Raw genomic sequence first — 63,744 nt, forward strand, 5'->3', positions numbered from 1 at the left:
ATATTTGTCAGGCTCACAATGAGAAGTTCTAAGCAAGTCAGGCTCTGGGTTCCCTTTCTGAGACTCTGACAACAACTCAACTAGGACATTGGGAAGTCCACAGGGTAGCTTACACTCAACAGCCCTAGAGATATTAGATATGTGAGCCTCCCCTAGTTTTCTACTTTGATGATCGATGACCTTGAAACTTTTCTTGCTATGGAGTTATAGGCTTGCTTGGTTGTTTGGAATGGACAAGAGATTTCTAGATCTAGGGTCCAAAGGCTTTTTGCGAGAAGTTAGAGAGATATTAGAGTTTCTAGATTTCATTTTTGCTTTTGTACTTTTTGTTTTCTCGTTTTAACTAGTTTACTTTAGTGTAACTAGTTTGACCGACACAAGATGTACAGTGTAAACAACATGTCAGCTTGAACACTAGTTGTCGGGTATTTCGTAGCCTTGTCATTAGGTTATAATGGGCCTTGGCCCAAGGTGGATGTTTTCATATCACCTTTATGAACAAACGAATTTCTTCTGACAACAAATAAAAAGCAAGTACATGTAATTAAAGTGTTATAATCTAGGGTTAAGAAAGCCTCTCTAACTTCTTCACTCTTCGAGAGGGACATCAAGAAACCCTACATTGTTATTTTAATTATGTTGTAGTTTCGGAGCAGATCTTATTTTTTTCCTCTCCAAATGGAGTCTTATCATGCTTTGTGTTGGTTAGCTAGTCCCCCATACAACTGCATTTGCCTTGTATTTTTCTTTTGCAATTTTGGATTTGTTTTTTCAACAGATTTTTCTTTATTGAATACTCAAGTTAATTCTGATATGCTTTGACACATTGTGAGCTATGGCTAGGGCTAGTCAAACGACATGGTGAGAGTTAGTGAACATCTAGAACAAATGGTGCTATGAAAACCAGTGAGTTAGTGAAATCCTACAACAAATCGTGCTATTAAAAGCAGTCCTAACAAATTGGTATGCCTGGAAACTAGACCTACAAGTGTTTGAACTGATTAGCGCTAGTGTGATAGTCAAAATTTGATCGAATTGGTCTTAATTAAAAAATGGTTGAACAAGACGGATCATGACTAGTTTATTTTAATATTGTATTATAATTACTATAGTGTAATTAAATAGATAAGTAAATATAAAGAAGTTTTTCATTATAAATATAGTAATGAAAATATTTGTGCTGAAAAATATGAAGAAATAGTATTAGAGTTTTTTTTATGTATTCAATTTCTCGTGTTAGAGTTTTCTTTGTGTAAATAATTATTATTAATTAAATTTAATAATTGATATTTAATAATTAATATTAAATTAATTTTAATAGCTTGAGTTGGAACCTGTTCTGTTGATTTCGAATCTCTATTTGTGGTTTATTGTTATGGGTTCAGTTGTAGAGGGGCGTGATTTGTCATATATCTAATTGTTAACATTGATACTCACTTAGGGGAGTATCGTCCCCAAGATCTATTGACAACTAATAGTTAATAAAGTTAATGACATAAAATATTTATCAAAAATTTATTACTATTATTATTATTAAAACAAAGCTCAAGTAAATTTTAAAATTATTTTTTAAAATAACATGAAATGACATTGTAGTTAATATTAAACAACATACACAATTTTATAAGATTTTAAAAATAATTTCCAAAATATATATTTACAAAAAAACATTTAACCATTGACTAATTTCAATATTTAACATGTTTATTTTATGTAAAAGATATTAGTTTTGTCTTTAATTTTTTTTCTCAACTTTAGGTCAATAGTTAATATCTTAACTACTCTTATACTTTAATTTTTAGTTATATTCGTGTTGAATTTATTAATCCAATGTCACCCTTAGGATTAGATGGGCTTAACATGCCACCCCATGGAGCTTAACATCGCAGCCCCTTTAGGACTATGTGATATAAGGAAATAAAGTTGCGTCATCATTAACATCAATTGCTTTTAGTGTAGTGGTAAACGCTTGATCCAATAAGTGATATCCCACCCCATGACGCTTAATATCGCAGCCCCTTGAGGACTCTATGCTATTAGGAAATAAAGTTGCGCCTTCACTAACAACAATTGCTTTTGGCGTAGTGCTAAGCGCTTGATCTAATACAAAAGTTTAAAATTAATATATATATAATAGTGAAAATGAAAATAAATATCTAATTAATCTTGTCACTGATGTTAAACTCAAGTCAATTTTACTTTTATATATGTATGTGTGTGTGTGTGTGGAAGACGATGAGGCTAAAGAAGGCGAGTGGGAGGAGGTCTAGGACAACCTAATCTTTGCCCTGAACGGCGATGGTGAGGAGTCGACATCTGGGAGAACACGGGTGAAAAGAGGCTTTACGACTCTGAGCTTCAAAGGGTCGCGGTGCAACGCCGCTACCCTCTTGCATTTGGTATTGGATCATTGTCTTCCTTCAAGCAATCGTCCTCCTACACGTGATTCTTGGATTTGCTCACTTCAAGCCTAGTTCAATCCCGCACACCGTTTCTTTCTGCTTCCTAAGTGTGAAAAAGAAACACGAGATGAGAGGAATGGAGAAAGAAGGTTAAAAAAAAAAGGGTCGGTACGAGAGGGAAATTCTGTGGTGTCTCCTCCTGTTGTTGTGATGTCAAGAACTTTGAGATCTGATGCTACATCCTCTTTTTTTTTTTTGCCTAGTTCTAGTTCCATCTTGGCGGCTTGCTTTCTCCATTATGCAACAGGAGGTGGAGGTTTCTGCGGATGAGGGTCCTGGCCATCTTGCTAACACTGACGACGGTGAAGTTAACTTTATAGCGGTGGAACCTTTCGATTCTTCTTGTACACTTGTCGCTCAACTATTTCTTTTTCAGTGGCGTGACCTTTGATCAATCTTCATCTTTTTTATTTCTTCCCTACTTCTTCGTTGTAGTAAGGGAAAGCTTGTTTCTTTTCTGAGAGGAATTGATCTATTTTTATTTTATTTTATTATTAATTTTCTTTTCTTTTTTTTTTTGGTCAAAAAATGATTAATTTTCTTAAAACCGGCTGTGTTTTTTTCAACAGTGCCAATTATAATGGCCCATTCCATGTTCACCAAAAATATAAACCACCCAACCCATGTTCACCATAATTTAACGCTTCTCTTGTTGACCATAAAAAGAAAACGCTTTCCCTTTTCTCTGTGTACTTTCGTTTCCTCTCTCTCGAATGTACCAGACGTTTCGAGAACCATTTTGCAACAGCATATATATATAACAACAATCTATCAAACCCCCTTCACGTTTCAAACTCCAAAGAATCGTTTTCGAAGCTCTGTTTCTGATTCACCAAAACAAAACCCAATTTGCTGTGAGATGGCGAACGAAACACCGAACTGGGATGGGTTACTCAAATGGAGTATCGCTCACTCTGATGGAACTCGCCCCACTCGCGATTTAAGGTACCATCCACTTTCCAATTTCGGTTTCATTTGAGATAGGGATTTCAATCACTAGTCTGTCGATTAGGGTCTGATTCTGTATTCTTTTTCTTTGTATTTAGTAGTTGACTAGTTGTACTTGCAAAAACCCAATACCCATTTGTCAAAATTTAATTTTTTATGTTGTGGGGTTGGTTTGTGGTGTTGAATTGAATTATATTAGTTTTTTTTTCTTTCGTGGTTTTAGTTTCTAAATGCTTGCTTATTAGTGAAAATTTAATGTTTTCTTAGAAATTTTGTTTTTTTAGGCAAATGTTAGCGGTTAGTAATGTTAGGAAATTAGTCTCTCCGTTCGAACCCTCGATTCTTCACCTTTCATCCCCAAACCTTATGTGCCCTAGCTCTTACCACTTGAGCTAACCCTGTGGACTCTTTATATTTGCTAGCTTGTAATGTGAGGACTGCCCTTTATAATAAGTTAGGCCTAACCTAATTTTAAGATTGTATTAGAATCTTTCCTAAATTTGTTTATTGGGGTACTTGTAGATGTCCAAACTTTTCATGCTTCGGATGTGTAGACTTTGTTTGTTGTGAGGGGGTGTGTTGAGAGATCTTTCATTCACTAGAGATATGGCCATATAATTCTAGAGCAATCTTCACCTCTGAGCTAACTTTTGGATAGAGTTAGGTCTAACCTGAATTGTAAGATGGTATTTCTGCGTAGATCTGTTTATTTGAGCCACTCATACATGAGTAACTAGTAGATGTCCAATTCAATGGTCTAGATGTCTAGTCCTGGGCATGAGGAGTGTGGTAAAGTCTCACATCGGCTAGAGGTATAGCTAGATCCTTACACCCCTAAACTAGCTTTTGGTATAGTTGGACCGAACCTGAATTCTAAGTTTTTGAAAAAATATAAAGTGGTTCTTGTAGTTGAATTTGAGTTTGGAGGATTGCCCCTGATTTTGCTAATTCTTTAGTTAGAAGTACAGATACAACTGTTTTCTTTTTCGTAGTTCTAGTCTATAAAATGCAATACCCTTCACAACTTAATTAGTTTTTATTATTATTTGAAAAAAAGCTACTTTAGTTGTATGAATAATAATTACTTTTATATTATTTGAAAAAAGTTACTGTAGTTGTATGAATAACGAGCCTGAAATTATTATTCTATGGACTAGGTGCCTGATTTCACTTTTTTGTTGTGTAGCGAGGAGGATCGGAAATGGTTTATGGAAGCAATGCAAGCACAGACCATTGATGTTGTGAAACGTATGAAAGAGATCACACTTGTAATGCAAACTCCACAGCAAGTCTTGGAAGATCAAGGAGTTACCCCTGCAGATATTGAAGGTATCCAACAATTCCAAAGAGCCAGACTAACTAGAAAATAAACTGCATTATTGCATTTTATTTTCAGTTAATAAGTAACTTCTTTGTTCTTTCAATCTTATACCAACCAAGGTTGTGTTTCTAACTTGAATTTTTGACAGATCTGTTGGATGAATTGCAAGAGCATGTTGAGTCGATTGATATGGCCAATGGTAAGCTTTTCCAATGGATATGAACTTGATTTTGTTGGAAGAGTATATGGTCAATATTTATAGTGAAGTATCTACATTATCTTGCTTGTGCTTGTTTGTGGTAATTTAATTGATTATTTAGTTTTTAGTAGCTGTCTCTATGCATTATTCACTGCATGATGAAGTCTCTTTCCTAAAAGTTGGGCAATGGTTGGTCAGTTTTAAATGTTAATTACTTATTCTGAGTTGTTTGATTTTGCATGTATCAATGCTTATTTGTTCTGGCTTCAATAGTCAGGACTCAATATGTTTTCAATTGGTTGTGTTTTTGCTCAAAATTGTTGATTCCTTTGCTCCGGAGTCTAATTGTTTTTGTTTTCTTACTTTTCCATGTGATCATGACAATAATTGGCTCTACTGAAATACAGCTCCGCTGCCGTTAATTTTTATATTTTTCCTTTTTTATCAGATTCAGGTCCTCTGATTTTTGTTAGTTGTCTACTTAATGGAGTTGTGTTGTCTCTTATTCAACAACTGATTATGGTATCTGCCTGTTTCCCAGATCTCCACACAATTGGTGGGTTGGTTCCTCTCCTTGGTCACCTCAAGAATTCTCATGCAAATATTCGAGCAAAGGCCGCAGATGTTGTGACCACAATAGTCCAGAATAATCCTCGAAGTCAGCAACTTGTTATGGAAGCGAATGGATTTGAACCTCTTTTTTCTAATTTCAGTTCAGATCCTGATGTTAATGCTCGAACTAAGGCCCTGGGTGCAATATCTTGTATGTATGTTATTTATTATGTTTTTCATTACTATATTGGGATACTAATGGTTTTTATTTTGTAATGGTATTGACTTATTTCTGCTTTGGGGAATGTCTTGACAGCACTAATCCGGCACAACAAACCAGGCATCACTGCATTCCGTCTAGCAAATGGTTATGCAGCCCTCAAAGATGCACTAAGCTCTGGAAATGTGAGATTTCAAAGGTAAGGTTTTTTTCTGACAAGTTTCTTGTTATGTTATTCCTCTTTATTTTATCTTTAATTACAAAGTTTTACCGTATGATATCCTTATTAATAGTTCCACAGTACTTATATGGTGTGTTCTTTTCATGTGTGCCACTTTTGCTTATTGATTAAGGCCCAGTTTGGAAGAGCTTATTTGAGCTTATCTGACAGAATAAGCTCTTATGCCTGTGTTTGGGAGAGCTTATGCAAACAGCTTATGGCCTGCCATAAGCTATTTTCAGCTTATTTTCATAAGCTAATCAGGATAGCTTATGAAAAACAGCTTATGCTTATATATAGCTTATTTTTAATTTATTTCAATAAATTTTTAAAAATAGCTTATGAATAAGCGCTTATGACATAAGCGCTTATGACCATAAGTGCTTAATTAAGCTGTTTTTCCAAACGGGGTCTAATTAGACTTTCAACCCTCATTACTAATTTGGCAAAAACTAATTCCTGCTTTTTGTTAATTTACAATTTTTCAGGAAAGCTCTCACCTTGATCCATTATCTATTGCATGAGAATAGTTCAGATTGCCACATTGCGAATGAGCTCGGGTTTCCTCGTATACTGATGCACCTTGCCTCTAGTGAAGATGCAGATGTCCGAGAAGCTGCCCTACAAGGCCTTCTTGAACTGAATCACAATACGAAAGATGTTTCTGCAGAGGATACTGAGAAAATGAAGCAACTTCTTCAAGAACGAATTAACAGTATCAGTTTACTGTCAGAGGAGGACCTTGGGGCTTCTAGGGAGGAGAGGCAGCTTGTGGACTCTCTTTGGGTCACTTGCTTCAATGAACCGTCTTCTCTTAGAGAGAAAGGTCTTCTTGTGCTTCCTGGGGAAGATGCACCACCTCCTGATGTTGCTAGCAAACATTTTGAGCCTCCTCTTAGGTCTTGGGCTAGTAGTAACCAATCTTCCAAGAAGGAGTCCGACAATGAAAAGAAAGATGCCCCTTTACTTTTAGGGCTAGGTCCTTCATCTGCAGACACTAACAATCAAGTTAATTCGAGTAGAGAGGGGGATGCTAGTCCGCAGACAGATGCTACTAGATGAAAGCTTTAATGTTGTCTAATCTGTTTTCTTTTCTGTGTATGAGATTGTTAGCTTACTTTTTATATTACTATACAATTGTTCCCTTTTTCCCTATCATAATATTGCAGCTCATAGATTGGTCTTTATTTGGCATTTTTATTTATCATTAATCAACGGGGACTTTTAGCATCTGTTAAGGTTTCTCAAATTTTTTCCTATCAAATTTGGTCATTACCCCCTTAATTCAAAGGTGTTCTTCATATTCTTGATAATCTTCATCCTCATCCAACCCTCATCACCCACATCAAACATAGAAATCTTAGACTCACCAAATCCAAAGACCAAAATCATACATATATCTAAACCCAGATATGAAACTCCACTTCGATGCCCACCCCTACCTGTTTCCTTGATCCCCCTCTCCTTTTTCCTCCCCTTTCAATGCTTCAAAGTTCAAACATTTCCAAATTGCAACCATATCACACTACTATAACTTCATCAGCTGCCACCAAACCCTCTGAACAAAACAACCCTTCTCTGCACCATTCCCTCCATACTCACTCACATAACCTGAAGTCCCAATGAAAGCGGCCAACCCATGAACTCTAGACCCTCCTTCTCTGCCCAAACATAAGTGTGCTTTTTTACCCTGTTCCTTTGAACACGCTCTCGATCACTTCACCAAGCCTAGCTTTGACTTCACTACTGCTCTATGACCATGCTTTCTCTTTCTCAGTGAAGCTTTGTATTCTCCCAGTGAATCTTTGATCCACCCCTTTTATTTCCGGCTTCACTTTTTCTTTGGAACATTTGTTTTTTTTTTTGTTTGATGAAAGAAGTATTTGAGGGACTACAATATATGTTAAAAGTTCACGAAGAACAAAATTTATGCTTGAGCTGGTAAACTGTAGTGAGATTATTGATAATTGAGTTAGATAAATAGTTCATCTGCTCAATGTTTTCTCTCTTTGAAAAATAATATTATTGAGATTATTGATAATTGAGTTAGATAAATAGTTCATCTGCTCAATGTTTTCTCACTTTGAAAAATAATATTATGTTTTAAAAAAATATTTTTTGTTTATAAAGATGCCAAACTAAATTTCAAAAAAAAAAAATGATGCCAAACTAGTATTGAGACTTTTTAATCAGTTTTTTTTTAAATTTTAAATATTAACATCAATCAATATCAATCATCAATCATCTTTATCAATATCAATCAATATATATATTAGAAAAGAACAACTACTAACAGACTAATTTGATGGCGTGGCAACTCCTGGTGCAATCTGCTCCCAGATTAATTCTCATAAAAAAAAATATTCAATGTGTAAATATTTTATATCTTCTTTTATTTTAACCTTTAAATTTTCTTAAAAACTAGCCATTTTATACCAAAATAAAATATGTGATAAGTGATTTAAATTAATGTCATATCATTAATAATTTCCAATAACTTATTTATATTTAACTTGAATGACATGTCAAAACCAACAAATTTTTCCAATAAATAAAAAAATAACAGAAAATATGGAAATTGTCATAATGGCTTTTACTAGGCTAAGGGTATAACCGCACAATGACTTTTTTCCTTTTATCTTTTGTTCCCTTCCTTTCTTTTTAATTCTACTATGTTTCTTATAGTTTTTGCTTTTGCTGGTGTAAAATTGTATTTGACTCTAAAATTATTGTTAGACCTTAGTGTGTTTGCATTTATATAATTCTCTATTGGTGCTTGAGTGAAATAAAACCATTGTGACATTTGCATCTGTCACGTGAAGAAGCTTTATGCTCTTATATTTCTTGCAATGCAATTCAAAGGTAACTATGATTTGGCGCTCTCTTTTTTGTTTTTCCTTATTGGCTTGGTTAAGGGCAGTTTAGTTAATTGTTGTATTCCCATCTACATTCATATAATCTTGAAAAAAAATAGATGTGACCATCTAGTTAACTGTTTCACATTTTTTTTTTTTACAAATTTATGGTTAATCTTACTACGTGGTCATTATGCAGGTTCATCTAAATTGAATTCCTCTCAAGCATCATTGTCTAATTCAGCTGAAGTATCTCCATTCATTAAAAGCCCGCCAATTTTTGTGCCTACCAATATTTCTTATCCAATGTCTTTCATGGAAACGAGGGCAAATAGGAAATCACTTCTGACAAGGAAAAAGGCTTATAACAAAACTGACGAGTTGCATTCAAAAGCCCCAATGTCTATTATTCAAGATGTTCAAGCCAGCATGACTGATGAAAACAACAATTTTATAAATGGAGCAGATCTAAATGATAACATTGCAATATATGAATTTTTTCTAATTTTATTTTATACTATATACGAATTAATTTAATTTAGTTTGATTCATGGCCATGTGGTGCTATTGATCCGAATTATGTTTGCATGGTGGATGGAAAGTGTTCTAAGAATTTTCCCAAAAAGTTCCATAATTGCACCACTATTGATGACGATGGATTCCCTATATATAAGCGAAGGAAAACTGAAATTACTGTTTTGAAAAAATGTGTTCCTCTTGGCAATGGGTTTGTTGTTTCGTACAATCCTCAAATTTTAATGAAATACCAATTAAGGTCACATCAATGTTGAGTACTGCAATAAGTCTAATGCTATCAAATATCTATTTAAGTATATCAATAATGGACCTGATAAAGTCAATGTTCACATATCTAAAGATGGTGGAGGTTCTCACAAGTCACAAGTGCAAGAAGAGATTAAACAGTATTACGATTGCAGGTAATTGAAATTCTTTAATTCTATTATAGATCTACTAAATTTATCATACATTAAATTCTTATTTAAAATTTTTGTTGCGAAATGTAGGTACTTAACTCCATGTGAGGCGGCGTGGATAACTTTCAAATTTGATGTACATGACAGGTGGACAACAGTTGTGAGGTTAGGATTCCATCTCTCCAACCAACAAATAGTACTATTCAAAGATTCTGACGACCTGGAAGAGGTTGTTGAAAAATGCTTGCGGAACGAAACAAATTTTTTGTCAAGGATGAAAGTCAATAAGCGATATCAAGAGGGGATGAATCTGACTTATGTAGAATTCCCATCTAAATTTGTATACAAGGAAGGCGCACATGAATGAGTTCCTAGAAAAAGGGGTCTCTCGCTTGGACGAGTGCAATATATTGCTCCTGGCATGAGGGAGGTCTATTCTATAAGAGTTTTGTTGACGCTTCAAAAAGGTTGTGATAGCTTTGAAAGCATAAGGACCGTTAAAGGAATTGTTTATCCCACATTCCATGATGCATGTGAAGCTCTAGGGTTAATGGAGGATGATCGGGAGTATATCGATGGAATTGTTGACGTAAGAATGCTGGGATCTGGAGTTGTTTTAAGGAATTTGTTTACTAGAATGTTGATCACAAACACAATGAGCAGACCAAAAGAAGTTTGACAAAAACATGGAGACTTCTAAGTGATGGAATTCTGTAGAAAGAAGGAAAGCACTTATTATTCCAGGTACTTCATCTCTTAAATTTTTTTATTGTATGTTATTTTGTTTCTATTAATATTTTAATTTTGGTATATGTCAACAACACGTGCACATTACATTGACGAAAGCTTATGTGTTCTACCTTAATCTTATTTTTATTTATTAAATTTTTCATGCTATTAATTGTTCACTTGATGCATGATGTAGATCTCCAAATCGACGACGACAAGCTGATGAATCTGTGCCTAATTGAAATTGAAAAGGATTAAAAATTTCCCATCAAGGACTAAAAACATAGCGCTTAATATATTGAGGATGAAAAATGGAAACAATATTTAAAATGACTAAATATAGAAAAAAAAGTGTATAATATAAGACCAAAAACAAATTTAAGCCAAACATAAAACAAAAACATATCTAAACTGTTTTCGGTAAAAACTACTAAAAAAATTAAGAGCCTCCTTTAAATAATTTGATACATAACATGAACTCAAGAAGGATCTGCATAAAATAATAATTTGTAGACACACGCATAGTATAGATACATCCAACAAACACTCAAAATAAAAATGAGAAAGGAAAGAAAAAAAAGATGGGGAAAAACATAGTTTTTTGTTTTTTTATAGGCAAATGTTAGTGATTAGTTGTTAGTAAGTTAGAAAATCCTTTCAAAGTTCCCTTCCAGGATTCGAACCCTGAACCTTCCCCTCCCCACCCTTATGTCTCCTAACTCTTACCACTTGAGCTAACCCTCAGGGACTCTATATTGATATTTATATCTATATATCTATATATAGTTTAGCATTAAATACATAAGCAACACACAAATGTTGCAATGTATTAAAAGCATCCAAACAAAAACACATTCTTTGTAATCGAATAGCACTTCTATGGGAAAAAACATAGTGTTTGTTGGGTGTCTGCACCCTATCATTACTTCTATTGCCTCATTTATTTGCTTCAGACACCTTTGAAGTGAAGTTAAGGGATGGCTATTGATTTAGAAGCACACCTTGCTAGGTTACAAAGGCATATTAGATAACCACCTAGTGAACATGGCAAAACCTTCACCAGGCTTGTCCGCAGAGGTGGTATGCCCTGCACCCTGCAATTAATTAAACAAATTCAAATTTGTCTCCGGAAAAAGAAACTTCGAACATTTTACCAAATTATGATTTTTTCTTAGAAAAACCAAAGAGCACTTGTATTCCTACCTTCACAGTTGCAAATGTCATTCGATTCGAGTAAGTCCTTGTGTATCTGCACGAATGGCAAATTATTCATAGTTACTTGTCCTAGGGTGGTACTGGTATTGTTAGGGAAAGCACAATATAATAAAAAAAACAGACGTAAGAGAAGGGTTTGAAGATTTGGATTTCTTTATGGTGAGTGCAAAGCAAGAATAAGATGTATCTCCTTTTCTAGCAATTTTCTCCCAGACAATCTTATTCTAGCAAGAATAAGATTTGGATTTCTAAAGCATACTATGCTATCTGGTTCCACAGGTAACAGGCAAATATCATCAAGCAAGATTAAAGTTTCATGCACACCCAGCAACTTGGTCATTAACAGGCCATGGCCTCCAATCATCCACAATGGAGTAGTTTAGAGCCCTTATCCACGCTTGAGTAGACATGAAAGGAACGCTTGCATCATGATCTCCACTGTCAAGGACACAACAATTGCCATATAATGAAATCAGCTAGTTGACTTACCAGTGGCCTCAAGAAAGCTAATTAAAAGAAAAACATAAAATAGAGAATGCGAAAATCTTCACCTGTATATCAAGGAACGATAACCTTTCGCACTGAGATTTACATGAAACTCAAAGCCACTGGGGGTACTCTGGTCAAAATCAGTTTTGTCACAACGTATCCATTTCTCTATAGTTCCCTGCAGTACAATGAGTTATATACACTAATATGATATCCAGCAGGCTTCTATGGACTATGTTTGACATAAATTTAAAATAGAACTACTTTTAATTGAACATAGACTATGTATTTGTTGCCAAATTGTAAGGCAGCACTAGCCATCCCCTAGGTATAATATCATAGGTTTATCATATCAAACCTCTCGAATATGCGGTGCCTTGCGAACACTCTTATCATTAGCCCATTTAGAGGTGAGGAAAAATTTATACTCCTACAAAAATGAGAGAGTGAGGAAATCAAATTTGGAACATTATGGACAAAAATTTGCATGAACCTATTCTACACAAGTTATGCAAAAATTACTCGGCATCCTAATTCTGGCACTGTAAGGCGAGAACCAAGAGAGGCCTCCAAATTCTGCGTCAGAGATCTCCTCCACAGACGTTCATCATCTTCACATTTGCTATCCAGAATACCCAACATATTAATTCCTGAAAGACACTGAAGATAAGAGGTATAATGAGCTCAACTGAGCTGAATAAAATGAGTAGAGGTGATCATCAGAATAGAGATGGAATGGTATTTACTTGCCTCATCAAAGTATTTGACATCTCTTAAACACAATTCATTCCTGGAATCTCTGTCTATATATTCTCCTTTACAGTTTTTCTGCAGTGCCTGTCCGTAGATGGTAGAAGATTAAACATCATCAGCACTCCTTTTAACGTGATTTTTAAAAATGAACTATAAATAAATTGCTGATGTGACTCTTTGAAATTCAAGTACAGTTGTACAAAGTACAAACACATCAGTAAGTTCATTATATGGAAATACATTAAGTAGATTTAGTGATTTACTAAACTTGAAAAGGAAAATCATACTATTACCTCATAGAGTTCATCAGAAATAAGCCCCATTCCATGGGCAAATGGGATTTGATAATTAATTTCTCATCGTGTTGTAAGAGGGTTCCCTAGCAGATATCCCTGAGAATATTAAGCCAGTTTAGGCTTTGTTGTCCACATCTAAGAGCTATTGTTAAAGTTACCTAGCAGATATCCCTAGCAGATTTCAAAATGGTGAAAAAATAGCTTATATTTGAAAGTTTTGACTATAGTACTTGGGGTATTAAAACACACCTAATATTCTTTGTTAGTAGTAAAGCATAGACAGATAAAATGATTGCAAACCTGGAGATTTATCCATGGTTGGAGACCTTTTTCGTTTCCTGTTAATCAATGAAATTGAAAAATCACAGTCAATTTTATCATGTGTTTTATTTATTTTCGAAGGCACAATCAATTTTATCATAATTAAGTGTGTGTATGTTACACTTTTTACTTGTTATTCATTATTGACTACTTACCATTGTAAATTAAAAATAAATTTATTAAATTACCTATACATGAATAAGCCTATGCAATTTGTTGAAACTTGAGATTTAGAGGAGGAATCCAAGGGTTTTAGATAAAGCAGAAGTAAGACGGAGTATAAGCATTGCAATTTTAGCAAGACATATGACGGAAGTGATATTGAAGTAAAAATTGGAAACCACATCATAACACAACTCTCGCAGTTTAAGCATCTTGGATCGATTATACAAGATAATGAAGAAATTGACAAAGATGTTACACACAGAATTCAAGCTGGGTGGTTAAAGTGGAGGAAAGCATCAGGAGTTATGTGACCGCAAAGTACCTATCAAGCTTAATGGAAAGTTTTACCGAACTGCTATAACTATATGTTAGTAAAATAGGCTTCATCGTGATGGAAATCACTTTCTTTAAAGTATTTCAAGCACTCTCTTATTTCATCTTAGAGTTTGGATGCAAGAATACGCAGGATAATCAGCCTTGCTTCGAGTTTGCACAAGACTAATGAAAACTCGAAATGAAGGGAAGTGATTTTCTGGAAACAGAGGATATGAAAATGTATGTTTTGAAACTGAATATGCACTGTATTTATAGGCAAAAAACAGAACAATGTATAAGGTTGCGACCCTTCATATATTGTGTCTGTTACCAACCGATATATCTGTTCCCAACAGTCGCAATGTTCCAATTCAAAACGAGCAAAACAAACGGTCGTTACGGCAACCGCGTTGCCGTTGCCGTCGATGCGTCGTGCTAAAGTGCCTCAAGTGTCGTGCCGTCTACAAGCCGCCACTAGCGCCTCTACGCCCACGCTCACGATGGGAACGACGGAACCTATGAATATGGAAGATTATAGTAAAAACAAATCTTAATCATTCATTAGGTAGGATGGCGGAATGAACTAAGAACCAATCCATTTTTTTTTGAGGAGTCGAGGGCTAACCCCCCATTTCATCGAAAATTGATCATGAAAGGGTAAATTTTCGCCCGCGAAATTTTGGATTTTTTGAATTTAAAAATCTTTCCCAATACGATATGATAATAATAAGTATTCGTTCGAATCTTATACCAAAACAACATCATTATATATATAGTTAGTTATATACAGATAGCAAAAATTGTCTATAAGAATAAAAATTTCGTCATATATTATATTAAAACAAGATATACAAATTTTTCATAGATCACTAGATTCTATAAAATAGAAAAAAATCCAGCGACTCTATTTTTCATTAAACATATGGATGGTATTGTATATTCGTTTATCGGTTAAATCTCCATTTTTATTTTCGTTTTTTAAATCGCTTCATTCGCGAGGAGCCGTATGAGGTGAAAATCTCACGTACGGTTCTGCAATAGAGATGAAATTGAGAAACAATCATCAACTATAACCCAAAAAGAACCAGATTCCGTAAACAACATAGAGGAAGAATGAAAGGAATATCCCATCAAGGTAATCAAATTTGCTTTGGAAGATATGCTCTTCAGGCACTTGAACCAGCTTGGATAACATCTAGACAAATAGAAGCGGGGCGGAGGGCAATGTCACGAAATGTGCGCCGAGGTGGACAAATATGGGTACGCATATTTCCGGATAAACCTGTTACAGTAAGACCTACCGAAACGCGTATGGGTTCGGGAAAGGGATCTCCCGAATATTGGGTAGCCGTAGTTAAACCCGGAAAAATAGTTTATGAAATGGGCGGAGTCGCAGAAAATATAGCCAGAAAAGCTATTTCAATAGCAGCATCCAAAATGCCTATACGAACTCAATTCATTATTTCAGGATAATAATTAGAACCAAAGGAAAGAGGTCTGGTCTTTCGTATAAAAACAAAAAAAATTGCAATTGTAACTTTCTTTTTTTTGAACACAGAATATTTTTTTTTTACTTCAACTTTTTGTTTTAGACGGAAAAAAATGATATGATTCAACCTCAAACCCATTTAAATGTAGCCGATAATAGCGGAGCCCGCAAATTGATGTGTATTCGAATCATAGGAGCTAGTAATCGACGATACGCTTATATTGGTGACATTGTTGTTGCTGTAATCAAAGAAGCAGTACCGAATACACCCTTAGAAAGATCAGAAGTGATCAGAGCTGTAATTGTACGTACTTGTAAAGAACTCAAACGTAGCAACCGGCGAGGGGTGGTGTGAATGGAACATGTGACATAAAAGCTTGGGACCACCAAACCATGCCTCAAGTGCCGTGCCGTCTACAAGCCGCCACTAGCGCCTCTACGCCCACGCTCACGCCGGTGTCGCCAAACCATGCACATGTGACACTATATCCTCACTTTGTCTCTTTGTTGAATGGTTGACATTTAATGATATATAAATGCTTTGGAAAGTTGCTCCACTTTCTATGTGGGACTTCATTTCAATCCATTCAATGCAAAATCAACACACTTGTCATTTTGAAACACTATGTAATTATTACTCGTTGAGTAATTATTACAACACTATACTCTATGGTAGCGCATATTGGGCTTTACGGGACATGAGAGAAAAGTTGGAGTAGCAGAAATGAGAATGTTAAGATGGATGAATGACACACTAGAAAGGATAAGATACGCAATACGCAATTAGCGGATTAGAGAAGATATTGGAGTGAAGCCTATCATGGAGAAGCTAACGGAAAACCGTTAAAGTGGTATGGGCATGTACAAAGAAGACCTATGGAGGTACCGGTGAGAAGGGTTGATAACTTGGTTTTTAGTCGTGCAAAGAGAGGTAGAGGGAGACAAAAAAGAACATGGGAAGATATTGTTAATAATGATCTCATTATCAATAATATCCTTCATAATTTAATTTTTGATCGAGCTCATTGGCGTAGTGTGATCCATATAGCTGACCTCACTTGGTGGGGGTAAGACTTTTATTGTTGTTGTTGTTACTTACATGAATAACTAATTCATCTTAGAAATTGGACCATTTAAGAATTCTTACCGTTTGAAATTTCTTGAACAATAGCCGGAACAGAAATGCCAGAGTATGAATCACCTCCCATGTAAAATTCATTTGAAAGAAATTCCGGGTGATCAATCAGCCACTACAATGATTAGGAGATAATTATTTCTGCTTGAATACTTTATAACAGAATGATCAAAATTACATGAGTTTTTCTAAGCCACAGTAAGGAGATTGATTCCCTCAATGCAAACCATGGACAAAATAGGATGGCATTGACATGAAAATAAGCACAAGGAGTGATTGTACCTTCCTGAGAAATTGATGGGCATGGTGAACTAATTTCCTGTCATTTCGTTGAGCAGTGAGATTTTTGGCATATGAGAAGCCGGTTCCAAGTGGGAAATCTAAAAAAATAATGCTACATCCCTGAAGAAAAAATTGACATTAGAAGCAATAAATCACCCTTCAATAACAAAACAATAAAAAAGAATCTTAAAAATAGAATGAGTATTACTATTTATACAGTTATCTCAAAACAAATTAGACACATTATAACCCCATTCTTATTATAAGCAGTACTGCAGCAGTACCTTTGTCCAGGACTGTGGCCTCAAGACCAAATTAGGCACGCTCCCATCATATTCCTTGATTTCAAATGCAAGTGGACCTATTACACCCAATTATTGACAATCATTCTAGGGAAGTTGTTGAGTGGATCACTTTTTGTAGGATTAATTCTAGTGAAAGCCTAAACCAAACACAATGAAATAGTGAAAGCACAACATTGGGGTCCATATTTTGGTGCAAAATTGTACTGTTAGCGGGCTTACAGCCTTTGTATTATGTGGGCTTACCGAATTTGTACTATTGGGTCAGGCGACCCATGACCCGAACGGGTCAAAACTTCATAATATATAAAGAGGACACCGCCCATGCGGTGGGGGATCCAACACTTTTTTACTCATTTGCTATCTTGTCATTTTCTACTTTTGTGGCCTAATTGCTTAGCCCTGACCGGAGATTTAGACCGGAACATTGGCGCCCACCGTGGGGCCGAGGAATTCAATCCTAGGCTTCAAATTCACTGAAAATGGTGAATCGATCTGGAGCAAACGGAAGGGACAATCATGTTAACCATGAAAATGTTCCGCCCGACATTTTGCAACAGATCATGGCGGATCTAACTGATCTTCGTCAACACAATCAACAACTGCAAACTCAACTTGCTGAGATCAACCAAGATCGGGGCTTGCATGAGGGCGATCGTAGAATGGCAGAGATGGTGGTAGATTTCCAACCGTTCACAGAAGACATTGCAAACACAACCGTTCCAGATAATTTGAAGACTTTGGTTCTTGATTCTTACTACGGAGATTCTGACCCCAAGGATCATTTGGTGTATTTCAACACCAAGATGGTTATTGTGGGCGCTTCAGATGCTCTGAAGTGTAAAATGCTTCTTTCAACTCTTAAGAAGTCAGCAATGACTTGGTTTACAACGCTCCCACCGCGTTCAATTGCAGGGTTCATGGATTTATCAGCGAAATTCTTGTCCCAATTTTCAACTAGTCGCGCCCAGAAAGTGACTCCAGCAGCCTTGTTTAATTTGCAACAGAGGCATAATGAAAGCCTTCAATCCTTTATGGGGCGTTTCAATCAATTGTCCGTGCATTTGGAGGATAAAATGCCCGAAATTTGCATTGCGGCTTTTGAATTGGGTCTTCAATCAGGAAGTTTGAACAGCAGTTTGAGTCGTAAGCCCGTGGAGACAATGGCGGAGTTGCGAAGCAGGGTACAGGGTTTCATTCGGGAGGAGCAAAGTGATCGCATAAAGAGAAACCGTAAAAGTGCGGCGGTAACTGGCCAACAACAGCAGTTAGATTCGAAAAAGGCGGTGGTTAATGATCAGCGTTCGGGCGGAGCGGTTACAAAAGGAGAGAGAGGTTACAATAATTCAAGTCGTTTTGATAACCGCTCTAATTTTCGCAATCGTGCTCAGCCTTATGGAAATCGTGGTTATGGATCGATGACGTGGACCAGAAACCAACAAGACAGGTCGACCCCACTCGCGGTTAATTTAACTGAAGCATTGCACATGTGTCTGGAGGCGAACACAATTCGTTTTCCTAAACAACCAAAACGCCCACCAGGCAACGTGGACAGGAGTAAGTGGTGTGAGTACCACCGAATCGCGGGACACAATACAGATGATTGTTTTACCCTAAAGAAAGAGATTGAGGCATTAATAAAAGCAGGCTACATGCGTCAACTGGATGGGCGAAAGGAGTCGGAGGGAGCTGGAACCTCAACGAAGCGTGATGATACAGGGAAGGAAATTGAAGAGTCTGAACCAAAGAAGCAAGCTGGCGCTGAAACTAAAGGGCGCATTCATTCTATATTTGGGGGATTTCGAGGAGGAGGTATGACTAATTCTTCAAGGAAAAGGTATGTTCATTCCATTAATGCTGTCTATACAAACGATTGGGGAAGTTGGGGAGTCAATCAGCCCGATATTACATTCACTGTTAGAGATTTTGAGGGAGTACAACCTCATGAAGATGATCCCATTGTGGTGATGTTAAAAGTTGCTGATTACGAAATTGAGAGGGTACTGTTGGATCAAGGGAGTTCTGCAGATTTGATATATGGCGATGCATTTGAAAAGTTAGGGCTTACGGAAACTGATCTGTTACCATACGATGGGGCATTAGTTGGTTTTTCTGGTGAAAAAGTATTTGTTAGAGGATATGTGGAGCTGAATACTGTGTTTGGTGAAGGTAAAAATGAGAAAGCCTTTGCCATTAAGTTTCTTGTGGTACAGTGCACATCGCCGTATAATGTGCTTATTGGAAGACCATCGCTTAACAAGCTTGGGGCGATTATTTCAACAAGGCATTTAACAGTTAAGTATCCATTGGATAAGGGCGGAGTTGGAACTTTGAAGGCTGATCAGGTGGTTGCTAGGAAGTGCTATTCTGACAGTTTCAAACAGTATGGTCACATGGGAAAAAGAGCAGTGAAGGAGGGACATAGAGTTTTTGGAGTTGATGTTGATCAAGATGAGGTTAGTTTGGACCCAAGAGAGGGCTTTTCAGATTTTAAGGTGACTCCAGAAGAGGAAACAAAGACAGTGAAGGTGGGCGAAAGGAATTTGAAGGTTGGGGTAAACTTAACTCCAATCCAGGAAAGCAGACTGGTGCAATTGTTAGCTGAGAACATGGACTTGTTTGCTTGGAGCGCCCAAGATCTTCCAGGAATTGATCCAGAGTTCATTTGCCACAAATTGGCATTGAACCCTGGAGTGAAGCCGATCGCCCAGTTGAAGCGTAAAATGGGCGAAGAGAAAGCATTGGCGGTGAAAACAGAGACTAATAAGTTAATTGATGCAGGTTTTATAAGGGAAATGAAGTATCCTACTTGGTTGGCTAACGTTGTCATGGTCAAGAAGAGTAATGGAAAATGGCGAATGTGCACAGATTATACGGATTTAAACAAGCATTGTCCAAAGGATTCATATCCATTGCCGAACATAGATAAGTTGGTGGATCGGGCTTCGGGATTTGGAATGTTGAGTTTGATGGACGCGTACTCGGGCTATCATCAAATTCGAATGTATGCGCCAGATGAAGAGAAAACAGCATTTATGACGAACCAAGCGAATTATTGTTATCAAACCATGCCGTTTGGGCTTAAGAATGCAGGAGCAACTTATCAGCGATTGATGGACAGAGTCTTTGAAAAGCAAGTGGGGCGTAACATGGAAATTTATGTGGATGATATGGTGGTCAAGTCAGAGGAAATGGGCGGTCATTGTACGGATTTGGCTGAGGCTTTTGGAGAAATCAGGAAGCATAACATGCGTTTGAATCCGGAAAAATGCTCTTTTGGAATTCTGAGTGGAAATTTTTTAGGCTTTATGATTACTCGGAGGGGAATTGAAGTTAATCCGGATAAATGCAAAGCAATTCTAGAAATGCAGAGCCCAAGATCGGTGAAAGAAGTACAGAAGTTAACAGGAAGGATTGCGGCCTTATCACGATTTTTACCATGCTCAGGGAGTAAGGCGGCTCCATTCTTTCAGTGTTTGAGGAAGAACAAAGCTTTTCAATGGACAGATGAGTGCGAGCGGGCTTTCCAAACTCTAAAGGAGCATCTAGCTAAGCCTCCCATATTGTCAAAACCAATTCCAGGTATTCCGTTGTCAATTTTCATTTCCATATCAGATAATGCTGTGAGTTCTGTCTTATTGCAAGAATGTAAAGAGGAGTTGAGAATTATATATTTTGTGAGCCATGCTTTACGAGGGGCTGAGACAAGATATCAAAAAATAGAAAAAGCTGCACTAGCTTTGATTATCACCGCCCGAAAGTTGAGGCCTTATTTTCAAGGTTTTCAAATCAAAGTCAAAACTGACTTTCCCTTACGCCAAGTACTTCAAAAGCCTGATTTAGCAGGGCGTATGGTTTCTTGGGCTGTCGAATTGTCAGAATTTGGTATAGTATTTGAGAAGAAGGGACAAATAAAGGCGCAGGGCTTGATAGATTTTGTGAATGAGATGTCTCCGGAAGAAAAAGTACCAGAAGAAGTGGAATGGTTCTTGTCTGTTGATGGGTCATCAAATCTGAAAGGAAGTGGAGCTGGTATAGTTTTGGAGGGACCAGGTGGAGTAATTATAGAGCAATCTCTTAAGTTTGACTTCAAGGCGAGCAACAATCAGGCAGAATATGAAGCAATAATAGCTGGGGTGAGGCTTGCTTTGGAGATGAATGTACGTTGTATTGTAATAAAAACTGATTCTCAGCTTGTGGCGAATCAGATAAAGGGAGATTATCAGGCGAAGGATGTTCAGTTGGCTAAGTATTTAGTAAAGGTTCAAGAATTGTTGAAGCAGATGGACAAGTTTCAGGTAAATCATGTTCCGAGGGAGGAAAATACAAGGGCTGACATATTATCCAAACTTGCAAGCACGAAGAAACCAGGTAACAACAAGTCTGTAATTCAAGAGACTTTGAAGGGTCCAAGTGTGAAGGAGGATGATGTTATGGTGGTTACGGGCGGAGCAGCATTAGATTGGATGGATAGAATTCGAATGTGCCTGGAAGCGGATGGGTCAGATTTAGCTCTGTTTTCAAAGGACCAAATACGAGAGGCGAGTCGTTATACTATGATGGGCGGACAACTTTACAGGAGGGGCGTAGGAGTACCGTTGTTAAGGTGTGTTAGCAAAGAGGATGCAGAAAGGATTATGTTTGAGGTGCATGAGGGGGTCTGTGCCAGTCATGTAGGAGGAAGATCTTTGGCTTCGAAGGTGTTGAGGGCAGGATTTTATTGGCCAACTTTAAAGGGCGATTGCATGGAGTATGTTAAGAAATGTAAAAAGTGCCAAGTTTTTGCTGATCTTCACAGGGCACCTCCTGAAGTTTTAAGTTCAATGAGTTCTTCATGGCCATTTGCAATGTGGGGCGTAGATATTCTGGGTCCATTCACTCCAGCGGGGGCGCAAGTCAAGTTTGTTTTGGTGGCGGTGGATTATTTCACAAAGTGGATTGAAGCAGAGTCAATGGCGAAGATAACAGCTGAGAAGGTTAAAAAATTTTATTGGAGGAAGATAATCTGCAGGTTTGGAGTGCCAGCAACCATTGTTTCTGATAATGGAACACAGTTTACAAGCAAGAAGGTCAGGGATTTTTGTGCAGAGATGGGAATTGAAAACAGGTTCGCCTCAGTGGAACACCCACAATCTAATGGGCAGGTTGAAGCAGCAAACAAGGTGATTTTGAATGGCGTGAAGAAGAGATTGGGCGAAGCAAAATGATTATGGGCTGATGAATTGATCACAGTGGTTTGGGCTTACAACACAACATCCCAATCCACTACTGGAGAAACACCTTTCAAGCTTGCTTACGGAGTTGATGCAATGATTCCAGTGGAAATACAAGACATGACTTTTCGAGTGGCTACATATGAAGAAAACCAGAATCGGGAAAATGTTCTAGTGGACTTGAACTTGGCAGATGAGGTAAAAGCAGAAGTTCGTTTAAGGGAGGCTGCAGTCAAACAAAGGTCAGAAAGGCGTTATAATACACGAGTGGTGCCTAGGAGCATGAAAGTGGGTGACTTGGTATTACGCAGAAAGGCAAAAAGTCCAACCGATTCAAAGCTGACACCTAACTGGGAAGGTCCATACAGAATTCTGCGAGATTTGGGGCAAGGGGCTTACCACTTGGAGGAGTTATCTGGGCGCAGGGTTCCAAGGGCATGGAATGCACAACACTTGCGCTATTACTACAGTTGAAGTTGTGTTCTGTTTGTTTCGTTTCAGTGTGTTTTTATTCTGTTCAAAGACTACGTCGTGTTCATTGTTTGTGGTTTCTGTATTTGCTTAAGTGTCAAGACTATGTGGTTTGTCTATTAAGACTTGGTAGCATGCACTCTTTTCTCTACCCATTAGGGAGAGTTTTTAACGAGGCATGATGTTAATTTTTAATGAAAAAACAGGTATGCACTCTTTTCTCTACCCCAGGCGGGAGAGTTTTTAACGAGGCATAACCTTTAAAAATTTCTTGAGTGCTTTGTTAGCATTTAAGTTACTTTTCAACTTAGGTCTATCAATTGGGCGATTCCAGACAATTGAGAAAGAGTAAGTCTCTTGAAACTAGAGCGTTTGGCCACGAATTCATAAGCGTAGCCTTAACTTGGATTAAGCTTGTCCAACTTAAGCACAAAGTCTCCAAGCGAGCAAATTTCTATATCAGAACAAATTGCGCTTCTGATCTTTTTATTTTTGATTCACTTCAAAATACAAAGGCCTTATGAATTCAAAGAATAGTTGTTAAAGAAAAATCAATTTTTTCTTGAGACAGAAAATTTGATAAGCCCAGGGCTTTGAGTTTTGTAAGAACTTGTCAAGCCTTCTTCATAAGGTAGACAACTTGTTAAGATCAACGCCTTCGTGGATAAACGAATCCAGAAGAAAGGTATTTTCGCAGTACATTATTTTCATATTCTTATACTGATTAGAGCAGTACTTTAAGTTTAGAGAACACAATAACTTTTGAGTTAGATTACTGAGTTATTACCTTTTAAGAAGGAATGGGGGATTTTAGAGGAAGATAAGTAATTTTGAAGCGTAGACTAGGGGTGGCACTTAGATTTTAAACTTAAGCTTTGTTGCATTAATACTAGAGGGGGGCGTTACATTTAATTGAAAGCAGGAAAGCAAGAAACTACATCATCCACTTGGTATAAGACCAAGTAGGAAACAAAACATCATTCTCTATTTTTCGGGCGAAGGATCAGTGGTTTTCTCCTGCACCCTCCTTGTCATTGGCGTCTTCACCTTTGTCGTCATTTCTGTCTCCTTCATTTTCTTCTTCTTCTTCTTCTTCATCTTCTTCTTCTTCTTCCTCGAAGTTGGGCAGAACCAACTTTCCGTCAATGATCCTTGCATAAGGATCAATACCGTCAGTGTTGATGGGCAGGTTTGGGTTGAGGAACAGAATTTGCTCTTTGGCCTTGTTAAAGCCAGCTTCAAGTTGGGAGAGGATGGAGGCCTTCAAGGAGGTGGTTTCGGTGGAAAGATTGGCGACAGATTCCTTCAAATCTGTATTCTCAGAGACGAAAAGGCTTGCCTCTTCCTTCATCTTCTTATTCTCTTCTTCTTTCGCCTTCATCAAGGCTTTGTTTTCTTCAAAGGTCTTCTTCAATTTCTCAAGTTCCAAAGCCAGGTCTGCGGCTTTTTTCTCATTGACTTTGTTAGATTTTTCCAACAGTTTCACGGTCGATTTCAATTGGGCGTTCTCTTTTTCCTTGTCTTCAAGCTTCTTGGCCGTAGAAAGCCCATCGAAGCTACTGGATTCAAGTTCTATCATTTTTGAAATTGCAACAATTTCCAGGCTCTTGGTCATAACAGCTTGACAGGCTTCTTGAAGCCCAATTTTTCTTATTTTCTCTCTGTCAGCCTCGAACACAAGGTTCGTATCCACCAGGGTGTTGAAGTTGATACGGGAATCCCATAAAGAAGTGACTTCTTCTGCAGTCATGTCTTCAAACTCTTTAAGTTCATACTTCCACGAAGGGGGCGGGGCGCTGGAAGATCCATATTGGTTGGCACCTTTGGATACAAACTTTTTCATTGAAGACTGAATGTTAGCCTTCTCCGTGGGCTTCTCAGAATCTTGATTTCTTTTCCTTCTTTTCGGGGCGGGATTCTTGTTAGTTTCAGAGTGGCTTCCTTCAGGTTCAGTCAAAGTCTTGGCAGGAGAAGGTTTGTTTTTCAATGCTTGCTGTTCACGACGGAAGCGGAGAATGTCATCTTCAGAGAGGCGTGCCATTCTAGCTGCAATGAAATGAAGAAGCAGAAAGTCATAAATCTTTGGGCGAAAGAGATGGGTAGGAGAGATATAAAAGGAGATTCTTACCAACAAAGCTGGCTAAGTCCTTCTTTCTAAACGCCTCGTAAAAGTCATACAGGTTTAAGTTAATTGTTGACAAGAAATCAACTTCATGTTTCTCATCAATTGTTAAGGAAGATTCAGGTATTTTGTAAATAAGTTCGGGCTTATCAGTCCAGTAATATGGGAACCGAGGAGTGCCGTCATCATAGTAGAAAACGTCTTTACTTTTTTCAGATTCCCTCAGTTTGAAAAATTTTGCTTTCCAGTGTTTGTAGTTGCTCCTAAACAGAGTGAAAAGCCCACTTCCTCTAGCGGAAGATAGAGAAATGTACTCACCCTTCACTTTCATCCCAGAGGTTTCAAAAAAGGAGAAGAATTTCTTACAGGTAGGAACTATGTTCAGGCAGATGCATAACAATTCAAAGGCCCTAAGATAAGCCCAACCATTTGCAGATAGTTGAGTTGGGGCGATATTCATTAGGGATAGGCTGGAACAGGTGAAGTCTGAAAGGGGAAGTTTATATTCGAGGTCAAGAAATATGGTTTGGAAGAAATACGTGTAGTTTCTTCCGCTAGAGTCAGGTTTTCCAAAACAACAAGGTTCATCAGGGGCGCATGCGATTATGTCTAAGTAGGCATCATTTCCGTCAGCCCTAAAAGTGTATTTGGTTAGCAGATCCATTACTTTAGGAATGGTATGGAAATGACTGAATCTAGTTGTGATTTTTCGTGAAACCCATAGGGAATCAGCAGCCGTGGGGTTCTTACGATTCTTAGGTGCCTTACGGGAATTTTTTGCAACCATTTTTGAGAACCTACCTGGAATTAAAAGGAAAAGGGGTTATCAGGGTGGAGAAGTTTTGTGAAAGAGCCGTTTATGGATATATTAGGCAGATAGGTCTCAGCATTTTGGGTAAAAGAGTTTGTGTGCAAGAAATTTGATTTGATATTTGATTTTGAGTTCAAGAGAAGAAATGGAGAAGAGGGGATGTGAACATTAAAGCTGATAAACAAATAGTTGAAGGGGATGAGGATTTACCAGGAGGAAAAGAGTAGAGCTTTGAAGAAGACGCGGAATGTTCTTGTAAAATTCTCAGAGGCCCTTTTGTTTCCCGAGAGTAAGCAGCAAGCACCTGTTAGGATTTTGTGAGGAAATTACTGGAGAGGTTGAAAGTAGTGAGAAGTGAAGAGAGGTGGTGCTTTTATAATCGTAACTAGGAGTAGTCGCGTGGTTTCATATACATTTTTAGGCTTTAGGAGAGGAGACGTGTCCTTTGTTGAACCAGTAAAACTTCTCTGGTGAAACGTCTTGGGGAAGTAAACAGTCGCGTTTTTTCAGGTTTGAATGTAATAATTACTTTTTTACTAGTGCCGTTTGAAAGGATTCAGATAGTGGGTATTAAATGCTGAGTGGAAATGAATTATGAGAATTGTCAGGTTTTGTGCCATCACGTGTTAGGGAAGGTAGATTCAAATTTCAAAATATTTGCATATCTTATTTGTGATTATGACAGGAATATGACAGTGAAGTGATGGGAAGAGATCTCAGTCAGAATCTTAGAAACGAGAGCAGGTGGAGTAATTTCAGTAATCGACAAAGGCGAAGTTTCTTTTTGCTTATTGAAAAAGGCGAAGATTCATTTGCTTGTTACAAGGGCGAGGCTTATGCTGTTTATTATGTGACATCTTTGCATGTAACAGTTATTTAAGTTTAGCGTTACTGACTTTATATGTTTAGGGGCTTCGAGTATTGTATTGTGGGCTTACTTAAAAGACACGCTGCACCTTAAAATGGCTTTTAAGCTTAGGTGTCTTGTGGGCTTGTGTACTGTTAGCGGGCTTACAGCCTTTGTATTATGTGGGCTTACCGAATTTGTACTATTGGGTCAGGCGACCCATGACCCGAACGGGTCAAAACTTCATAATATATAAAGAGGACACCGCCCATGCGGTGGGGGATCCAACACTTTTTTACTCATTTGCTATCTTGTCATTTTCTACTTTTGTGGCCTAATTGCTTAGCCCTGACCGGAGATTTAGACCGGAACAAAAATGATTCTGCATGATGCAAAATCGGTACCAACAGGCTGTAGTATGATTGTAATTGAATTTGGGAAAAAAATGATTATAATATGAGTCATCTTGTTATTCACTTGTAAAGACCCAGTTAGGAGAGTGAGCAATCAAAAAAAAAAAAGTTAGGAGAGTGAGCAAGGCATGAGAATAACCATAATATTACAAGTTACTGCTTAAATTCAATGAATTAGGCGTTGTTCCTACATTTGGTACCGAAGCTCTTATATCATTTGACTTAGGTAGAAAATTAAGAAGAGACAAGAGAGTGAGATCTTATACAATCAAGAGGAGATTAAGGGGATAGACGTGTTTGAGGCATGACCACAAAGGCTGAGATATTGCTTATGCAATAAACATCATTCAGTTAATTTGTAGCCTAAGTGCACAGATGGCGAATTCAACAGCAGTGAAAAAGTATATAGATGTCAAATATCAATTTATCTAGAGGTGATCACAGATGGTTCTTTGATAGCCAACAAGGTAATCGAATTTACTAATGTCTAAAGCATGTTCCCGGTCAAGTTTGAGCATTGCTAGAATCCATTAATTCAAATTTTATAAGTAAATATTTGTGCCTAGTCCTGTTTTTCTATCAATGTGATACATAAATTCAGACCTGCATTAATGACAAAGCAACAAAAATTGACGAAAACAAAGTTGCATTTTGATAAATACCTATCTGGAAGGCAAGGCCTGAAAAGGAAGAACAACCAGGACCACCAGTTAGCCAAAGCATAAGAGGGTCTTTTTGAGGGTTGTTCTCTGACTTAATGAAGTAGTAGAACACTTGTAAGTCATCATCATCATTTTCTCCCAATCCCACATACCTGTCCAATGAGCATCACATTGATATAAATGAATTTATCATACAATAAAAGATAAATGTAGAAATTAATGGAAGCTGATTGGGGTTGACCCTGTTTCTAGATGAAAGGGTAGAGGCCCTTGAAAACCAGGAAGCGTTTCTACTTTGGTTTGAAGCTGAGATGACATGTGAAGCTGAAACTGCAAGCATAGTGCAAAGGCAAGTAGGATGTCACACTTAGAAATCATGTTTCTCTTTTGCTGGGAACTGGGAAGGGAAAGGAAATTATTTTTATGAGTTGACTAAATTGTGTTTACATGAGTGTTCTTCGAATTTGAGAGAGGTAATGGAACATTATAATCTATTTGAATCTTCTCTCCTCGAGCTGAAAAAAATAATAATTAAAGAGTAAAATACACTCACCCCCAAGTTTTGTTAGAATAACACTCCACTCCATTCTTATCTAAAATTTACACCCCACCCCATTTTATATAGAGGCAAATTTAGTGACGAAAAATATTCTTCATTAATAATTAGTTATTATTTAAATTGTTAATCAATAATTTCAAAAAATATTTTCAATATAATCCAATAAATATAAAAATGAAAACATCACAGTCCTCCTCATTCTCACAATCGCGTTCTTCCTCCGTAAATTCACAATACAAATTCTGCAATAGCACACATGACCGGTTGACAAACCATATCTCGAACATAGTGAAACATGCTTGTGTTTTCATATTTGGTAATAATTCAATTTTAATCAAAATAATCTATTTATAACCTCCAATTTTTAAAATTGGATTGTATCCGGATAACGCTTGCATCCTCTGTCTTACCGCGGCTGCTGGCACAGAGTTAGCCGATGCTTATTCCCCGGATACCGTCATTGCTTCTTCTCTTGGAAAAGAAGTTCACGACCCGTAGGCCCTCTACCTCCACGCGGCATTGTTCCGTCAGGCTTTCACCCATTGCGGAAAATTCTCCACTGCTGCCTCCCGTTCCAAAAAGCAACACAAATGGGTGGTGAAGAAAATAGAGAAACAAAATTAAGAAATATGAAGTGGATCGGAGGTTATTAGAACCCAACGATGCGATGGAGCACCGTTTTTAACAAAATCCAACAACATCTTAAACCAACAAAGTGTTCGCTCACAACTTAAAGGGGTGAAGTTCACAACAAGTAGTAGAACAAGTGGCTTTGGGGATGTGTGATTCACGTTCTGGGGTTCAGGTCGCAACAAAACTTTGAGGCATGGTGGTGCCATGGGGTTTCACATTCTGGGATGGCTGTCGTCGTGTTAAAGGGAGCAAAGGTTTGGTGGTGACCGTTTGTGGTGAGAAATACGATTTGGAGATAGATGAGACGTGGACTTAACAGGCAGAGTGGATGGTTTTTTTAAATTTAATTCAGTAAAATTATTTTCATAAATTGATGTATGATAGTGTATATGCATTTAATTTATTTAAATTTTAACTAATTAGTAATTATTTTTTATTAGTGACGAATTTGTTTTCGTCACTAAATTTTGCCTATATAAAAAATAGGGTGGAGTGTAGATTTTAAAAAACAATGGGGTGGAATGTCATTCTTGCAATTGCAAACCTTGAGGGGGTGAGTGTATTTTACTCATAATTAAAAGAACACACCATGTGAATTTTAATTTTGTAGCACTTCAAGTTTTCTATTGTTTGTATATTATTATTTTATGCACGTTCAAGTTTCAACGTTCTCTTTCAAAAAAAAAAAGTTTCAACGTTCTTTTTTTTGAACTAACGTTCAATGTTCTTTTTTTTTTTTTTTGACATTCAACGTTCAATGTTCTTAATAGTAATGAAATACCTCGTGTACATTATGTTTCTTATAATAAAGATTTATTCATTGTCAAATAATCATGTCAATTAAAAAAGCTCACCCGCTATCATTGGGTGACTCCGATAATTAAAAATGGGGGCATTTCCGGTCTCGCATTAAAAGGAAAAAAATTGGAACGTAAAATATAAGTACTAGTAACCATGGACGTGTGTGTATAACTGTATATATATATTCCTTTATCTGTCTAGGAAGAGAATGTTCACACAAATTAAGGAGAGAAATTAATTATGTTGATTTTCATAAAAGTATTATTTATTTTCTTATATCACCCTTTAAAATGCATTTTATCTTTCTTCATTTATTGTTTCCGGTCTCACATTAAAAGGAAAAAAATTGGAACGTAAAATATAAGTACTAGTAACCATGGACGTGTGTGTATAACTGTATATATATTCCTTTATTTATCTAGGAAGAGAATGTTCACACAAATTAAGGAGAGAAATTAATTATGTTGATTTTCATAAAAGTATTATTTATTTTCTTATATCACCCTTTAAAATGCATTTTATCTTTCTTCATTTATTGTTTCTGTAAGGGTACTTGTTGGAAAAACATCAATTAATGCTCTCTTGAAACTCTAAGTTGACAGATATATATATAGGAACAAAAAAATTTCTTCAAAGTGGACAGTTAATAAGGAACGGAGGGAGTATATACTACTAGTATTTGAGAGAGGTAATGGAACAATGAAAAATTAGACCAAATTAAATGTAACATGTACAATTCAACTGGAAAATTGAAAAATGCAGCCTAGTAAGTGTAATTTTGACAGTTATTAGTAGTAATAGTGTTTTGGATTAAATTTACATTTTTCAGAAAACTAAAAAATAAAATATCTGTTAATTTTATAGTCACAAAATTGAAAAATTAATTTGTGTTTTACACATAACCATTAGTTTTGTCATTACTTATATATCTATAATAGTATTGTGCAAGTTTGCTTTTTACTTATTATTTCTTTTCTCAAAAAGAATTCATTTTTTCTACCTTGAAGTAAATTGTCAAATGAGATACTTGACATCAAAGTTTTGTAAAATCTCTCATTGTTTCATTCCTTGTGTTCTAGATTCAATTGTTCATCATTTTTTATTTATTTTGCAGTATTATGTTATTTATATTTTTTATTCTTTGCAAGAAAAAATGTCAAATAAAAAGTATGAATCTGTAATATAACAAAATTGATAATTTATATAATATATTAAGTTTCTTTAAGATTCTTGTCAAAAGAAAATCGCAAAACATTTTTCGTAAAATGTATGTACACAACCTAGGAGTAACATAAACAATTAATAATAATATTAAATTGAAAAGAATCTGAAATGACTAACAGAGAAGAGAGATAGACAAACAGAGGGCTTATGGGATGTCTGCACTTTTTTTATGCACAAGTATCTTTATTCATCTTCTATTGCCTCATTTATTTGCTCCACACACCTTTTAAGTGAACTCCAGGGATGACTATTGAATTAGGAGCACCTTGCTAGGTTACAAAGGCATATTACATAACCACTGCTGAACATGGCAAAATTTTCGTCAGGCTTGTACTCAGGAGTAGTATGTCCCGCACCTTGCAGGTAAACAAACGAAATTCAATTTTGCACGACACTCCAAAAGACACTTAATAGGAACATTTTTTTTTTACCAAATTCTAAATTTTCCTTAGAAAAACCAAAGAGCACTTGTGCTTAAAAAATTGAATATTCATACCTTCACAGTTGCAAATGTCATTCGATTCGAGTAAGTCCTTGTGTATCTGCATGAATGGTAAATTATTCATACTTATGTGTCCTAGGGTGGTACTGCAATAGTTCTATTGTTAGGGAATGTGAAATATAATAAAAGAAATCGCAGTAAGATAGCATTAAGATGAGAGGAAAGTAAGAATAAGATGCATCTCCTTTTCTAGTAATTTCCCTCATACAACGTACATGAACTGATGAGTCTAATGCATACTCTGCTAACTGGTTTCACAGGTCACTGACAAATATCATATCAAGCAAGACTGAAGTTTCATGCGTACCCTGCGACTTGGCCATTAACATGGCATGGCCTCCAATCGTCCACAATTGAGTAGTTTAGAGCCCTTATCCATGCTTGAGTAGACATGAAAGGAACTTGTGGAAAGCTAAAATAGAGTAGACACAGCAATTGCCATATGAAATTAGCTAGTTGACTTAATAGCCCCAAGAAAGCTAAAATAAAAACATAACATATGTGGAAAAAGAACACCAATTTCCAAGAAATAAACACAACTTCAGAATGAGAAAATCTTCACCTGTATATCAAGGAACGGTAACGCTTTGCACTGAGATTTACATGAAACTCAAAGCTACCCGGGATATTTTGCTCAAAATCAGTTTTGTAACAACGTTTCCATTTCCCTATAGTTCCCTGCAGTACACTGAGTTATGCATTGTACACTAATATGATATCCATTAAGCTTCAATGGTCTAAGTTTGACTCAAATTTAAAATAGAGTTATTTGTAATTGAACATAGTCTGTATTTGTTGCAAATTGTCAGGCAGCACTAGCCATCCCCTAAATATAATGGAATCTTTTAGTATATACTCTCCTTTGCAGTTCTTCTGCAGCGACTGTCCATAGATGGTAGGCAATTAAACATCATCACCACTCCTTTTAAAGTAATTTTACGAAATTAACAATAAAAATATAGAGACTCTATTGAAATTCAAGTACAAACACATCAGCTTTATTGCACATGAAAAAGAAAGTAATATATTACCTCATAGAGTTCATCAGAAATTAGCCCCATTCCATGAGCAAATGGGATTCGATCATTTCCTTCTCTTCGCGTTGTGATAGGATTCCCCAGCAGATATCCCTGAGAATATATTAAAACCATTTAGGCTTCATAGTTTCATATAATAAGCGCTATTGTAAAATCTACCATTTTAAAAAGGTGAAAAACTGGCTTACATATTGAAAGTTGAGTATTTGAATTGGGGTATCAAAACCCAATTTTCAATATGTTTTGTCGGTAGTAAAGCATAGACAGAAAAAATGACGGGAAACCTGGAGATTTATCCATGGTTGGAGACCTTTTTCATTTCCTGTTAATCAATGAAATCGAAAAAATATCATTCAGCTTTATCAAAGTTATGCGTATTCTACACTTCTTATGTGTTTGTCATTCTTGCCTCATTTTTATCATAAACTACAAAGACTTGAATAGCTGAATCATCTTGAAAAATTGAACCATTTAACAATTCTTACCATTTGAAATTTCTTGAACAATAGCAGGAACAGGAAGCCCAGAGTATGAATCACATCCCATGTAAAATTCATTTGAAAGAAATTCCGGGTGATCAATCAGCCACTACATAGGTTAAGATATAATTATTGCAGCTTGATAACAGAAAAATCAAAATTACGAGTTTTTAAGGCATGGTTGGTAGATTGATTCTCTCAAAAGTAAACCATGAATAAAATAGGATAACAGTTACATGAGCATGAGCACAGTGACTGTACCTTCCTGAGAAATTGATGGGCATGGTGAACTAATTTCCAGTCACTTTGCTGAGCACTGATATTTTTTGCATATGAGAAACCGGTTCCAAGTGGTAAGTCTACAAAGATAATGCTACGTACCTGATCACAAAAACATTGACAGTAGAAGCAATAAATCACCCTTCAATAACAAAACAATAAAAAAGAATCATCATAATAGAACGAGTATTACTATTTATACAATCATCTCGACACAAATTACACACAATATAACCACATTCTTATTATATGTAGTAGTTTTAACACAAATTTTGGGTTCACTTTAACAAATGAAATCAATGATAAATTATTGACGATGCATTCTATACCTTTGTCCAGGACTGTGGCCTCAAGACCAAATTAGGCACGCTCCCATTATACTCCTTGATTTTAAATGCAAGTGGACCTATTACACCAATTGATGACCGTCATTCTATGGAAGTTGTTGAGTGGATCATTTTTTTGTAGGATTAGTTCTAGTGAAATCCTAAAGCAAACACAATGAAATAGTGAAAGCACAGAATAGGTGTCCATCTTTTGGTAGATGATATACAAAAGCTATACCAAAAAGGCTATAATATGATCGTATTTGAATCTGAAAAAAACACTGATTATAATATGAGTCATCTTGTTATTCACATATAAAGACCTAATTTATAGTTAGGAGAGTGAGTAAGGCATGCGAATTTACTGTTTAAATCCAATGAACTAGGCCTTGGTCCTACATTTGGTATTCCATCTGACTTAAGGTAGAAAATCAAATGAGACAAGGGAACAAAATTGAAAAGAAAATAATAATGTTTTCAGGGGCCATCTTAAATTCAGGTGTATAAGTCGGGGGAAAAGACTATTTAACCTTTAATTAAATTAGTGGTTTGGTTTTTTTAAAAGAAAGAAAGTTTGGGTTTAATTTAGTGCTATGTTAGTCTTTTTTTTTTTTACAATGCTATGTTAGTCTTAATGGTGTGGAAATGTAAAAATTAAAGGCAAAAGAAACAAAATTCAACCAGCTCACTAAACGTGTGTCACTTTCATGTTGAACGGGTGAGTGTACTTAGAGCATATCCAATGCTAGGATCTTAGTTCTTAATTCTTATCACTATTCATATGGGTTCGTACTGCCACATGTGCGTAAGCAACTATTTGCAGATTTTGCTCCAACCACGAGTTCTTAATTCTTAGTTCTTAGCACTATTCATCTGGTCGCACAATACTATTATATAATTAATATTTTGTATTTTCATATAATTTTGATTTAAATTTAAATGTTAATTCAATACTTAAATTAAATCAATTGATGAATTAGAGAGAAAATTTTATTTTTTTATGCTAAGAACTCAAAAAGTAAAATTTGCTATATAAGAACTAGTTCTTATTCTTCACTTGCAGTAGGTTGGGTAAACAACAGTTCTAACAGACATGGGAAGCTGCGAAATGAACTGATGATTGATAATCTTTGTGAGGAACTTGCAGTGGTGGTAGTGGAACACATTTAATATAAGGCCCAAGTTTTTAAGCTTATGCTAAGTGAATAAATCTCTTACTCACGATTAGGGTTGATGTAATGTGAAAGGAAACCTGAACAAAAGTTTATTAAATGAAATATATTTATGAAGGAGAAAGTTCAGGAAAAGTTCAAGGATTGCATTATGATCGATAAAAGTTATAGCACGATCGTTATACGCTTAACCTAGGTCAGAAACCCTAGTATATAGCTAATTTTCACTTTTAGGCACGATGGAAGTTAATTCCAAAAATCTTCAGAGAAATGTTAGAACTTCTCTTTTTCCATATATCACAATCGTTTCGAGGCGAAACTCTAGGATCTACGAACGTCCGATTCCAATCATCGGAAGTTTGCCGAAACCGAAACCCGGGTATTTCAAAACCCTAGAATTTCTCGACAATGAAGACTTTTTTCTATTCAGAGCTTCAAATTAATATTCCACACGCGTACACCCATTTCTCTTGATGATTTCAATCTTTCTTCAGAAGGAAGTTTTCCATTCCGACATTCGATGCAAAAAGCAACTTATCGGGTAAAATAGTTTTACACCGACTATGCATTAGTTGCCAAAAATACAAGGAGACATCTTTTTAGTTTTGGAATTCTTTTGCCAAAACATATCTTAGAATTCACGGAGAATGACGCCGGAAAAATTAGATTCGCGAAACTTGTAAGATCAAGATTTGGTCATGTGGTACAACTCTATGTTTTGATGATAACAAGTATTTATTTGTGGATGAACAACTATGATACTCTAATGTTTGTCTTGAGTGTTTTGACAAACATGTTCTGATTCTGACACCAGAAGATATATTCGTCAGAAGTTCTGAAGATCAGAAGATCTGAAGATCAGAGGATCTGAGGATCAGAGGATCTGAAGATCAGAAGATCTGAAGATCAGAGGATCTGAGGATCAGAGGATCAGAAGATCAGAGGATCAGAAGATCAGAAGATCTGAAGACCAGAAGCTCTGAGGGACCAGAGGCTCTGAAGGTCCAGAAGCTCTGAAGGTCCAGAAGCAGAAGTTACGAAGGTCAGAGGATCCAAGCATCCCTCTGACTCTGATCACCAAGCTTCACAAGTTCCAACACGAAGTATTCCTCTGATCAGAAGTCATTGGTTAAAGGCAAATGTCTCTATCAAGAAGTACAAGAGCAGTGTACTATTCTGAAAAGCCTACCTACCAAGGTTCAGCCACAACAGGTTCTGGAAGTTCCAGAAATGCCCTCCAACGGTCATATTCTCTCAACAGAAATATCCTTTGCACCTTGGACTATAAAAGGCTGAAGAAAAGAAGAAAGCTAAGAGAGAGAGATCAAGAGCTGCAATACAAGAAAAGATTCAAGCCTCTACTTTCTTCATCTATTCTTATTTAGTTTACACTCAGCTTATTTAGAAGCAAACCTTTGTAAACACCAACCTCAAACAGTTGTTTGATTTTCCTTAAGGGACCGGGTAGGTCAGTATCCTTAAGAAGACTAAGAGAGTGAATCTTAGTGGTGATTCCTTTAGGAGATCAAGGTTGATCGGATCCTAGAGAAGACTAAGAGAGTGAATCTTAGTGTGAGCTAAGTCAGTGTATTGTTAGTCACTTGTAGGTTTCAAGTGCAGTTGTAACAATTATCTGATTAGTGGATTGCCTTCATTCTAAGAAGGAAGAAATCACCTTAACGGGTGGACTGGATTAGCTTGAGGGATTTATAAAGTGAACCAGGATAAAATACTTGTGTGCTTTTCTCTTCTCTCTATCCTTATCCGCTGCACCATCTATCTTAGAGAAACCGAAAAGATTTACTTTAAATCTTAAGGGGAAAGTTTTTATATTCAAAACGCTATTCAACCCCCCCTTCTAGTCGTTTTTCACACCTTCAAAACTTTCATTTTCCCGCGAATTTCCATCTTCTATATATAGCAAGCAAGTGAGAAAAAAACACAAAACTCCTCCATTTTTCTCTCCAAGGCCGCGAGCTTCAACAAGGAAGAAGGAAGAAGAGTTTTCTTCATTACTTGCTTGATCGTTGATCCGTTAGTTGCTGCTTCAAGGTTTCGAGGTATAGTCGCTAATCCTTACCTCTGATCGCTTATTCCATAGCTTTTCTGTAGACTTTTCTGAGCTGATAGTTTTGAGGTTTTTGCAAAACTATCCTGAATATTTCATTTCTGATTCTAAACCTCTTCCTTATGTGCCCAAGATCACTTCTGCCGGGTTAGATTTTCCGTTATGTCGCCGGAATTCAGCCGGAATCAATTTTAGCCTAAAATACCCATTTTTGGAGTTTTTGAAGTAAAGCTTCAACCTTTAGGCTGAAAACTATCGCCTTAGCTTAGTGCTAGTAGGATTAGTTGTCATAAACGTCGTTGGTGACGTCTTGATTTTTGGGATTTCAGTTTTGAAAATCCTAAGTTAAAATCATGACCAAAATACCCCTGCGACAGTTTTTTATCCGATAATTTTTCCGAGTTCAGAATACCCTTAGTTACGGCTAATGAAAGCATAGGAACCAAGTTTGATCGAAGAAAAATCGAGTCCCCTAATTACCTAAAGTGGCCGAACCTATTAAGGGGGAGAGGAGGAAATTTCCTTTTCCGAAAACTTGTCCTTTCGCGCTAGTTCATCATACCTCGGAGTATGTACTACTTCGGGTAACCTTAGTGAGCATCGATAGCTTAGTTTCCGATAGATTCTGATAGTATTCTGTGGTTTTATTGTAAAGGTGCTTTTGAGGATTTCCCTGAGGAACAACGCTTTGAGTGTGAGGAAGCGTTTGACGATCATTCTGGAGAACCTACAGGTGAGGGCTTCTCACTGAATCTCTATTTAATACTTAGGGTCGATGCTTTCGACATTGTTTACTGTTTATGCACTGGATTGTGTGTGATTGGAAAATGTTTTCTGAGGCTTCGGCTGACAATGTAGATGATGCATCTACTGAATGTTTTTGATGAGTGAATTACATGCTAAGTGCTATTTGGGTAATTTATGATGTGTGGTGCATGCCTTATATGCTAAGTGCTATGTGGTTATTGCTTAATATGTTGATATATGACATGTTGATTGGTTGTGCTGAGTTATTTATACTTATGCAATGAGATCTGAGATTCTGAATGGTGAGGATAGCGGGCAGGTCATGCCGATTTTATTTTGAGAGTTTTGAGAAAGTTTGATAGGACGAATGAGATTCGGACCTTGTAATGATGTGTATGGATCGAGACATTCTCTGGAGTCATTTGGGGATTAGGAGATCCCGAGAACTTATAGGAATTGCGATAAGACTAAAAAGGATATTATTTTGAAAAGAAAACTCATAAGACATTAAACAACCTCTAAATCTTCAAATAAGGATAATAAACTCGAAAGGAAGCTTCGGATGCAAATCTTAGTTTCGGAAAAACGAGAAGTGTCGTCGGATCCAAGTGTTGAGTATGTTGATGTTCTTGTGCTGTTGGAGCAGCTGTTGTTGTTGTGCTGTTGGAGCAGCGTTCGTTGTTGTGCTGTTGGAGCAGCTATGTTGTGGGGCTATCCTGGGGATAAGTCCTGGAAACCGTTAGTTTCCGAGAGTGTGATACTCTGTGCTCGTCGAGCAGTGTGACCATCGGATTGAGATGATTCGGATGATTTGTAGATCATCATGAGTTATGTGTTGTTGTGAAGTGTTGTCTTTTGTCGCAGAATCGACTTTTACCTTAGGGTAAGCTTTTAGAGACATTAATTTACCTAGAACACGTGGCGACGTGTCGAGTGAGGTCGGAGACGTTGTTTGGTTAATCACATTGCATTCATGCATACATAGGAGGTTTATACACGGCGTGATACCGGACCTCGGAGAATTCCAAATGTCGTCGGTTTCCAAAATGGTCATAAGACCCGGAATGCCGTGTAAGAGCGTTTGTAGACGACTCTTGTAGCAGACCGAAATGGCAGACCTACGGGTTACGGCTGATCTGACTACCGCTGTTGTTGGAGTAAGAGGCACGCGGGCCGAAATGGTCCCACCGTGGCTGGTGCTAGGGCTGATCCGTTGATGTCCATCCGTTCCGGATTGCATATTGGTTACTGGGTTAACCTGCATACATATCATGCAACATGCATACTAATTTAGTTGTCGAATGTGATTGATACTTGTTAATCCTATTTGGAACATGCTATCTGTTATTATTGCGTTTATGTTATTGTGGAACATGCAACCCTAGGAATGATATCTCTAGCTATAAGCCTAAGAGGCTATCTATTATCTGTACCTATTGGGTTTATTATCTACTTAGTTCTTTGGAGTTGACCCTCGCGTCTTCTGTGTGTGTTTTGGCGGACAACGCCTTTTGTCAGATGTCCATTGCGGATTGGTTCACAATGGTCCACCCTTCGGGGGGGATCAGATATGAGATGATCGATCAGGACGACCCCGGGTCGTGGGTGGTTGACCCCGCAAGCCACCGAGCAACGTATTCGGGGCGTATCATGGAGGACCATGTAGATAGTGGAGGACTCTTGAGGTCTGGAGTGTTGAGGAGATGTTCTATCAGCTTCAACTTGCCACCGGGCGTTCACTGTGGACCAGGATTCGGAGGAGCACCGCCGCCACCGTCATCTTCAGAGGACGAGGATCCCTCAGAGGAGATTCCAGTGGGAGTGCCTTCGGCAGGGTCTAGTGCACCCACCGTTGCGATCATTGATGATCAGGGTTCGGGCCCTAAGCCCGTGAGTCCAGCATCGGAGCGTACTGCGGTTGCGAGGGGAGGACGGATAGGGTTGGTAGACTTGGTCGTTCTGGATTCTGATTCAGACGACGATCATGCTAGCACGTAGGTTTAGTGCTGGTGTGAGCTCCTCGAGTTAGGATTAGTGTAGGAGTAGAGTCGTAGCTCTGAGCGTCATTTGTTACGTAGGGGACAGGGTAGTTCCGCCTATAGCTTTTTGTGTGGTTTCCTTACGGGAATCACAGAGAGTTGGTTGGACTTAGGAGGTCTTATTTTCAGACCATGGGGTCAACTTATTCTCAGTTTTGAGGGATGGTGTTGCGGACACTTCACCCTTTCATTCGGTTTGTACATATTGCCTACGGGCGCTACTCTTCTATTACCCGTCACTGGAGGTTTACTCGTGACGAGGTTGCTACTTACAGCGGGGGCTGTTTATATATTGTATATTAGTTTTATTACTTTTCGCATTTGAGTTTTATTTAATTCAGTCTTGTCTTAGTTATTATCAAAAAAAAAAAATTATTCACGTTTTTCCGCATTAAGTTTATTGTTGGTTACTAAAGTGACGCCACCGAAATCGGGGTGTTACATTGTGGTATCAGAGCACGGTCGAGTCTTTCGGGAGTTGTTGGGGAATAGGTCTTCCGTGCTAGGTTGTGTGACTCTGCAAAGAGTGAAAATTGATTGTCTGCAAGCGATTTTTCGCTTAGAATTGATTGAAGTTATTGCTTAATCATATTGTATAGTTATGCTAGATGCTATCTTATGATGAGTACTAACTGTTTGTTTCCCTTAGCAGAACATGGTGAATTCTAATCAGCTAGCGGAGATGATGGCCACTATGGCCCAAGCAGTGACCGCACAGGCGAATGATAGTGCTATGAGGCGTGCTGCTGAGGAAGCACGTGCCCAGCATCAACGTCAGAGAGAGATAACTCTCGACCAAAACAAAGGCCTCAATGACTTCAGGAGGCAAGATCCACCCAAGTTCTCGAGTGGTACTGACCCAGACAAAGCGGATCTCTGGATCCAGGAAATCGAGAAGATTTTCGGCGTTCTGCAGACAGTTGAGGGTGCCAAGGTGGGCATGGCGACTTATCTTCTGCTAGGAGATGCTGAGTACTGGTGGAAGGGCACCAGGGGAATCATGGAGGCCAACCATGAAGAGATTAACTGGAACTCGTTCCGAACTGCATTCTTAGAGAAATACTTTCCAACAAGTGCTCGGGATGAGCAGGAGTCACAATTTCTGACCCTCCGTCAGGGAGGTATGTCTGTACCGGAATTTGCTTCGAAGCTGGAATCCTTGGCGAAGCATTTCCAATTCTTCCATGACCATGTGAACGAGCGCTACATGTGCAAGCGCTTCGTTAATGGACTGAGGCCGGATATTGAGGACTCAGTGAGGCCACTGGGAATCATGCGATTCCAATCATTGGTGGAGAAAGCCACGGAAGTGGAACTGATGAAGAACCGGAGGCTAAACCGGGCTGGAACTGGAGGGCCGATGAGGTCGAGCTCTCAGAATTTTCAGAACAGAGGAAGGTTTCAAAATAGGAGGCCGTATCAGCGTCCTGTTGGTAGAGGAGCGGCTTCGGGATCTTACAGACCCATGGTGGGTGCTGCTGGTGGTTCTGGGGATCAGACTCAGAACAGGGAGTTGACTTGCTTCAGGTGTGGGAAGCCAGGGCATTACGCTCGTGCTTGTCCCGACACGAGACCCCAATGCTACAACTGTAATAAATTGGGGCATACTGCTGCACAGTGCAGGCTACCAAAGGCGGAACCAACCGTCAACACTGCTCGAGGGAAGCGTCCTGCTGCAAAGGCGAGAGTCTACACCATGGATGGTGAAGATGCTGAGGGGGTCGATGGACTGATTAGAGGCGACTGCGAGATTGACGGTAATCTCCTATCCGTACTTTTTGATTCCGGTGCAACGCATTCATTTATCTCTAGAGATTGTGCGATCAGATTAAGACTTCCTATTACTGCTTTGAGCTTCGATCTGATAGTTGCTACTCCTGCCAAGACTCTACTTGCTAATTCAGCATGTATGTATTGTCCAATAACATATAACAATAGGATCTACCATGCTAACCTAGTATGCCTAACTCTTAAGAACCTAGATGTTATCCTAGGAATGGATTGGTTGTCCCGCTATCATTGTCTTTTGGACTGCAACCGAAAGAGAGCGGTATTTCCTGATTCGGATCTTTCCGAGTATCTATCTGCCAATCACATCAGCGTCGCTTTGAACGAGGGATCTCAGGAGTATTCTGTTTTGCTAAGCTTGGAGAGCAAAGGGAACCCAGAAGTTGGCAGTATTCCAGTGGTGAAAGAATTCACGGATGTTTTTCCTGGCGATGTACCTGGTTTGCCGCCAGTCCGCGACATTGAGTTTGCTATAGACATCGTGCCGGGAACAGGGCCGATTTCGATTGCACCATATCGTATGGCACCTGCGGAGCTAGTGGATTTGAAGTCCCAACTAGAAGATCTTTTGTTGAAGGGATTTATTCGACCAAGCGTTTCACCTTGGGGAGCGCCAGTCTTATTGGTGAAGAAGAAGGACGGGAAATCGAGATTATGTGTCGACTACCGACAATTGAACAAGGTAACCGTCAAGAATAGGTATCCGTTACCTAGGATTGATGATTTGATGGATCAACTGCGAGGAGCTACAATATTCTCGAAGATCGACCTGAAGTCGGGTTATCATCAAATCAGAGTCAAGACCGAGGATATTCAGAAGACGGCATTCAGAACCCGTTATGGACACTATGAGTACTTAGTGATGCCATTTGGGGTGACAAATGCACCGGCAATATTCATGGCTTACATGAATATGACTTTCCATACATTCTTGGATCGATTCGTCGTGGTGTTTATCGACGATATTCTGATCTACTCAAAGAATGCTGAGGACCATGAGGAGCACTTGCGACAAGTTTTACAAGTGCTGAGGGAGAAGGAGTTGTATGCCAATCCTTCTAAGTGCGAATTTTGGCTCGAAGAGGTAAAATTCTTAGGCCATGTGATCTCTAAGGAGGGAATAGTTGTGGTCCCAGCAAAGGTAGAGACCGTATTGTCATGGGAACGGCCAAAGACAGTGACTGAGATCAGAAGTTTTGTCGGTTTAGCGGGATACTATCGTCGCTTTATCGAGAATTTCGCGAAGATTGTTGGACCGTTGACTCAACTCACGAGGAAGGACCAACCTTTTGCATGGACTGAAGCGTGCGAAACTAGCTTTCAGACGATGAAGGAACGGTTGACGACGTCACCTGTACTCGTCTTACCGCAACCAGAGGAACCTTATGAGGTATACTGTGATGCTTCGCATCAAGGTTTGGGATGTGTGCTGATGCAACATCGGAAGGTGGTTGCTTATGCTTCAAGACAACTGAAGGTGCATGAGAAGAATTATCCAACTCATGACTTAGAGCTAGCTGCCATCGTATTTGCGCTGAAGATTTGGAGACATCACTTATATGGATGCAATTTCACCATATTCAGTGATCATAAGAGCTTGAAGTACTTGTTTGAGCAGAAGGAGCTGAACATGAGACAGCGTCGGTGGATGGAATTTCTCAAAGATTACGAGTTCACTCTGCAATATCATCCTGGAAAGGCGAACGTAGTTGCTGATGCCTTGAGCAGGAAGATGCACATCTCGTCGATGATGGTTAAAGAGCTGCAACTACTGGAGCAATTTCAAGATTTGAGCTTGGATGTGAGATTATCCGAAGGAGAGCTGAAGTTCGGGATGATCAGGATTACCAATGGATTGATGGAAGAAATCCGAGACCAACAATTACAAGATGAGTGTCTGCTCGGGAAAAGGAATTTGGTAAGTCAAGGTAAAGACCCAGAATTCAAGGTAGGAAGTGACAACATCCTACGGTGCAAGGATAGGGTTTGTGTGCCTAACAACCCTGACTTGAGAAGATTGATTATGGATGAAGGTCACAAGAGCAAGTTAAGCATTCATCCTGGAATGAAGAAGATGTACCAGGACTTGAAGGTGAATTTTTGGTGGCCAGGAATGAAAAGACAAGTGGCTGAGTATGTAGCTGCATGTTTGACATGTCAGAAGGCAAAGATAGAGCATCAGAAGTCTTCAGGTATGCTACAAAGCTTGGATGTGCCAGAATGGAAATGGGATAGCATATCGATGGATTTCGTCGTGGCTTTGCCAAGAACTCAGAAGGGATACGATTCTATTTGGGTAATCGTGGATCGACTGACAAAGTCGGCTCATTTCGTACCTGTGAGGACTACGTACAACGTGGAGAAACTGTCAGAGATTTACATATCCGAGATTGTACGACTTCACGGAGTGCCGACAAGTATTGTATCCGATCGAGACCCGAAGTTTACATCACATTTTTTGGGAGCTCTTCAGGAAGCTTTGGGAACGAGGCTGAGACTAAGTTCTGCTTATCATCCGCAGACTGATGGACAGACTGAGAGGACAATCCAGTCGTTGGAGGATTTGCTACGCGCTTGCGTATTAGACAACAAGGGCAGTTGGGATACCTTGTTACCGTTGATTGAGTTCACATACAACAACAGTTTTCATACGAGCATAGGTATGGCACCGTATGAGGCTTTGTATGGCCGCAAGTGTAGAACACCTTTGTGTTGGTACCAAAACGGAGAAAATCTGTTGGTAGGACCGGAACTTCTGCAACAAACAACTGAGAAGATCAAGCAGATCAGAGAGAAGATGAAGACTTCTCAGAGTAGACAGAAGAGTTATGCCGATCAAAGGCGCAGAACTCTGGAATTCGAAGAAGGAGATCATGTATTTCTGAGAGTTACTCAGACGATGGGAGTTGGTCGAGCAATCAAGTCAAAGAAGCTTACGCCCAAGTTCATTGGACCGTATCAGATCACTCGTCGAATTGGACCAGTCGCATATCAAATTGCACTACCTACATTTCTATCAAACATTCATGATGTATTCCACGTGTCACAACTGAGGAAATATATTGCGGATCCGACACATGTTATCGAGCTGGATGACATCGAGTTGAAGGATGATCTGTCTTTCGAGACACCGCCAATTAGCATTGGTGACACCAGGACAAAACAGTTGAGAGGAAAAGAGATCGAGTTAGTGAAGGTCATATGGAACAAAGACACCGGTGATGCGACATGGGAGCTGAAGGAGAAGATTCAAGAACAGTATCCAGAACTTTTTGCTAACCCTTAAGTTTCGAGGTCGAAACTTTCTTTTTGGCGGGTAGTAATGTAAGGCCCAAGTTTTTAAGCTTATGCTAAGTGAATAAATCTCTTACTCACGATTAGGGTTGATGTAATGTGAAGGGAAACCTGAACAAAAGTTTATTAAATGAAATATATTTATGAAGGAGAAAGTTCAGGAAAAGTTCAAGGATTGCATTATGATCGATAAAAGTTATAGCACGATCGTTATACGCTTAACCTAGGTCAGAAACCCTAGTATATAGCTAATTTTCACTTTTAGGCACGATGGAAGTTAATTCCAAAAATCTTCAGAGAAATGTTAGAACTTCTCTTTTTCCATATATCACAATCGTTTCGAGGCGAAACTCTAGGATCTACGAACGTCCGATTCCAATCATCGGAAGTTTGCCGAAACCGAAACCCGGGTATTTCAAAACCCTAGAATTTCTCGACAATGAAGACTTTTTCTATTCAGAGCTTCAAATGAATATTCCACACGCGTACACCCATTTCTCTTGATGATTTCAATCTTTCTTCAGAAGGAAGTTTTCCATTCCGACATTCGATGCAAAAAGCAACTTATCGGGTAAAATAGTTTTACACCGACTATGCATTAGTTGCCAAAAATACAAGGAGACATCTTTTTGGTTTTGGAATCCTTTTGCCAAAACATATCTTAGAATTCACGGAGAATGACGCCGGAAAAATCAGATTCGCAAAACTTTCATTTTCCCGCGAATTTCCATCTTCTATATATAGCAAGCAAGTGAGAAAAAAACACAAAACTCCTCCATTTTTCTCTCCAAGGCCGCGAGCTTCAACAAGGAAGAAGGAAGAAGAGTTTTCTTCATTACTTGCTTGATCGTTGATCCGTTAGTTGCTGCTTCAAGGTTTCGAGGTATAGTCGCTAATCCTTACCTCTGATCGCTTTTTCCATAGCTTTTCTGTAGACTTTTCTGAGCTGATAGTTTTGAGGTTTTTGCAAAACTATCCTGAATATTTCATTTCTGATTCTAAAACTCTTCCTTATGTGCCCAAGATCACTTCTGCCGGGTTAGATTTTCCGTTATGTCGCCGGAATTCCGCCGGAATCAATTTTAGCCTAAAATACCCATTTTTGGAGTTTTTGAAGTAAAGCTTCAACCTTTAGGCTGAAAACTATCGCCTTAGCTTAGTGCTAGTAGGATTAGTTGTCATAAACGTCGTTGGTGACGTCCCTGTCAAATTTGATTTTTGGGATTTCAGTTTTGAAAATCCTAAGTTAAAATCATGACCAAAATACCCCTGCGACAGTTTTTGATCCGATAATTTTTCCGAGTTCAGAATACCCTTAGTTACGGCTAATGAAAGCATAGGAACCAAGTTTGATCGAAGAAAAATCGAGTCCCCTAATTACCTAAAGTGGCCGAACCTATTAAGGGGGAGAGGAGGAAATTTCCTTTTCCGAAAACTTGTCCTTTCGCGCTAGTTCATCATACCTCGGAGTATGTACTACTTCAGGTAACCTTAGTGAGCATCGATAGCTTAGTTTCCGATAGATTCTGATAGTATTCTGTGGTTTTATTGTAAAGGTGCTTTTGAGGATTTCCCTGAGGAACAACGCTTTGAGTGTGAGGAAGCGTTTGACGATCATTCTGGAGAACCTACAGGTGAGGGCTTCTCACTGAATCTCTAGTTAATACTTAGGGTCGATGCTTTCGACATTGTTTACTGTTTATGCACTGGATTGTGTGTGATTGGAAAATGTTTTCTGAGGCTTCGGCTGACAATGTAGATGATGCATCTACTGAATGTTTTTCATGAGTGAATTACATGCTAAGTGCTATTTGGGTAGTTTAGGATGTGTGGTGCATGCCTTATATGCTAAGTGCTATGTGGTTATTGCTTAATATGTTGATATATGACATGTTGATTGGTTGTGCTGAGTTATTTATACTTATGCAATGAGATCTGAGATTCTGAATGGTGAGGATAGCGGGCAGGTCATGCCGATTTTATTTTGAGAGTTTTGAGAAAGTTTGATAGGACGAATGAGATTCGGACCTTGTAATGATGTGTATGGATCGAGACATTCTCTGGAGTCATTTGGGGATTAGGAGATCCCGAGAACTTATAGGAATTGCGATAAGACTAAAAAGGATATTATTTTGAAAAGAAAACTCATAAGACATTAAACAACCTCTAAATCTTCAAATAAGGATAATAAACTCGAAAGGAAGCTTCGGATGCAAATCTTAGTTTCGGAAAAACGAGAAGTGTCGTCGGATCCAAGTGTTGAGTATGTTGATGTTCTTGTGCTGTTGGAGCAGCTGTTGTTGTTGTGCTATTGGAGCAGCGTTCGTTGTTGTGCTGTTGGAGCAGCTATGTTGTGGGGCTATCCTGGGGATAAGTCCTGGAAACCGTTAGTTTCCGAGAGTGTGATACTCTGTGCTCGTCGAGCAGTGTGACCATCGGATTGAGATGAGTCGGATGATTTGTAGATCATCATGAGTTATGTGTTGTTGTGAAGTGTTGTCTTTTGTCGCAGAATCGACTTTTACCTTAGGGTAAGCTTTTAGAGACATTAATTTACCTAGAACACGTGGCGACGTGTCGAGTGAGATCGGAGACGTTGTTTGGTTAATCACATTGCATTCATGCATACATAGGAGGTTTATACACGGCGTGATACCGGACCTCGGAGAATTCCAAATGTCGTCGGTTTCCAAAATGGTCATAAGACCCGGAATGCCGTGTAAGAGCGTTTGTAGACGACTCTTGTAGCAGACCGAAATGGCAGACCTACGGGTTACGGCTGATCTGACTACCGCTGTTGTTGGAGTAAGAGGCACGCGGGCCGAAATGGTCCCACCGTGGCTGGTGCTAGGGCTGATCCGTTGATGTCCATCCGTTCCGGATTGCATATTGGTTACTGGGTTAACCTGCATACATATCATGCAACATGCATACTAATTTAGTTGTCGAATGTGATTGATATTTGTTAATCCTATTTGGAACATGCTATCTGTTATTATTGCGTTTATGTTATTGTGGAACATGCAACCCTAGGAATGATATCTCTAGCTATAAGCCTAAGAGGCTATCTATTATCTGTACCTATTGGGTTTATTATCTACTTAGTTCTTTGGAGTTGACCCTCGCGTCTTCTGTGTGTGTTTTGGCGGACAACGCCTTTTGTCAGATGTCCATTGCGGATTGGTTCACAATGGTCCACCCTTCGGGGGGGATCAGATATGAGATGATCGATCAGGACGACCCCGGGTCGTGGGTGGTTGACCCCGCGAGCCACCGAGCAACGTATTCGGGGCGTATCATGGAGGACCATGTAGATAGTGGAGGACTCTTGAGGTCTGGAGTGTTGAGGAGATGTTCTATCAGCTTCAACTTGCCACCGGGCGTTCACTGTGGACCAGGATTCGGAGGAGCACCGCCGCCACCGTCATCTTCAGAGGACGAGGATCCCTCAGAGGAGATTCCAGTGGGAGTGCCTTCGGCAGGGTCTAGTGCACCCACCGTTGCGATCATTGATGATCAGGGTTCGGGCCCTAAGCCCGTGAGTCCAGCATCGGAGCGTACTGCGGTTGCGAGGGGAGGACGGATAGGGTTGGTAGACTTGGTCGTTCTGGATTCTGATTCAGACGACGATCATACTAGCACGTAGGTTTAGTGCTGGTGTGAGATCCTCGAGTTAGGATTAGTGTAGGAGTAGAGTCGTAGCTCTGAGCGTCATTTGTTACATAGGGGACAGGGTAGTTCCGCCTATAGCTTTTTGTGTGGTTTCCTTACGGGAATCACAGAGAGTTGGTTGGACTTAGGAGGTCTTATTTTCAGACCATTGGGTCAACTTATTCTCAGTTTTGAGGGATGGTGTTGCGGACACTTCACCCTTTCATTCGGTTTGTACATATTGCCTACGGGCGCTACTCTTCTATTACCCGTCACTGGAGGTTTACTCGTGACGAGGTTGCTACTTACAGCGTGGGCTGTTTATATATTGTATATTTGTTTTGTTACTTTTCGCATTTGGGTTTTATTTAATTCAGTCTTGTCTTAGTTATTATCAAAAAAAAATTATTCACGTTTTTCCGCATTAAGTTTATTGTTGGTTACTAAAGTGACGCCACCGAAATCGGGGTGTTACATTTAAAGAGAAGCAAATCCTATTGCAGACCACTTGGCCAAATCTGGTGTTGAGTGCTTACTACCCCTTAGAGTTTTCTTTGGCTTTACCAAACCTTGAGACTCGTCTGAAAGGAACCCTTCCATGCTGTTTTCTTGTGTTTTCGTTCTAGCTGTGTTGTTAACACTCTGTTTTTTGAATTTGGCTTGATTATTGCTTTTGTTGCCTACTTGAGAGGGCTGGTCTCAAGTCTTTTCTTTCAATAATATGAACTTCTTCTTTCGAAAAAAAAAAGAACTAGTTCTTATTTTTAAGAACTAAGAACTCCACGTCAGTCCCCTCCAATGGTAAAGAACTCAGTTCTTAGTTCTTAGCTCAGAAATAAGAACTCAGAACCTTGCATTGAAGATGCTCTTAGTAGAGTTGCTGAAGCTCACTTGACAAGGATTAAAAGTAAGATATTTTCTAAAATTGGAGGATGCTTTTCAGACTTTAGTATGATGAGGAACTAAAATTAGCCCAAACTAGTTTTATAGGGACCAAAACCTTATTCATCCCTCAACAAAAAAAAACATAAGCAACGGATATTGGGAACGGCTGGCTGTAGAGCTGTCAATATGGGTTGCAACCCGCGAGCAAGCCCAACGGGTTGGTTAAATGAGCCGGGTTGGGTTGACTAAATTTCAACTCGGATAGAATATGGGTCAGTGCAACCCAACCCATTTAACCCGCGGGTTAAACGAGCCGACCCGCGAGTCAAGCGAGCCAACCCGCGGGTCAGAGTAATTATTTATTTTTAGTTTTAAATTGTTCTGGAGAGTGAGCACATTGACATATTTGTTTAAAAACCTTATTTGTTAGTATTATTATTAAAATATGTTGAACTATGGTAGATTTGGACCGGTTGAGTTAATATCGTTACTAATTACTATTGTAAAACTATGTTAGATTTGAAGTTTGAACTTAAATTTAGATATGTATAAAGTGAATGATGTTATATTGTTTACTTATAATCTTAGATTGATGAACTTTTATAAGTAACTTTTTATAATAATTTTTTTTAAACATTTTTAAGATTTTTTAATCCAATTTTTGCATTTTATTTATTTATTTCATCCAACTCGCGATCTAGCCCGTCAACCCGCGAGTTCATAGCGAGTCGGGTTGGGTCCATAATTTTCTGGCTCATTTAAATCCGGGTTGGCATAACCCAACCCGTGGCCAACCCAACCCGTTACGGGTCAGCCCATATGGGCCGGGCTGGCCCATTTTGACAGCTCTAGCTGGCTGGACCATCATCACAGCTTGCATCAAAGAAAATGGTGCTTCTCATCTCCTGACTCTTGTTGCTGTCATGTGTCTTCAGTGGCGGATTTTCAGCATGACACGGCTCCTATATTGATATATTATTTATGATTTGTTAAAATATTGATCATTTTGTTCAAAATAATAAACTCTTTAAGTAATGTCCTTCACATACTGGTAGATGTTCTCTACCCAGAACATAAATTAAAAGGATAAGTTTCACATATTTTTCCCTAGAGACAAATGCGGAAGAATGATTGAAGAGAAGCGTGGATATGGAGACTGAACTGCAGAAGAACACTTGCTCAAAATTTCAGGGCTTTTTTATTGTTTTCAGATTTCACATGGTGTTTTCAGATTTTTAATGTAAACGACGTGTTTGGATGAATCAAATAGAATATAATATACTACTGTATTAGAGGTCAACTCAGCTCAATCAATCGTTAACATACTCATATCATAAACCCAGCAAATCTTCAAACATAAGAGAAACATGTTTTCAAAGTGTCAGATCCTGCTTGCCTTTGCACTATGCTTGCAGTTTCACATGTCATCTCAGCTTCAAACCAAAGTAGAAATGCTTCCTGGTTTTCAAGGGCCTCTTCCCTTTCATCTAGAAACAGGGTCAAGTCCCATTTTCCATTAATTTCTATATATATGTTTTATTTTTTATGAATTCATAATTCATTTATGTGATGTGTATTTGACAGGTATGTGGGATTGGGAGAAAGTGATGATGATGACATGCAAGTGTTCTACTACTTCATTAAGTCAGAGAACAACCCTCAAAAAGACCCTCTTATGCTTTGGCTAACTGGTGGTCCTGGTTGTTCTTCCTTTTCAGGCCTTGCCTTTCAGATAGGTATTTATAAAAATGCAACTTTGTTTTCATCAATTTTTGTTGCCTTGTCATTAATACAGGTCTGAATTTGTGTATCACATTGATAGAAAAACAGGATTAGGCACAAATATATACTTTTCCCACTGCTGCTGAATTTGCGCACTTAGGCTACAAATTAGCTGAAGGCTGTTTCTTACATAAGCAATATCTCACTCGCTTGTCTAATCTTAATTTTCTACCTGAGTCAAATGGAATAAGAGCTTTGGTGCCAAATGTAGGACCAAAGCCTAATTCATTGAATTTTTTGTTATTCTCATGCCTTGCTCACTCTCCTAACTGGGTCTTTACAAGTGAATAACAAGATGACTCATTATAATATATATTTTTTCAAATCCGATTACAATCATACTACAGCCTGTTGATACAGGTTTTGCATCATGCAGAATCATTTTGTACCAAAATATGGACCCCAATGTTGTGCTTTCACTATTTCATTGTGCTTGGTTTAGGTTTTCATTAGAATTAATCCTACAAAAAGTGATCCACTCAATAATTGGGTGTAATAGGTCCACTTAAATTTGAAAGCAAGGAGTACGATGGGAGCGTGCCTAATTTGGTCTTGAGGTCACAGTCCTGGACAAAGGTATATAATGCATCCTCAATAATTTATCATTGATTTCATTAATTGAAGTGAACCCAAAATTTGTGATGAAACTACTGCTAATAACTTTTTTTTGAAGTTTATCTACTGCTAATAATGATGTGGTTATATTGTGTGTAATTTGTGTCAACTGTAGACATAGCTGTATAAATAGTAATACTCGTTCAATGTTTGTGATTCTTTTTCATTGTTTGGTTATTGAAGGGTGATTTAGGGCTTTTGATGTTAATGTTTTTGTGGTCAGGTATGTAGCATCATTTTTGTTGATTTGCCACTTGGAACTGGCTTCTCATACGCAAAAAATGTCACTACACAACGAAGCGACTGGAAATTAGTTCACCATGCCCATCAATTTCTCAGGAAGGTACAGTCAATACGCTTTTGTTCATGGTTTTCTTTGAGAGAATCAATCTTCTAACTGTGGCTCAGAAAAACTCTTGTAATTTTGATCATTCTGTTATCAAGCTGAAATAATTATCTCTTAATCTTTGTAGTGGCTGACTGATCACCCGGAATTTTTTTCAAATGAATTTTACATGGGGGGCGATTCATACTCTGGCATTCCTGCCCCTGCTATTGTTCAAGAAATTTCAAATGGTAAGAATTCTAAAATGGTTCAATTTTTAAGATGAATCATGTAATAGGTAATTTCTTTGTAACCTATAATGACAATGAGTCCATAATGACTCACATGTAAAAAGGGAATCATGCGCTTAATTATGATAAAGCTGACAGTTACTTTTCAATTTCATTGATTAACAGGAAATGAAAAAGGTCTCCAACCATGGATAAATCTCCAGGTTTCCCGTCATTTTATCTGTCTATGCTTTACTACTGACAAAACATATCTAGAAAGTGGGTTTTGATACCCCAAATACTATTTTCAAAACTTTCAAATACATAAGCAAGTTTTTCGCCTTTTTGAATGGTAGTGTTAACAATAGCTCTTATTATGTGGACTATATATGAAACCTAAGTTGTCTTAGGCCCCGTTTCGAAGACCTTATCTTATAGCATAAGCACGTATGCAAGTGTTTGAGAGAACTTATGTAAATAGCTTCTGACTTATCTATATGCTGTTTCGAGCTTATTTTCATATATTGTTCATCTTAGCTTATGAATAAGAGCTTATACTTACATGTAACATATTTTCATCTTATTTAAACAAGTTTCTCAAATTAGGTTATGAATAAGCATTTATGGTCATAAGCGCTTGATTAAGCTCTTAATATTCTCAGGGATATTTGCTTGGGAACCCTTTGACAACACATAGAGAAAGAAATTATCAAATCCCATTTGCTCATGGAATGGGGCTTATTTCTGATGAACTCTATGAGGTAATTGTATTATTTTCCTTTCATGTTTAGTAAAGCTACTTATGTTGTATTTCCTTATAATTTAGGTACAAACTTCTGATGTGTTTGTACTTGAATTTCAATAGAGTTATATCCACCAATTTATTTATACTTCATTTTTAAAAATCACTTTAAAAGGAGTGCTGATGATTTTCAATTGTCTACCATCCATGGACAGTCAATGCAGAAAAACTGTAAAGGGGATTATGTATTTATAGATTCCAAAAACGAAATGTGTTTAAGAGATGTCAAGTACTTTGATGAGGTAAGTAATCACGATCCAATCTTTTTTATGCTGATCACCTCTGCTCATTTTATTCAGCTCAGTTGAGCTTGTTCGCCATACTGGTAAACAGTTATTTCTTATCTTCAGTGTCTTTCAGGAATTAATATGTTTGATATTCTGGATAGAAAATGTGAAGATGATTCACGTCGGAGATCTCTGACGCAGAGTTTGGACTTGGAGGCCTCTCTTAGTTCTCGTCTTACACGGCCAGAATTAAGCTGCCAAGTAAATTTTGCATAACTTGTATAGATTCACGCATATTTTTTTCCATTATGTGTTTCAAATTTGATGTCTTCACTCTCATTTTTTGTAGACCTATAGTTTTTTCCTCGCCACTAAATGGGCTAATGATGAGAGTGTTCGCAAGGCGTTGCATATTCGAGAGGTTTGATATAATAAACCTATGACATTATCTAGTGGATGGGTAGTGCTGCCTCATAATTGGCAACAAATACATAAGTCTATGTTCAATTAAAAGTAGTTCTATTTTAAATTTGAGTTAAACATAGACCATAGAAGCCTAGTGGATATCATATTAGTGTACATAACTCAGTTTACTGCAGGGAACTATAGGGAAATGGACCCGTTGTTACACTACTGATTTTAAGAATGATATCTCTGGTAGCTTTGAGTTTCATGTAAATCTCAGTGCTAAAGGTTACCGTTCCTTGATATACAGGTGAAGATTTTCTCATTCTAAAGATTTTATTTCTTAGACAATTGGTGTAGTTTCCACATGTGTAGTGTTTTTCTTTTAGCTTTCTTGGTTTGGGGCTGTTAAGTCCACTAGCTAATTTCATATGGCAATTGTTGCGTCCTTGACAGTGGGGATCATGATGCAAAAGTTCCTTTCATGTCTACTCAAGCGTGGATAAGGGCTCTAAACTACTCCATTGTGGACGATTGGAGGTCGTGGCTTGTTAATGGCCAAGTTGCAGGGTATTCTTGAAACTTTAGTCTTTCTTGATATGATATTTTTCAGTTCAGTGAAACCAGATAGCTGAGTCTGCATCAGACTCATGAGTTCATGAGCATTGTATGGGGGGAAATTACTAGAAAAGGAGATACAACTTATTCTTACTTTCCATTTACCATGAAGAAATCCAAATCTTTAATCCTGGATGAAGATATTTTGTTCCCGAATGGTGTCTCACTTATTTCTTGTCCCTCCAATGAGATCTTGTTATGTTAATTAAAAAATATACATGAGTAGTGCAGTTACAAAAATTGATACCCTGCTGGTTTGTACACAATCTAGGATACCAAATGTATATGTATCCTTATGAATAATTTCTCGTTCATACAGATACACGAGGTCTTACTCGAATCGAATGACATTTGCAACTGTGAAGGTAATAATATTTAACTTTTAAAGCACAAGTGCTCTTTTGTTTTTTAAGAAAAAATTCATAATTTGTATAAAATCAATTTTATTCAATTAATTGCAGGGTGCAGGACATACTGCTCCTGAGTACAAGCCTGATGAAGGTTTTTCCATGTTCACTAGGTGGTTATCTAATATGCCTTTGTAATTGGTTTTCAGTTGAAAACCACATTCGGTGCATTGAAATTTGAAAATGCGTGTCAAGGTCTTGTAACACGCAAAACGTGAAAGGAACTTTGGACCTCCATTGGGATTAAGTTGGATTCAACTTGAAACCAAACAAATGGAAGAAACATGGCAGTCAATGTTTAAAAATGCAGTATACTGAGAGAGTAATGTAGTTGCAAATAAACATCTCTGTTATAGTGGAGTGTTTGTGGATTAGCTCGGTTTGTAAGAGTAAAGCCATCCTACTCAGACCTTATAATATTCTTATTTTATCATTGAATTGGTTTGATTTTAATTTTCGATTCAATTTAGTACAATGAATAGTTGTTTAAATTTGACCCAACGGCCAATGAGTGTCAATCACAGTGGTTAAAAGTAGTTATTTGAATTCCTAGGTCAAAAGTCTCTCATTAGGAGCCGCACTATTTGGAAAGACATTTGACATTCATCACACCTGAGTCGTATAATGATTGCAATCTAATGTGTGTTTGAATTAGGATTGTTAATGGCGGATAGCGTAATGTAGCGGAAAGCCCAAAAAGCGCTATTTCGAGCGTTATTGCGGCGCTATAGCGGCAGATAGCTATTGCGGCGCTATAGCGGCAAATAGCGTAAAAAGCGGTGAATAGTGCAGTAGTGGTGAACCCCTAGGGCGCTACGCTATAGGCTATTGCGCCGCTATAGCGCGCTATTAACAAGTCTGGTTTGAATATAGGTTGAGTTGCTCTAAAAGGATTTTAAAGCTAACGAAATACTCAAAATTCCTTTTCTTTTTCTCTCATAACTCTTGAACTCGTGTGAATGTGCCTTCACATTGTAAAAAAATGGTTTCCTAACATACTCTTATAGTACACACAAAGATAGTTGTTTAAATTGGACCAATTTTTCAGTTTTGGTCATAATTTTTTTCAAGTAACTTCAAGAAGAAGATTTATTAAAAGTCTAAAGTGTATTGTCTGTGAATTGGTCTCATCGTTAACACTGGTTGCTTAAGGTTAACAAATTCACTTGCATGGCACATATCAAGTGGGATCTGGATCCTCTCCAGCACATCTCTCTCCAGCTCCCTAGCTCTAGCATTTTGTTGGTGTTGCTAGAGGATGGGAACAAGTGAATGGAACTGTGAAAAAATTCAGGTTCATAAATGAATCTCCTATACCAAAAGATCTTGAAAATGGCCCTCAATTTTCTAGCTTTTGGGGATCTAGCTAAGAAGAAGAAATGTCTGGCTCTTTTCAACGCATACCAGCATGTTATGTAGTACATGTTCATGTTAAATAAAGGATAACCTTGGTGGATCATGTTAAGTGCCAGAATTAATGGATTTTGTTAATTCTTATCATTAATGGTAATAACTTGTTATTTACCATGTTTTTGTCTACATTTGGTTCTCAGGAAGTATATATGTCTTAAAACTAAGTGAGGATCAAATCCAGCTTCTTTCTGCCTTCTGGACTCAAAGCCAATCTTCTTGATAATTTTCCTTCAAAAGTTGAAGCTATATCTGAATCATTCATATTAACACTGATTGTTTTGTGCGTGAAGGTCGTTTTTATTAGAGGCTATTCTCATTTTTTTGACTTGAGAGTCTATCTTTTGTTCCAAAGTTTTCATGTTGTTATTTGTGCAATAGCTATTGCTAAATTTGATGCAATCCTATTTATGGCTGATGATACTTTCTACAAGTTGCAAGACTAGCAGCCTAATGAAATGATTTAAGTGCAATGCAATCTCCTTAGTGTCATTTCTTACATAGTTTCTGCAGATCATATGGTAAGACTTTAGTAGTTAATTTTTTTTTTTGAAATCTAATTACTTTGAAGTTTGAACTGACTAATGTATCATCGTTGCCAAAAACAACTTATTTACTGGCTTACTATTGCTGCATGAATCTTTAGTTTTAATTTTCAGCTTTGTTTGTTTCTGCGGTGGAAGAAACACTTCAAATCGGTCGAAGGTAGAAACATTTGCTCCAAAAAGAAGTGTAGGGCCTGCTTAAAATGAATTTCTGGCTGAAACGAAAGGCACTAGATGAACTTTTAACATCTTATCTTCCACAGAAGTGATTGAATGATGATGTTGCAGGGTTTGTACTAGCTACTGCGTCCCTTTTAGTAGATCAAATTAGACAAACAATTCCTTTAGAAATTATAATGTTGTTGAATCCTTTTGTACAGAGCCTGTCTTATTAATTTATTTTCATCAGTATTGTATTCTTTCTAACTAGAGAGGTTACTCGACTCTAACAGAATTGCTTCACTAAACAAATTTATGTGGTTTAAAAAAAACCCGACAAACATAGCTGATGGTAGGAGCATTGAGAGATATTCTTGAGGAGGGTTGCCTACCAACTGAGATTTTAATGGACACAGGGAGATTCAAACCTTCAAGCCTCAGCCTATGAGGAGTTGAAAGTTAAACCCAAAACCTGTGACCAGTTGTGCCAACCCAAGTTGGCGGTGTAAATTGGTTTTGGTCCCTCCAAAAACATTCATAGCTTTTAATTCTAACATTGATGAAATATATGAAGTTAGAAATTATTTATTTATATAGTCTATAATTTATGCATAAATTACAGGGTAAAAAGCTTCAAGAGAGAGGACATTTTACATGAAAAATAAATAAAAATTTAATTTTTTATTTTATGAAAAGCTCATATTATATTAAGCAAAAACCAGAGTCTACAAATAAAGCATGATGTATAGGATTAAGTGGCGAATCCCACCAATAGAGAAAGAAACTATAAGGCTATTGTTCTGTCCTTAGATGTGCTTACGTGAGAAAAGGAAGGAAAAGCAAACCCTAGCAGAGCACTAAAATAGTAATAAGGTAATAAAAGAGTAAATTCTCATTAATGATCATAAAAGTTGGTAGTACAAGATGATGACCTTCCCTTTTATAGAGGTTGGTCATGATATGGACTTTTCCTACATTTGGGCCTGACAACTAGGGCCCAAATCCCTATGCATATAAGACAAATCCACAAGAATCTTCCAGCTGGCTCGTGGGTCTGCCGAAAGAGAGGGTGAGGAACCCCAGTGTTTTATCGGTTCCCGTCGTGGCTTCCTTCGTCTGGCTGACTCCTTGTTTAGGGCGGGCATGGAAGTCCTTATGTCCCGCCCGGTCCACATGCCCCCAAGACATGAGGCTCAGGTAGGTTGAGTCGAAATGTCTTCAATGTACTATTTGTCGTCTGCTTTCACCTTTTACTTTTGTTATTATGCTGCGTTCTTCGTAATCGTTGATGTGCCACCACTTTGACGTTTGTTGATACGCCGCCACCCTTACGTTTTGTTGATACATCGTCACTCTTACGTTTTGTTGATACATCGCCACTTTTACGTTTTGTTGATACATCGCCACTCTTACGTTTTGTTGATACATCGCCACTCTTACGTTTTGTTGATACATCGCCACTTTTATAGCGATAGGTCGCCCTTGTCACAACCGTCAGTCACGTCTTTTCAACTGACATACGTAATCCTTGTTTTCCGGGATTTATCATCATTTGCCATGAATGCAGTATCCGTTTGTGTGTCTCGAGGAGTCATGCCTTTTCATCTTACACCTTTTTGAATTTCAAATCCCACGACTCTTCCCATTCATTCTCTCTCCTCTTTTTTCCCCTATAAAAAACCCCTTTTACCTCTCCTTTCTTTACTTTCTGAAATTCTCCTTTTGTTCTGAAACTTCTGAAACTCTCCTACTTTCTCCTTTTCAAACTCCGGTGAATCTACCTTTTCTCCGGCCGTCGTCATTGCGCGGTGTTCTCCTATAGCCGAAGTTCTCCTTACCCAATCTCTCACTTCTTCCTCCGGTGAGTTCTTTACATCCTTTCTTCTCGTTTTACTTTCTTTCGCTTTCTTGTCACGGTTCATCTTCTTCCTTTAACTGTTCATGAAACTACCCAGTATGTCGTTTCACAGTGTTAGTGTTTCCTCTTTAGAACTTTCATTACCCTCAACGGAGGGGGAAATTTCTGCCCCCACCGTTATTGAAATCCCATCCTCGCTCTCCATTCACGAGGATTCAGGGCAAGCCGGTTCGGTTGATTCTGTCCTTTCCTCCAATGGGGATTTATCTTCGCCCGAATGACGTACAAACGTTCATTTGGTTGAAGATAAGTGTCTGTGGCGTTCCATCTGGGGTAGTATTGGGAGTATCAATTCGCTTCACATATCTGCCCAAGGGTTTACAAAGATAAATCCCGCCACTTCTAATAACAAAGACCTTTAGCTAAACGTTCTTCCATGTGGCGAGGATGATTGTGTTCTTTTACGCAAAGACTCATCAGACGAATCGCCCGGTTTCTTTTTTGTTTATGGTTATTTTTTCACTGACTTGAACATTAAACTTCCTTTCTCGCCCTTCATATGTCACGTTCTATCCTTTCTGAACGTGGCGCCTTGCCAGCTCCAGCCCAACGCCTGGGGTTTCATCCGTTGTTTCGAAATTCTTTGTGAACATTTGAGTTTCACGCCCACCTACCCTTTGTTCTTTCTCTTTTATAAGTCTGTTACCAAGAAACCCACTTCCGTAAAGTGGGTCCCTCTTCTAGCCCGCAAGAAAATGAGTCGGTTTTCCGCCCTCAAGAGTCATTACAAAGTATGGCAGAAAAAATACTTCAAAATTATTGAATCGCCTGACATAAAGGGTTTGTTCCGAGATTCCAACAATTCTCCCCTCTTCCCCTTTTATTGGACGAAAAACCCTCGTCGAAAAATCTCTGTCTCATATGACGCCCTAGACGATTCTGAACGAGGGGTCGCCGACTATCTTCGTTCATTGCCAGTTATCTCCGGGCATGAATTGATTGAGGCGGCGAAAACTGGCACTTTAAATCAATTCTTTAGTAAGTTAATAATCTTCACACATACTTTGTTTTGTTATTCATGCCTTTCTTCTAACTGATTTTCTCTTATGTAGCTACAATGGGAAAAGGCAAAGTCGATGCTAGCCCGCTGAAGATGAAGGAATACCTCGCCCAATCTGCTGAGGCGGCGAGGAAAAGAGCTGTCGATGCTGAGCAGAAGAAGAAGGTTGAAGGTACTTCGGATTCTGACAACCTCAGGGACTCTAAGCGCCAAAAAACTTCAGGCACCTCAGGAACTGCTGGTGGTAAACCTCTTCACCAGACAACTCTCAATCCAACCGGTTTGGCTTCCAAGAGTAAACCGGCGGAGAAAAAGAAGGGACATGACAATGTCCCGCCACCCCAACAGGATCAAAATATGATGATTAACCGCCCGCCGACTCCGTTTGGCCATGCTGGCACTAGTTCAACCATTGGGGTGAGGCTCCTCCTCCTTTGCTACACTTGTCCGATCCTCACTTCAACGGTTTGGACTTCATGAATTGAACCTTTGACAATCGGATTCACAAAGACGTTTCTGGTCAAGGCCCCCCCAATATTGCTTCCATGGCCATTCACCATGCACTTTCTGTCGCCAGCACCGTGGCGGGTATGGGTCACTATGTGAAGGACTTGCACTCGGCCAAGAATCGTCTTGAGAAGAAGGCGGCTGATTATAAGGCTGCATATGAGCGAGCGAAAGTCGACGCTGAAACCGCCAATAAGCATCTGAAGTCTGCTGAGGAGAAATGTGCTAAGTTAACTGATGACTTGGCGTCTTCTAACCTGCTCCTTCAAAAGACTAAGTCTCTGAAGGAAGCCATCAATGTCAAACACACTGCCGTTCAGGCTAAGTGCCAAAAGCTGGAAAAGAAATATGAACGCCTGAATGCCTCCATTTTAGGGCGCGCATCCCTTCAATTTGCTCAAGGCTTTCTGGAGGCCAAAGAGCAAATCAGTGTTGTTGAACCGGACTTTGACCTTTCCCGTATCGGGTTTTTGAAGGAGATCAAGGATGGTCAGGTGGTTGGCGATGATGATGTTGACATTGACCTCCTTCCTCAATTCAACTCTGAAAGTGAGTCTGAGGAAGGAAATGGTGAAGACGGTAATGGCGAGGACAAGAATGAGGATCGAGTGGAGAAGGACCCACAAACTGCCGCAAGCCAAGACAACAACGCCAATAATGAGAACCTGGCTTGAATTTGTTTTTTGTTTTTATTTTGCTTAAGTCAAGATTTGCTTTGGGTTTTGCCCTTTTGTTTGTTGTTATTTAAGACATGTATGGGCCTCGCCCTTTTCTTATTTTTAATGAAGTTCTTTTAAGTTCAACTGTTGTTACCTTGAAGTTGTTGTTTACTGAATTTTGTTACCGTTTAGGTTTATATACCTTAGCCGATTTTTCGACGAGGCTTGGTTTCTAGTGGCCACTAGAATTGCCAAGGCCTTTGATATTTGATGGTGATACTTTCTTATTCCGAAAGGATTATTCGCGGTATTTTATACCTTGATACGATTTGCACTGCATAAACTCGTAATATAAATCAAAAAATAAACAATCTTTTGAAATGATTTTTTCATTACTTTCCATACATGGGAGCAATTGTCCCTTCATTCTTTACATATACCGCCTCATTAAAAACCTTTCCAAAGAAAGGGAAAAAGAGTGCGGCTTCATTCATTTTTATTGTTCCCCTTAGCTAAAATACTGCTTTAAATGTGGCGTTCCATGTTCGTGGAATCTTTTGACCATTAAGTTGTTCCAATTTGTAAGCTCCTCCTCCAACATCGCCAATTATCCTGTAAGGCCCGCCCTAATTGGGCGAAAGTTTGTTATGCTTGTCGGGTATAGTATTCTTTCGAAGCACTAAGTCTCCTACCCTCATAGTTCTTGGAACCACTTTCGTTGTGAATTTCCTTGCAACCTTCACCTTCCCCGCCTCATTCCTTAAGTGTGCCTCCCGTTGTTCCTCAGGCAGCATGATTAGATTTGCTATCAAATTTCCTCCATTGTCGTCCTCATTAAACCGAGTTACTCGCCAACTTTGGTTTTCAATTTCCACAGGGAGCATGGCATCAGTTCCATAAGTTAGACGATATGGGGTTTCCTTCGTGCTCGTTTGTTCTATCGTATTATATGCCCATAGGACGCCTGGTAGCTCCTCCGCCCAAAGACCTTTCGCCTCATCCAACTTCTTCTTTAAGCCTTTCAAAATAACCTTGTTGGCTGATTCAGCCTGTCCTTTAGTCTGTGGATGTTCTACTGATGCAAATCGCATTTCAATTCCCATCTCCGCACAAAATTCCCTGGTGACATTACTTGTAAATTGGGTCCCATTGTCCATTACCAAAGCCATGGGGACCCCAAACCTGCACACAATTCGTCGCCACAAAAAATTCCTGACCTTGGCGGCTGTAATAGTCGCCACTGCTTCTGCTTCTATCCATTTGGTGAAATAATCGACCGCCACAATGATAAATTTCATTTGTGCCTTTGCTACTGGGAATGGTCCTAAAATGTCAGTTCCCCACATAGCGAATGGCCAAGGTGCCATCATGGTTGTTAACTCTTCAGCCGCGGCCTTATATAGGTCAGAAAAGACTTGGCACTTTTCACACTTCTTGACATATTCCAGACAGTCCTTCTTCATCGTCGGCCAGTAAAATCCTGCCCTCAACACCTTTACTGCCAATGATCGCCCACCGATATGACTGGAGCACACACCTTCATGAACTTCCGCCATTATTCCTAGGGCATCTCTTGTGTCAACGCATTTGAGCATCGGAGACATAATTCCCCGCCGGTATAACTCACCGTCTACCAGCGTATAAAAACTGGCCTCCCTACGTTTTGCTCTTGTGTTCAAATAGTCATCCTTTGGAGGATTCTTAAGGAAAATCTTGATTGACTCCATCCACGAAGGCTCGCCTTCAATCTCTGACTTGACTGCTTTTAACTTAATTTCCACCAAATCAATACTGGGGCGAGGAAGGGTTTCTTGGATGACTGTTTGATAATTGCCCAATCGCCCCGTACTGGCCAATTTTGCTAGTACGTCAGCCCTCTCATTTTGACTTCTTGGAACATGTTCTATTTTGATCTTTTTTATCTCCATCATTAATCTATGTACCACTTCCAAGTATTTGGAAAGTTGTGGATCCTTCACTTGATACTCGCCATTTACCTGCTTAACAACCAACTGCGAATCACCTTTGATGAATAATTTTTGGACGCCCAATTCGATTGCGAGCCTTAAGCCGGCGATTAATGCCTCGTATTCTGATTGGTTGTTGCTCGCCTTAAACTCGAATTTCAGATAATGAATGGGAAGAGTCGTGGGATTTGAAATTCAAAAAGGTGTAAGATGAAAAGGCATGACTCCTCGAGACACACAAACGGAAACTGCATTCATGGCAGATGATGATAAATCCCGGAAAATAAGGATTACGTGTGTCAGTTGAAAAGACGTGACTGACGGTTGTGACAAGGGCGACCTATCGCTATAAAAGTGGCGATGTATCAACAAAATGTAAGAGTGGCGATGTATCAACAAAACGTAAAAGTGGCGATGTATCAACAAAACGTAAGAGTGGCGATGTATCAACAAAACGTAAAAGTGGCGATGTATCAACAAAACGTAAGGGTGGCGGCGTATCAACAAACGTCAAAGTGGTGGCACATCAACGATTACGAAGAACGCAGCATAATAACAAAAGTAAAAGGTGAAAGCAGGCGACAAATAGTACATTGAAGACATTTCGACTCAACCTACCTGAGCCTCATGTCTTGGGGGCATGTGGACCGGGCGGGACATAAGGACTTCCATGCCCGCCCTAAACAAGGAGTCAGCCAGACGAAGGAAGCCACGACGGGAACCGATAAAACACTGGGGTTCCTCACCCTCTCTTTCGGCAGACCCACGAGCCAGCTGGAAGATTCTTGTGGATTTGTCTTATATGCATAGGGATTTGGGCCCTAGTTGTCAGGCCCAAATGTAGGAAAAGTCCATATCATGACCAACCTCTATAAAAGGGAAGGTCATCATCTTGTACTACCAACTTTTATGATCATTAATGAGAATTTACTCTTTTATTAC

At 38.5% G+C, this 63,744-nt stretch overlaps 2 protein-coding genes and 1 pseudogene across 3 annotated transcripts; 2 read left to right on the top strand and 1 right to left on the bottom strand.

The window, feature by feature from the left end:
- The first annotated feature begins 3,119 nt into the window (after nucleotides 1-3,119).
- LOC130749753 (hsp70 nucleotide exchange factor fes1) lies at nucleotides 3,120-7,109 on the top strand. Of its 2 annotated transcripts, none has more exons than XM_057603127.1 (6): nucleotides 3,120-3,407; nucleotides 4,597-4,739; nucleotides 4,880-4,930; nucleotides 5,472-5,693; nucleotides 5,799-5,901; nucleotides 6,411-7,109. In XM_057603127.1, the coding sequence occupies exons 1-6, from the start codon at nucleotides 3,322-3,324 to the stop codon at nucleotides 6,982-6,984; spliced, it is 1,179 nt and encodes a 392-aa protein (XP_057459110.1). In that variant the 5' UTR covers nucleotides 3,120-3,321; the 3' UTR covers nucleotides 6,985-7,109. The 2 variants fall into 2 exon arrangements, with proteins under 2 accessions (XP_057459110.1, XP_057459111.1); XM_057603128.1 differs by lacking the exon at nucleotides 3,120-3,407 and adding an exon at nucleotides 3,755-4,222.
- A 4,052-nt stretch (nucleotides 7,110-11,161) lies between these two features.
- LOC130744044 (serine carboxypeptidase-like 12) lies at nucleotides 11,162-33,496 on the bottom strand (annotated as a pseudogene).
- A 16,759-nt stretch (nucleotides 33,497-50,255) lies between these two features.
- Nucleotides 50,256-55,090, top strand: LOC130749757 (serine carboxypeptidase-like 11). Its single transcript, XM_057603131.1, has 14 exons — nucleotides 50,256-50,724; nucleotides 50,811-50,962; nucleotides 51,508-51,584; nucleotides 51,847-51,966; nucleotides 52,097-52,199; nucleotides 52,365-52,402; nucleotides 52,841-52,939; nucleotides 53,136-53,222; nucleotides 53,331-53,468; nucleotides 53,557-53,628; nucleotides 53,807-53,922; nucleotides 54,069-54,182; nucleotides 54,550-54,595; nucleotides 54,692-55,090. Exons 1-14 carry the CDS (start codon nucleotides 50,594-50,596, stop codon nucleotides 54,773-54,775), a joined length of 1,377 nt encoding a protein of 458 aa, XP_057459114.1. The 5' UTR covers nucleotides 50,256-50,593; the 3' UTR covers nucleotides 54,776-55,090.
- Nucleotides 55,091-63,744: the final 8,654 nt, after the last annotated feature.

This window comes from Lotus japonicus, chromosome 3 (genome assembly GCF_012489685.1).
Source record: "Lotus japonicus ecotype B-129 chromosome 3, LjGifu_v1.2".
Taxonomy (NCBI): Eukaryota; Viridiplantae; Streptophyta; class Magnoliopsida; order Fabales; family Fabaceae; genus Lotus; species Lotus japonicus.

Bases quoted from the DNA above. Each gene is read 5' to 3' on its own strand.
- LOC130749753 (XM_057603127.1), top strand. From the start codon at position 3,322: ATGGCGAACGAAACACCGAACTGGGATGGGTTACTCAAATGGAGTATC. The intron at 5,694-5,798 runs GTATGTATGTTA...ATGTCTTGACAG, and splicing joins GGCCCTGGGTGCAATATCTT to CACTAATCCGGCACAACAAA. The intron at 5,902-6,410 runs GTAAGGTTTTTT...ACAATTTTTCAG, and splicing joins GGAAATGTGAGATTTCAAAG to GAAAGCTCTCACCTTGATCC.
- LOC130749757 (XM_057603131.1), top strand. From the start codon at position 50,594: ATGTTTTCAAAGTGTCAGATCCTGCTTGCCTTTGCACTATGCTTGCAG. The intron at 52,940-53,135 runs GTAATTGTATTA...ATCCATGGACAG, and splicing joins TTTCTGATGAACTCTATGAG to TCAATGCAGAAAAACTGTAA. The intron at 54,596-54,691 runs GTAATAATATTT...AATTAATTGCAG, and splicing joins TGACATTTGCAACTGTGAAG to GGTGCAGGACATACTGCTCC.